The following is a 68,894-nucleotide window of genomic DNA, read 5'->3' as shown; positions in this document are numbered from 1 at the left end:
CAGTCATCTACTTCCCACGTTTTCCAAATACAATGAACACATTACACTTTTACAGTGGAAGAAAAGAAACACCTATCTTTTAAAATAGGAAATAAATCAGAATAAGACAGAAATTCATCATGAATTTACGAAATTATGTCGTCAAGTATAAGTGCAGTTCATGTTTAGTTTTGAAACTGTTTATCAAAATTAAATAGTTTGACTTATTTTTATTAGAAATACGATTCTAAGTATTCAACATTGCTTTTTAAAAAATTATCTTCTAGTTTTTCACAAAATCTGAGGAGCTGCTATGGAAAGCACACCAGATCTCGTGTTGAAATGTGAACGTGCCCACCACAGACCAAGGACTTTCAACCTGTCAACCCCCAGGATTTCCAAGCCAGGAGTTTCATCTCTTACTTATGGAAAGTTTGTCCATTTAATTATGAACCAATCAGCTTTTCATTGTGTCAAAATCAAATCTAGATAGTGAAATTGATATTTTATCTTTATTGTTATCTTAAATATATCTTGGCTTAAAGAGACATAAGTGGCTCTTCCCCACTATACCAGATAATGAGTTGCAAATAAATCATTCAGTAGTAAAGTTCAAAGAAAGCCTGAAAGCATTTTGAATTTCCTAGTGTCTTACAGATTTGTTTCCTTTTACAACAACCATGTCCCATGTGTATCCGTTTAGGACCTTAAGTTGTTAATAATCTACTCTGAATAATTCCTTAAGGAAACATTAAAAGGACAATGTCTATACCTGGGAAATAAAACCCAAAGTAGAAGGAATTATATTAAAAATCATGTAGTTAATTAAGAATGAGTGTGAGCTTAGACACTGAAAAATGTGTCACTGAAAGAATACCAAAAATGGTCAGCCTTTTCCTGTTAAGTTATAGTAAGGTATATAGTATAAGTACTTAGTACGTAAGAGAAGAATTAGAATGAGATTGTACCAGGTTCAGAATTCCTCATCCGAGAAGATCAGACAAAATTCAAGGTTTTTAGAGAGGGGCTACCCTGAATGATGTCACCAGTAAGTGGGTTTGTAAACAAAGACAGAGCTTGGCAGGTTGCACTGGATACTTCAAACCAGTTTCTCTGGAAAAATGTGAGTTACTCAATAAACCCTCAGTTTTCCTGAGGTAAATCAACTTTGAAATACAAAGGAGAACTCTGGGTGATAAATCATGCCAGGTTACACACTGGGACTGCAGCTCACAGAACATTATTAGATTTAAGACAATAGAAGATAGGAACATTTTTTGAACTAGTTTATTGAATCCTTTTGAGAATATCACTGTTTGGCAGTTCCTAGAAAGCTTAGACAAGAGGAAAACAAATTAACTTTGAACTAAAAAAAACAAAAACAAACAACCAAAAACTTTGAATTAGAAAACAGCTGCAAAGAAAAGCCCAACAATCTGACATGTTGATTATTATTTTGTTAACATTACAGAAATACAAAGATGATTTTACTGTTCAGACCTTTACACATCACACAACAGAAAAATCCTTCAGTTGACTAGTTTCCATAAACTTTGTAGAGTTATGGCAAAACAAGAGTCATCTGTGAAATATACAAATGTTTTGTACTGAGGGATATTTTCACATAACACAGGAGATGATACATTTAGACCCCCTCAATCTCATCGTCATACTGATTATACTGTAAGCAGTGATTAGGGTGCACAGGTTGCATGTTTAGAAGGTATGGATATGGCAATTCTAACGTATCTTAACATTGTTTCTGAAAAGCTAAGGTTTTGTTATTGAACGACTATTAGAAGTTGAATGTGATCCTCTTCCAGTGTCTGGCATTGCCTTCCTGTGGAATTAACATTCTGTGTGATTTAGAGTATGTGTCCTGACTTTCTCAATGCTCATAAATACCTTATCTGTAGGAAACTTACTTTAAGGGAAAAGCAGCTTTAGCCTGTCTCCAGTATATGGCCCTGACTTGCTTATACATGTAATCTATTATGAAGGAAAAAGAGCCGTCCTCACAAATCTGCAAGATTAAAACTTCTAGCACAAACACAGCTTGAATCAGTGCTTCTGTAGCTTGTTTCAGCAAAGAGACCATAGCCAGCACTGTGGCTACAACATACGCCTTGCCATCAGATACAAGAGTTAGGCTTCATATCCACATCCTGTGCGATAAAAAAGCTTTAAATCTGAATGCAACATCCGTAGAATTAGCTCGCAGACAACTCAGAAGCAGGAACACTTTGGTCTGTGTTCAAGTAAAATGAACGTTGAGATTTCTTTATGCAGCAGCAGAAGTAGGATTCTGAATCTCTCTTTGGAGTCAAGTTGGTCTTTGAAAGAAAACCAATTTGCTTTTAAGAGGTTCTAATCTAGCAGGATACGAGATGATGGCAAGCATGTTTAAACCAAGTATCAACTAAGGGACTGGTACATTGAAAAACTACCTTCTGTTTCAGGAGAGGGTAATTAGGGTGTCAGCAATGCTGTTATTACTACTAAGGTCACCAAGGACTTAGACCAAGAAGTTCCATCCAGCAACACTTTATTACAGTGTACAGAGGTCAACAGTAATAGGTAAAAGAAAAAGATAACCTTTTATCAGATTTTACATTACATTGCTAATTTTTATTACAGAATATTTTTCATTCTTTTGATTCACTGATATTTATTTCTGATTCTGACTCTGCCTACTGTTATTCACCCTACTTGTTAATTCTAATCTATTCTGTTTATTTGTAAAAGCACAACTTTTCTGAGGCATAGTTGTGTGTGTGTATGTGTATTTAACCTATTCTAGAAACATTAAGGTAGAAGAGATCGATTTTACAGATTATAATAGCATGTAAAGAGTTTTATACAGTTAATGCCTGAGAGTCTGCACAGTGGGGAACTCTGAAGTAATATGTAAAGTGTCAGGAACAAGCAGGTCAGGACTGTGGCACTCAAAGGGCAGGTAACCAGCTTTTCAGTAACATTTTTAAGTAACAGTTTCAGAGATCCTCAGAGAATGCCACGCAGTAAAGGACGCCCCTCAAAATCCATACAGCAGATTTCTGGTTTCCAAATTTCTGGGATATAGTACTTAATACGGTATTTGAAACTACAATTGCTATGGAAGAGACATTCTGGAGAGTTACGTATTATCCAAAAATAAATTTTTCAGAAGCAAGAAATTTTAAAATAAACCAACCAAAAAAGAATGGCCAACCTTTTAAACCTTTTTTTTCCATTAATAAGGAGCTACATAGTCTGCTGGGGAAGAACTTGATAGAAATTGACTGTTTTCACTTAGTGGTCTGATCCCCTTGTATCTGTGTCAGATAAAATCATAGAACTTATTATTTGTTACCATGGATACCATGAAGATACTGCCATCCACTAAATAGTAGTAGAGGAGGACAACATAATTTTCTGGAACTAGTCCCGTTTTGCCTTCATAAGTTGCCTTTAACCATCCTGTTTCCACTGATGGGTCCACGCTGGAAAATGTCGCTCCTGGTGGGAAGGAAAGCTCATGCTGTGCTCTGCTTTGCAGGAGTACATGGCTTTGGCTTGGTGCCCAGAAGAAACTGGCTTAGGTGAACCAGCATTTTCAAACAGTTGAGCTTTTGCTGCCACTACTGAGCCAGGACGCTGATAGCCATTGCTTGAGGTGGTGTCTAGTCTTAACCTCCTGCACATTTTTGGAGGCAGGTCTGGGTTTGAAGCTTTGGGTGTCTCTTGGAACCTACAGAAGTTAAGCTTTGAATAGATCCACTGTAGCTCGGGTTTCCTTCAGCTGCAGAGATGGATCTGAGAGAAGAAGCAGAAGCTCTTTTCAGTCCTGAAAGCCCATAAGGCCCTTTCTTGACTAGGTCTATGGGTGGGGAAACGTTCCCTGGGCTAGTGACCGAAGCAACACTCTGGCAATCTGATTCTGCATCTGTCTTGTGAATGTTCACAAGTGTCTCTCCTTTTAGAAGCTGCACAGTAAAGGTCCCAAAATACACACCACCACGAGTGCAAAAACCCAGGCGGTTCTCCCAACGTGATGTTTTTTTCCCAGCGAATCTCCGATAAGAAGGTCTGTGCAGATTTCTGTGCTCCCACCTGCAGTAAATATTCGTAGACGTATAAAGCTAACTTTTCCCCAGCCTGCCTGTCCGAGGGCACCAACGAGCCTTTGCCTTTGGCAAACATGGTTTGCAGGGAAGAGGGCGCCAAGCCTCGCCGCCGCCGCCACCGCTCCGGCTCTCCCGAGCTGCCCCTGGCTCCCGGCCCCCTCCCAGGCGCTCGCTCGCTCTCCCGCTGGCTGGCGCTCTCCTCGCCTCGCTCCTCTCCCTCCCGACCAGGTGCTGGCTCCGCGCTCTTTCCAGCTGTCAAAGCATCAGCCCGGGCCATGATCCCATCGCCCTGGAACTCCTCCCGCGCCGGCTCGGTCTGGGGTGCCGCCGCCGCCTCCCGCAAGGCCGCCCGCTCTCCGCTAGCTCCCGAGCTGGCCAGGCTCCCCCTGCGCCGCCCTGCGCCTCCAGCACCGCTGCCGCCGCCACCGCCGGTCTCATGTGTCACATTTTCTTAATCCAGTCTATGGTTGATGGTGGACATTTGGGTTGGTTCCAAGTTTTTGCTATTGTGAATAGTGCCCCAATAAACATACGTGTGCATGTGTCTTTATAGTAGCATGATTTATAATCCTTTGGGTATATACCCAGTAATGGAATCGCTGGGTCAAATGGTATTTCTAGTTCTAGATCCTTGAGGAATCGCTACACTGTCTTCCACAATGGTTGAACTAGTTTACAGTCCCACCAACAGTGTAAAAGGGTTCCTATGTCGAGCAATGGCAACAAAAGCCAAAATAGACAAATGGGATCTAATTAAACTAAAGAGCTTCTGCACAGCAAAAGAAACTACCATCAGAGTGAACAGGCAACCTACAGAATGGGAGAACATTTTTGCAATCTACCCATCTGACAAAGGGCTAATATCCAGAATCTACAAAGAACTTAAATTTACAAGAATAAAACAAACAACCCCATCAAAAAGTGGGCAAAGGATATGAACAGACACTTCTCAAAAGAAGACATTTATGCAGCCAACAGACACACGAAAAAATGCTCACCATCACTGGCCATCAGAAATGCAAATCAAAACCGCAATGAGATACCATCTCACACCAGCTAGAATGGCAGCTTAATTTTTAAAACGCTGTATCAATAATTTAACCACATAGATCTGTCAGCTAGAATAAATGTTACATATTTAATTGACAATAATTTTTTGCTCTCTTAGAGACATGTAGATAGAATTTGGGTTTATCAAATGGTTTGTTTTTGTTGTTTTTTTGTTTTTGAGATGGAGTCTTGCTCTGTCACCAGGCTGGTGTGCAGTGGTGCGATCTTGGCTGATTACAACCTCCGACTCCTGGGTTCAAGTGATTCTCCTGCCTCAGCCTCTCAAGTAGCTGGGATTATAGGCATGTGCCACCACGCCCAGCTAATTTTTGTATTTTTAGTAGCAATGGGGTTTCACCACGTTGACCAGGATGGTCTCGATTTCCTGACCTCAAGATCTGCCTGCTTTGGCCTCCCAAAGTGCTGGGATTACAGGTATGAGCCACTCCACCAGGCCAGTTCTGACATATTTTTAAGAAAGATTAGGCTGATGCTATGGTAACTCAGTTATTCATGATACATGTCATATTATAAGTAGGAGAATTCAATACTCATGATTTTGAAGCAATTTCAGAGTACTATAATCACCCCACTTGACCAACTTCAGAATTCATTGGAAATCTCTGGAAATAATTAGCAAGTTATTAGCACAGACTCTAAACAGACCTTCAAAATGCATTACATAGATTTGCTAAAAGAGATTGTCAGTCTGCCAAAAGTAGTCACTTTGGTTTGATTTGCAGTGAATGAAATTTTTTAAATGTAAAGCGAAACTCTTCAGGATCACTGCACTGGGTTTCTATGGGACAACACTGAACAGGGCTGCCACTGAAACACCTTGGATGACAGCCTCAAGCTCCCTGAACACAGCTTCCAGCACACTACTGGGAGAATGACTGGGACTCAAAAATGTGTGCAGTGAATGTACTTACGAGCTTCTTGGAGAGGAAGTAAAGAGGTTACATGTAATTACCTCAAATTAGCACGACTACAGATAAAGTAATAATATTGATAAAGTAATTGATAAAGTAATAGTGGTGCTAAAGTCATACTAATAAAGTAGTACTAATAGCCCTATACTAGTAGTAATAATAAAGTGGTATTGCTATTTATTCTATTGGTCTATCTACCTACCTATCTCTCTAGATGGGAGGGCATAGGATTTGGCTGATGGGATTGGGCTTAGCAGTGGAGGGCAAAGAGCTCATGCATGCTTTGAACAGGTGTGCACTCAAACTTGGTATTGTGTGACTGTTCTGAATTCCAGAACCAAGGCTAAAAGGTGGAATTTTGTTTGACTATTTGTGTGTCACATTTTCTTTTTGGTCTATTGTCTAACATAGGCTGCTAGAATTCTTTTTACTCTAACTACCTTTTAGGTGGTTAGATGATGTTGTTATTGATGAGATCACACCCAAGCTGATCAGAGATCCGCCCAATTCTTGCGCCTACAGCAAGGCCTTGGGAGAAATGGCGGTGCAGCAGGAGAGCAGAAACCTAACCATCGCCATCATAAGGCCCTCCATTGTGGGAGCAACGTGGCATGACCCTTTCCCAGTAAGCCCACTCACCTGGATTCTGTGTTTTGCTTCCAAATTAAAGTTCTTCTAGCCCAATTACTTTCTGATGTCGTTTCTCCCCCTCCTCCTTCTTCTTCTTTCTCCCTCTTCCTCTTCTTCCTCTTCCCCTTCCCCTCCTCCTCCTCCTCTTTCTCCTCCTCACGATTTATAGCTAAATGCAGCCAATCAAATATGAACCCATTATGCTCGGGCAAAATTCCACTTTGGGATCAGGATTTACCCAGCATGCAGCTTCTCTGGCAGTTACCCTGACTGTCCTAGGGTAGAATAGAGATCTTAAATTAGCTTCTAATTACTCTAGCCTCAAAATTCCTATGGGTGATGGTTTCATATCTTGGCTTTCCCACTATAGTTTAAACATACCGAATGTTCTTAATGGTCGAATTGGTAGTATTGCAACTGCCAGGGTAAACAAGGGTTACAAAGTGCACAGAAGGATCTCAGTTTGGGAAACTATTTTTTCTAACCTCAGTATAGCGCTATGTCCTTTTGAAAGTACTTTGAATTATATTATCTTCTTTTGTTTTATTATACTTTAAGTTCTAGGGTACATGTGCACAACGTGCAGGTTTGTTACATATGTGTATATGTGCCGTGTTGGTGTGCTGCACCCATTAACTCGTCATTTACATTAGGTACTTCTCCTAATGCTATCCCTCCCTCCTCCCCCCACCCCATGACAGGCCCTGGTGTGTGATGTTCTCCACCTTGTGTCTAAGTGTTCTCATTGTTCAATTCCCACCTATAAGTGAGAACAGGCGGTGTTTGGTTTTCTGTCCTTGCAGTAGTTTGCTCAGAATGATGGTTTCCAGTTTCATCCATGTTGCTACAAAGCATATGAACTCATCCTTTTTTATGGCTGCATAGTTCTCCATGGTATATATGTGCCATATTTTCTTAATCCAGTCTATCATCGATAGAGATTTGAGTTGGTTCCAAGTCATTGCTATTGTGAATAGCGCCACAATAAACATATGTGTGCATGTGTCTTTATAGTAGTATGATTTATAATCCTTTGGGTATATACCCAGTAACAGGATCGCTGGATCAAATGGTATTTCTAGTTCTAGATCCTTGAGGAATCGCCACACTGTCTTCTACAATGATTGAACTAGTTTACACTCCCACCAACAGTGTAAAAGCTTTCCTATTTCTCCACATTCTCTCCAGCACCTGTTGTTTCCTGACTTTTTAATGATCGCCATTCTAACTGGTGTGAGATGGAATTATACCATCTTCTTTAAAGCAAGTCTGTGAAGCTTTGCGGCAGATAAATTCCAGCTCCACCACTTACTGGCGATGCAAAATTTTTGAGTTGTCCCTTCCATAAAACAGGAGGGATACTATTCTGGAGAGTTTGTTTAATGAGACAGTGTATGAGGAGTGCTCAGTCTCTAGTAAAAGGCAGGTCCTTACTAAAAGGCTCGTGGACATTAATCCCTTCTTCTTCTCCTCCTGCATCTCTCCTTTCCCATTATACACACACATTTTGACTTTTACACTATAAGGTAAAGAGACATAATATGGTCAGCTGAATGGCTTAGGGTTTAGGAAACAAACTCAAAAAGACATTTCCCTCTAACTGTTCTTAAACATAATCTTCCCTGTAACGTCTTTAAGCAAGTCAACACACACACACACACACACACACACACACACACTATATATATATATATATATACACACACACACACATATGTGTGTCTGGCATGGACTCTATAGCTGGTCAAAAATGTCAAGAAATGGGCCATTACTACCAATCATGTCTCCAGTGTTCTCCTAAGGAGGCTAAAGTCAGGACTGAGGTGGAGAAGTATGGTTGGTGAATTGCTTAGCAGATCATGATATAAGAACAAGGTTCAATGTAGCCCTTAAGATGTCATAAAACACCACAAAACCATTCATGACTGCTGCTATGAACAACAATCCTGGCCAAATTTTAATTCTTGCACAAAGTGCAGAAAATAGCCAGTGCTTTGCCATTGATCTTTGGGATCTTAATAATACCGAATTAGATAGTTCTATTGGCTGCGGTCTCAGTGCTCTTGTTTGAAATTTATTAAGATGAGACTGCAGATGTTCCAAAGATACAACAATCTTCTGAAATGTGCAACCAACAGAAATCTTCTTTCTTTTAGGGTTGGGTTGATAATCTAAACGGACCTAGCAGACTCATTATTGTGGTATGCTTAAGGATGAAGAAATAACTCTCTGAAATGTAGTGGAGGAATAGTAATAAAATTCTTAGTGCTGGCTTAGCTTCATTGATCCCAAAACATAAATGTTACTTTACTAACAATTCAAGCATATTATTTCAATTATGCTGATTGTAATATAGAGGCAGGAAGAAATTATTTTTATTCTTCAAGGATTTTTATCAGAAAAACCAAGGTAATGTACTATCAATTACCATTCAGGAATTCTTCTTTAAAAAACTTTTTTTAAATTAAAAATATTAGTCTTAATTGAGTGTGGATAATAGAAATCCCATAATCATCTTATTTTTATTAGATACCTTCTGAAAGTAGTTTTACACCATTTTATTCTCCTTTTGTAGTTTATAATATAATAAATATGTCTAAAACAATACGTACAACAGACTAATAAATGGTTCTGTTTAGCTAAGTCTACTCTAGTCTATACCATGAAAATGTTGGGTCTAAATTTCTAAATATTATAAACAACAATATTTTGAAGTGCTATGATTTTCCTAAGAATACCATACTCCTGACTCTTTTAAGTTTACACATGTAAATGACAAGGAACTATATATGAAAATATCATACCTCTTCTTTAGCTATTAGAATTTTTCAGCTGAGGTTTTATATCATCACCAATTTTAGTGTCACTCGTTTGCTCTGCAACCTTCAGCAGCTCTCAATATATAGTTAACAGTTTTATTTTCTGGAGATTTTTAGACTTTAAAGAACTCATTCAAGATTGTTTAAGAAACAAGGCGGGGGATGAATTGAAGACTTTCATTTTAAAAGTAAGTGCAGCAAAATTATGAAGGTTAAGCCTGATGAATATGAAAGGCAGACAGCACCAAATGCTGGTGATACTGGTAGGAATGCAAATGTTACACCACTTACGAAGACAGTTGGTCAGCTTTTTACAAAACTAAGCAAACTCTTATCATATAATCTAGCAATAATGCTCCTTAGTATTTACCCAAAGAAACTGAAAACTTGTCCACACAAAAACCTGTACAATACTGTTTATAGCAGCTTAATTCATACTTGCCAAACTTGGAAGCAACCAAGACGTCCTTCATTAGGTAAACAGATAAACTGTAATACATCAAATAATGAAATGTTATTCAGCATTAAAAAGAAATGACCTCTCAAGCCATAAGAAGACATAAAGCAATCTCAAATACATGTTTCTGAGTGAAGCCAATCAGGAACTGCTACATACTGCATGATTCCAGCTACATGACATTCTGGGAAAGGCAAAACTATGGAGACAGTTAAAAAAAAATCAGTGGTTGCCAGGAGGTATGGGGGACAGAGGGACGAGCAGATGGAGCACAGAGGAATTTTAGGGCAGTGAAACTCTTCTGTACAATAATAATTATGGATATTATGTTCAGGTTTTTAAATAAATAAAACTGAAATTTAAAATAGAATAAGAGGGAATCAGGTTGATTTGTTTCAACTGAAATTCATTATCACAAAGTCATGTCCTTATGTTTCCCAGAAAAAATATTCCCTGCTCCATTCACTGTCATCCTTTCCCAGAGTAACAGTTCACATTTATTTTCTCTCCTTCCCATCTTCGCTCTTTGCTGATGACTTTATTTTCTATTTCACTTATAAAAAAGTGGTCATTTGACAAGAATTTCAAAATCTCCAGTCTCTACATCTGCTCATCTTTATACATCTATACCTACGTTCTATTATCTCTCCTTTTCATATGGGTGAACTGTCCTTGCTTCCAAATAATGTCCACCCTTCTTACTGTGACTAGGTGCTGTGTCTTGTTGTATTAGGATTCTCTAGGGGGACAGGACTAATCGGATAAATGTATATATAAAATGAGTTATTAAAGAGTATTGACTCACACAATCACAAGGTGAAGTTGCACGATAGGCTGTCTGCAAGCTGAGGAGCAAGAAAGCCAATCTGAGTCCCCAAATCCCAAAAGTAGGGAAGCCAACCGTGCAGCCTTCAGTCTGTGGCCGAAGGCCTGAGAGCCCCTGGCAAACCCCTGATGTAGGTCCAAGAGTCCAAAAGCTGAAAGAACTTGGAGTTTGATGTTGGAGGGCAGGAAGGCACCAGCACGGGAGGAAGGTGGAGACAGTCGAGCCCTTCCATGTTCCTCTGCCTGCTTTTATCCTAGCTCCATGTTCCTCTGCCTGCTTCATCCTAGCTGCGCTGGCAGCTGATTACAGGGCGACCACCCAGACTGAGGGTGGGTCTGCATCTCCCAGTCCACTGATCAACTGTTAATCTCCTTTGTGACACCCTCACAGACACACCCAGGAACAATACTTTTCATCCTTCAGTCCAATCAAGGTGACACTCAGTATTAACCATCACACCTGTTATCTACTCATGCTTGTCTGTCATTCCAGCAATTTTCTTGCTTCTTTTTCTGCATCTGAAATTTTAATTTCTCCACCAAGTTCTTCACATGAAAAAACAAAAAAATGAAGTTATTTCATTTAACCTGAAAAAAACCAACAACTCATGAAGAGTTAATGAATAAATTTATCTCAAACATTTGATAACTTTAATTATAACTTTAATATTCACAGCTTGTATTTATCAATAGATTGTCTTAGGAAAGGAAAAAGACTTCCCATGAACCAGAAGAAAATGTAAAATATGACCAACATATAAACAGCAACGTGTTAAAGAATAATATATAAAGAATAATACAAATAACACAAATAATGAACAAAGGATATAGACATTACACAAAATATGAAAACATGAATAGGCAATATATAATGCTTAATATTGGCAATCAGGGAAATGCTATTAAACATAGAACAGGACGATGTTTTATGTTAGCCAGCTGGACATAAATTGAAATTTTCAATCATAACTGTCAGAGAAGTTATAGAACCAAGGAGACTCTTATACATGACTTGTAAGTAATGAGATGGGGAAGCGACATAGAAGTCACTGCCTCACAATCAATGGCGGTTACTCAATTCACTAGTCAGTAATGTGTGCTGTAAGTTTCACAATCATTTTGTGCTTTTTGTGAGAGTAATAGTTTAACAAAAGTATAATTTTTATTAATCTCACAATAAATTTGAGCTAACATTTTATGTGATTGAATTCCTTTAGACCCCATTATTTTATTATGGCTAGTTTCCTGTGTTTTATTTTGTAGATACATATAATAACTCTAAAATACAGAAAGATTTTGTAACATCAGTTACTTCTGGGAGTGAAAGTGGGAGGAATTTTTTTTTTTTTACTATGTATTATTTACCTTTTAAATTTTACACTAGGATAATGTATTACTATATTCTGTAACAAAATTAAAATATAACATTTTTAAAAGTTTTAAATTAAAGTAAAAAGTTCAGCAGATGAGAGATTCTGTCTCTAATCAGGGGCTAATGACTGATTCCACTATAAACAACTAGAAAACTAGACAAACTATATAAAACAATCATTTTCAAACATTAGACAATCAGCAACTGACTTTTTCTCTGGTTGAGAAGAGAAACAAACAATGTAAGCCCTACAATAGCCCCTTATTTCTGCCTGGGGATACTTACTGGACAACACCACTGACAGCAGAACCCAGACAGAGCTTGGAGAAATCCCTGAGTTGAAGAGAGAGAAATATTATTTTAGGAGGGCTAAGCGAGCATCTCAAATTTAAAGTAATGAACTATACAAAGAAAGAGCTCCAGAAATCAGCATAGGTTTCCCCTGAGTGACCCAGGGACTGACTGGCTAATTCAGTGAGCATCCAGCCCTGGATCTGTCTAATTTCCCCTCCTGAATGTCCAGGATCACTACCTTGAGCTGTCTTCATATCTGCAAATGACAGATTCATCTCTGCCCCTCAGGACTGCATAAACCTGTGCAAATACTTTCTACTTTTTATGAAAAGCACATATAATTTCACAAGCAAATAGCATTTCCTGTGTTTTGGAGCATTAGCTCAACTTTGGAATTCAGAGTTATGGGTTAGGCCCTTTCCTCACTTCACCTTTCTCTGCATACTTGTGCCTGATTTTTCCTCTTTTTTATTTTTATTTTTGTTTGAGACAGATCTCACTCTGTCACCCAGGCTGGAGTGCAATGGCCAAATCTTGGCTCACTGCAACCTCCTCCTCCTGGGTTCAAGAGAATTATAAAAGAGCAATATAAATTCCTGTGGAATTCCCCTTTTACTTAAGAATTTAATATCAGCAAATTAGTTTAACAAGGCTGTTTTGTAAGAGGCTGTGGTTGCATTCAAAAATTGGAACAACGACTTGTAAAAATTCAACATTTTATTTATTTATTTGATACGGAGTCTCACTCTGTCACCCAGGCTGGAGTGCAGTGGTGTGATCTTGGCTCACTGCAACTTGGGCCTCCTGGGTTCAAGTGATTCTTCTCCCTCAGCCTCCTGAGTAGCTGGGATACAGAAATGCGCCACCACGCCCAGCTAATGTTTGTAGGTTTCACCATGTCAGCCAGGCTGGTTTTGAACACCCCACCTCAGGTGATCCACCCACCTCAGCCTCCCAAAGTGCTGGGATTACAGGTATGAGCTACCACACCCGACCAAAAGTCAACACTTGAAACTACCACCTGTTACATTCACTGTGTCTATAATTGGACATATCTTTTTCGGTGGCCAAAAAATTACAAAACAGACACAGAATAGTCTCTTCAAAAAATTAAGGATGTTCTTTCTTCTTAAAAGGATTTTTAGTAGAGATGGGGTTTCACCATGTCGGCCAGGCTGGTCTCGAACTCCTGACCTCAAGTGATTCACCCACCTCGGCCTCCCAAAGTGCTGAGATTATAGGCGAGAGCCACTGCACCTGGCCTGTACTGGCTGCATTATTAAGGGAAATATAGATGCGAATAAATATAAGAAAGCAATTGGAATAAACATTAAGTGAGGAATTTGATGCAACTACCATAAGAATAAAAATAGAATCTATGTATAATTGTTTTTATTTAGAAAAATTATTTTTCCTTTACTTCTTGACAACTTTTCAACAAGAGCTGAGTTGCCCACATTCCATGTTGCTCTCTTGGAATGGGAAGAAATCTGTCTTCAAGACAGCATGAGAGCCAAGTGGAATCTGCATGGTGTGTGAACAAGACAGGTAACAATAGAAAAAGAAAGCCCAGGCTGGCCACTTAGCGTAGCTCATCTTGGATGCCTCCAAAAATGTCTTAAAGTTGCCTGACTTAGCTAGAATTGCATTAAACGACACAGGATAAGAGATAAAATCATGTTTGAGCTCTACTTGTAATCCGAATGCTGGAAGGGACAGCAGAAATCTCCTCCCCCAACTCCCTCCATGGAGGGAACTAGGGCATGTGAAGGAAGGCAACAACCAATGTCACACAGGTAGCTAATTTGGTGGCAGACCTAGGTCCCTGGACACCTCGATATTTCACCAAGCTGTCTGTCAGCAGTGTTGGATGAAACATCCAAAGTAATATTCTCAACAGCATGGCTCACCTCCCAAATATTTCACAAATATTATCCAAGGATGATGTATTAAGAGTGAGAATAGTATCTATGATTGTTAACTGCCTTAAACCCCCACATCCTGTTCATGTTACTGGTGCCTGCCTTTGATACTGTATCCATAGCAATGTGCAAATATTGTAAACACTCTGCTGACCCAGGGGGTTTTCTTGCCATTGGCTAAAGGTGCAGCATTAATATGTTGCACATGTACACAGAATGGCAGTAGTTACAGCGTTTATGAAGCTTTAACATCTGCACAGCCAGAAAGCTTGTGGGCGTATGTTCTGCATATCAGAGTATTTCCTAGGAAACTGAAAATAAATACATTATGAAATTTCAATTTTCAATGTGTCACTAGTGTTGTTCTGGTGTCCTGTCATGCCTGCTGCAAAACACACTTTGACCAGGGAGGGATGCCTTATGAAATCCCATTATATCATTTGAATCTGCAGGAGTGCCACAGAATTGCTTCTGTGTTAATAACAGGAAGATCAAACATGAATTAAAAACTCACAATATGCTGGGTGTTATGCTAAGAGCCTTGCTTGCATTCTTTAATTTAATTCTCACTTTAAACCCTAGGCAGTAGGTGCTGCTAACCCATTTTTCCCAGTTAGAAAACTAGGGCCAGCCAGGCGCCGTGGCTCACCCCTGTAATCCCAACACTTTGGGAGGCCAAGGCGGGCGGATCACCTGAGGTCAGGAGTTCAAGACCATCTCTACTAAAAATACAAAAATTAGCCGGGCATGGTGGCACACACCTGTAGCCCCAGGTACTCGGGAGGCTGAGGGAGGAAAATCGCTTGAACCTGGGAGGCAGAGGTTGCAGTGAGCCAAGACGTGCCACTGCACTCCAGCCTGAGTGAAAGAGTAAGACTCCATTTAAAAAAAAAAAAAAAAGAGAAAACTGGGGCCCAATGAATTAAATACCTTTAAGTACCTTGTTTACTCTTAGAACTGGTGAGTGTAAAAACAAAAACAAAAACTAAAATACCTAGTGAGCGGTAGGAACCAGGAATCAAACCTAGATTTCAAGGCCTGCGTTTGTACCATGTGTTCACAGCCAAACTATTGTAAATTGCAGAGGTGACTGTAGCATAAAATCGCTCCCGGTTATTAATATATTCACAGTGAAATAGGTTTTCCTGTTGCTATGGTTTGAATGAGTCCCTGAAAAGTTCATGTGTGGGGAACTTTGTTCTCAATGCTGCAGTGTTGAGAAGTGGGCCGTTGGGAGGTGAATAGAGTCCTTCATGAGTGGAGTCATTCATTCATGGATTCATGGACTAATAAGGGCAAGTGTTAGTTACCACAAGAGTGAGTCTGTTATAAAAGCCAAGTTGTTTGCCCCCACTGAAGTACAGAAAAAAAAAAGAAAGAAAGAAAGGAAAAAGAAAAGCCAGTTTGGCCATCTCTCCTGAGCCTCCTTGCCGTGTGATGCCCTGTACAGCCTCGGGACTCTGCAGAGGCCCCACTGGCAAGAAGGCCCTCACTAGATGTGGCCCTGCAACCTTGGGCCTTCAGACTCCAGAACTGTAAAAAATAAATTTCTTATTTGTAAAGTACCCAGTCTCAGGTATTCAGTCATAGCAACAGAAAACAGACATCTGTTAAAGACATATTTAAAACGGACTCTACCATTTCATTTCTTATGTGGAAATTATAACATTTCTACCTCATGATTCTCCTGTTTTCTCACCATAAGGAGTTAATTTAAGAGGAGGAGGAAGCTGGGCACACCATCTCAGCTCACTGCAACATTTGCCTCCCAGGTCCAGGCGATTCTCATGCCTCAGCCTCCAAGTGGCTGGGATTACAGGCATGCACCACCATGCCTGGTTAACTTTTGTATTTTTAGTAGAGACAGGGTTTTACCACGTTGCCCAGGCTGGTCTTGAACTCCTGACCTCAGGTGATCCACGCGCTTCAGCCTCCCAAAGTGCTGGGATTACAGGCGTGAGCCACTGTGCCCGGCCTCATTTCATCTCTTGAAGTTGGGTTTTCTCATGAGGCAGTTACACTTGATTTATAACGTTCCTCTCAGCTTTAAAATTCCATAAAATTCAGAAGCACTATTTACTAGTGAAACAATTTACTGGGAGAAGTAGTGAGTCACCTGTCACTGGAAGCATCCAAGCAGAGTGAGAATAGCCAGTTGTCTGATACGCTGTAGAGCGAATTCCTACATTAGGTAGGAGGTTAATATTTGATTTCAATAATTAAGCCAATAATAAAAAATAGCACTGAGTATGTAATATGTGCCCCGCACTGTTCTAAGCATTTACTCACGTCTCATTTGATCTTTTCGGTAACTGCAAGGGGAGTGGGTACTATCCCCATTGTACAGAGGATACTTAGATCCGGGGCAGCACTAACCAGAGATCTCACAGCCAGAGAGAGATGGAGATTGGAAATCAGATTGCTGTGGCCCCCAGCAAGTCCTAATCACCACCCAATTCTGTCAGCAGCCTCGGGGTTCTGGGATGGGCATGTCTTCCCGCTGGCCTGGGATCTAGGTGCAAGGTGATGTGCCTGCCTCTGAGGCAGGGAATTGAGCATGGAATGCAGATGGCAGGCTTGCCAACAAGGCCGCTTTCCCACGGCCTGCAGCAGAAAGGGGCTGCCTTCCGCTGCTTGGGCCGCAAATGCTCTGAGCCCTTCACCGGCAGGCTTATTTTACAGAAGCCGAAAACGAACACCCAGAAACGGCAAGCTACCTACCCAAGGTCACAGAACAAACAAGTGGCACAGCTGGGAAACATCTGCCTGGAGTCCTCTCTTCCAGGCCAGTGCTTGATGTTCTGTTTTGTTTTTATCTAAATCACATTACTGCAGTCACTTACATGTGACAGTCCCTCAGTTTTCTGCTCTGAATATACGTATTTTCTAATCAAGCCCTATGCATCAACTACAGCAAATTGGAGATTCCCAAGAGTGGCAATTATTCAAAATGAAACTCTCTGCCTATGATATTCTAAAAATGCTAATCTAACCTCACCCCTGTGCCACAAGAAACTCATCTCTTGTTGGTCCTGAATCCACACTTCCGCTCCTTTGAGGCAAGTTTCCTCACTAACATTGACCCCCAAATTACACATTAACCTTTGCCCCAGCTGTCACCCAGCAGAATTCCCTCCGCAGTCCTCTCTGCTTATCTGGCCTCCTGGGAACTCACGATCAAACAGCACTGAGAATTCAACAATTGTTTCTTTCTTCTTTTTTTTTTTTCTCAAGATCTGCTTTTAGGAGAAGCAATCATTTCAACACTGCATTACAAATGAACTTATACACCAGTCAGAAACAAGCAACCTCATTCCTCACATAAGCTATTATTATTATTATTATTTGGGAACAGAGTTTCACTCTGTTACCCTGGCTGGAGTGTAGTGGTGCCATCTTGACTCACTGCAACCTCCACCTCCCAGGTTCAAGCAATTCTCCTGCTTCAGCCTCCCAAGTAGCTGGGATTACAGGCGCCTGCCACCATGCCCGGCTAATTTTTGTATTTTTTAGTAGAGACAGGGTTTCACTATGTTGGCCAGGCTGGTCTCGAACTCCTGACCTCAAGTGATCCACCCACCTTGGCTTCCCAAAGTGTTGGGATTACAGGCGTGAGCCACTGCACCCAGGCTTTTCTTTTTTTTTTTTTTTTTATGGGCAATATGTACTTTCAAATCACATGTTGGTTGGGGATCATCCTCTAAGATGCACATTCACGTTCTGGGGGATGACACAGTCAGAAACAGGTTTCAGAATCCAGTGTGACCTTGTGCAGATCTTTCATCTGTTCTCAATCACATTTGTAAAACATAGGCAAAGACTGTGGCGACCTCACAAAGAATGTTTGCTGAAAGGAGAAAGGAGTGGTTTCTGGGCCAATCCATTCTCACCCTGTCGAACAGAGACCCCATGTCTCACTTCATCCTCAAGTGTAGTTGGGAGATTGTCATCAACATCATCCCCCTGGCCCGCCACCTGTTGGCATCAAGGTCACCTGCAGTGGGTCTTCCACACTGAGGGACTGTGCCCTTTGCCACTCAGCTGGGACCCAAAGCTCTGTTCCCCACAAAAGTCATAAAGGGATATTAATGGAAATACTGGCAAATCTTACAATATAGAAATATAAAAAAGTTCTGTGTTAAAACTATTGTAAGCAAACTGAGGAAACAATCACGAAACTGGGAGAAATATGTGCAAGAAGTATGTGCAATCATATCACAGGAAGAGGTGAACTTCCCTAATACATAAACAGCTTCCACTATTCAATAGGAAGAAGCCTACCAATTCAAAAAGAATAAAGAGAAGTAAAGGATATAAACATCGAGGTCACAGATAAGGAAATACAAATAGTTCTCGACATTTTATTTTTTTTTTTTAATTAGAAAAATTGTCAGGCACGATGGCTCATGCCTGGAATCCCAGCACTTTGGGAGGCCGAGGCAGGCAGATCACGAGGTCAAGAGATCGAGACCATCCTGGACAATATTGTGGAACCTCGCTTCTACTAAAAATACGAAAATTAGCTGGGCGTGGTGGTGGGTGCCTATAATCTCAGTTACTCAGGAGGCCGAGGCAGGACAACCACTTGAACCTGGGAGCCGGAGGTTGCAGTGAGCCGAGATCGCACCACTGCACTTCTGCCTGGCGACAGAGTGAGCCTCTGTCTAAAACAAAACAAAACAAAGCAAAACAAAACAGCAACAAAAAAAACTAATGAACAAAAAAAAACAACAACAAAAAATACTCTACTAAGAGAACAATTTTCCACCTATCATGTTGAGAAACATATTTAAGGGTTTTATGGCCGGATGTGGTGGCTCACGCCTGTAATCCCAGCACTTTGGGAGGCCGAGGCAGGTGGATCATCTGAGTTTGGGAGTTTGAGACCAGCCTGACCAAGATGGAGAAACCCCATTTCTACTAAAAATACAAAATTAGCCGGGCGTGGTGGCGCATGCCTCTAATCCCAGCTACTGGGGAGGCTGAGACGGGAGAATCACCTGAATCTGGGAGGCGGAGGTTGTGGTGAGCTGAGATTGTGCCATTGCACTCCAGCCTGGGCAACAAGAGTGAAACTCCATCTCAAAAAAAAAAAAAAAAAAAAAAAAAGAGTTTTATGACATGCTTGTTAGAGCTGTGTGAGGAGAAAAGCATTTCTATACACTGAGGATGAGAGTGTATATTAAAGTCACTTCTGTAAGGCAATTGGCATTATCAATCAAAATCACAAATGCACAAACCCTTTGACTTAGGAATACAGATATATTCTGATGCATGCCAAAAATGTATGGAGAGGATTTTTCATTGCAAAATTGTTTGTCATCTTCTTATACAGTGTATGAATAGAAGAACTCTGAAAATGTACACCCATATGATTGTATAATGCAAGCATACATTTTTATCCTGCTTATATGTGTTTTTCCTAAACTTACACATACTTACTGATGAAATAAGCTAGCATTGCTTTTACATAATGTTTAAATATGTAAATGTCAATCTGTGTTTAACAAAATTGATTTATTGCACTGATGAATTTTATTTCAAAAGTTATCTTTTGGCTGGGTGAGGTCGCTCACACCTGTAACCCCAGCACTGTGGGAGGGCGAGGTGGGTGGGTCACCTGAGGTCAGGAGTTTGAGACCAGCGTGACCAATATAATGAAATTCCATCTTTACTAAAAATATAAAAATTTGCCAGATGTGGTGGTGTGGGCCTGTAGTCCCAGCTACTCAGGAGGCTGAGACAGGAGAATCGCTTGAACCTGGGAGGCAGAGGTTGCAGTGAGCTGAGATTGCACCACTGCACTCCAAGCCTGGGCAACAGGGCGAAACTCCATCTCAAAAAAAAAAAAAAGTTATCTTTCATGGTATGTCCACTTTAGAATAATTTCAAAGATCTTTAGGTAACTCAAAACCTTGTACTCATTTAATTGATGGATATTTGCTGGGTACGTAAATAATTTCTAGGAAAAATGAAAGACTAAAACATGCATTATGAAGCATAATTTAAGTGTATAAACTTTTGCTTTTTTATTTTTATTTTATTTTATTTTATTTTTTATACTTTTTTTTCCTTTTTGTGGAGATCAGGGTCTTGCTATACTGCCCAGCCAGGTCTCGAACTCCTGGGCTGAAGCTATCCTCCCACTCCTGCCTCCCTAAGAGCTGGGATTATAGGTGTGAGCCACCATGCCCAGCCTTATTATTATTATTATTTTTTGAGATGGAGTTTCACTCTTTGTTGGCCAGGCTGGAGTGCAATGACACAATCTCGGCTCACTGCAACCTCCACCTCCTGGGTTTAAGTGATTCTCCTGCCCCAGCCTCCGGAGTAGCTGAGATTACAGGCACCTGCCTCCACACCAGGCTAATTTTGTATTTTTAGTAGAAACAGGGTTTCGCCATGTTGACCAGGCTGGTCTTGAACTCCTGACCTCAGGTGATCCGCTTGCCTCGGCCTCCCAAAGTGCTGGGATTACAGGTGTGAGCCATCGTACTTGGCCTATTTTTATTTTTGGAGACAGAGTCTTGCTCTGTTGCCCAGGCTAGAGTGCAGTGGCGCAAGCTCAGCTCACTCCAACCTCCACCTCCTGGTTTCAGGCGATTCTCCTGCCTCAGCCTCCCGAGTAGCTGGGATTACAGGTGTGTGCCACCATACCTGGCTAATTTTTGTATTTTTAGTAGAGACAGGGTTTTGCCATGTTGCCCTGGCTGGTCTCCAACTCCTGACCTCAAGTGATCGACCCGCCTCGGCCTCCCAAAGTGCTGGGATTACAGGCATGAGCCACCGGCCCGGACCTTGCTTCTTTTTTTATATGCTACAAAGAGCTTACATCTTTGGATCTGTTAATGAACGTGTTTCTTTTTGCCACTTGGAGAAGTTATACCATAAAGGATTCATATGGCTGCAGAGAGTTGTGTTACGTGCATTCATGAGCTTTGCTTGTCTGCTATATGTTAAGTGACAGTCACAGTTACAAGTGTCCAACTTCCCATGTTCTCTATGAAATAGAATTTGCTTTACTTAAAAGTTATCATTAATGTGAGTGATTGACACTATGCTTTGGAGCAATAGTTTCAGAGAAATACAGCTGTGTATGTGTTTCTGTTTTTGTTTTGTTTTGTTTTGTTTTTTGAGACAGAGTCTCACTCTGTCTCTAAGGCTGGAATGCAGTGGCATGATCTCAGCTCACTGAAACCTCTGCCTCACGGGTTCAAGTGATTCTTCTCTCTCAGCCTTCCTAGTAGCTGAGATTACAGGTGCCCACCACCACACAGGGCTAATTTTTAGTAAAGATGGGGTTTCACCATGTTGGCCAGGCTGGTCTAGTACTTTTGACCTCAGGTGATGCACCCACCTTTGCCTCCCAAAGTGTTGGGATTACAGGCGTGTGCCACTGCCCCTGGGTATACTTCTGTTTTTTAAGGAAAATAAAGTACTGTAGTTTTGTCTTAAAGCTGCATTACTCAGATTAGGTTTGGGGCAGGGGGTTTGGGGGTTTGTTGTTAGTTGGTTTGTTTGGTGAAATCTCTTTACACGCCTCCAACATAATGACACCAAAGAGCTTTTTTTGTGTATTATAGCTATTAGTATTTACTGTTAAACATTTAAACATAACTTTCTAAAAAATATTTTTTCATTCCTCTCAGCACATACCTATAAAACATAATTTTTTTTTTTTTTTGAGACGGCATCTCGCTCTGTCACTGAGGCTGGAGTCCAGTGGCGTGATCTCGGCTCACTGAACTGGAGATCTCCCCTGTTCAAGCTATTCTTATGCTTCAGCCTCCTGAGTAGCTGGGACTACAGGCACCTGCCACCACGCCTGCCTAATTTTTGTGTTTTTATTAGAGACGGGGTTTCACCATGTTGGCCAGGCTGATCTTGAACTCCTGACCTCAAGTGATCCATCCACGTGGGCCTCCCAAAGTGCTGGGATTACAGGCATGAGCCACCACACCTGGACGCTATAAAACGTAACTTTTAAGAAAGCTTATTTAATGATTCATTTAAAAATAGCAACAATGAGTGAAGTACAATAAATACACCTCAGCAGCATTATCAAATTAGTTCTGACCTCCTGGGCCCCTTGAGATTGGTCCTAAAGTCAAGGGTGAGTTTACTGTAGAATGCAAAAGATCATGCTGACATGAATTGTTTTTTTTTTTTGATGGAGTCTAGCTCTCTTGCCCAGGCTGGAGTGCAGTGGCACGATCTCGGCTCATTGCAACCTCCACTTCTCCTGTTCAAAGAATTCTCCTGCCTCAGCCCCTTGAATAGCTGGGATTACAGGCATGCACCACCATACCCAGCTAATTTTTGTATTTTTAGTAGAGATGAGGATTCACCATGGTGGCCAGGCTGGTATTTTTTGTATATATATATAAAATATTTGAGTCTGAAATATGTTAAACACTATGAAATGTGTTTAAGATCTTATAAAAGTTTGCTTTTATAACAACATACACTTTATTATATAAAATATATGTAATATATAATATTTTACAATATATAATGCATGTAAAATACATCATAGGTATTTTAACACTTAAATTTACTAAAATTCTTTAAAAAAATTTTTTTAATATTCATGGTCTTGTTTCCCTGGTTTACTGTTTGCTGTCTTCCCCTATACTATGAAGGGTTATTCTTTTTTTCTATGTGAATCTACCTAGATAGCAAAGATTCAGTGTTTTACCAGAATAATTTTTTGATTTTCATGTTGATTTTATTATGCCCTTGATTATTTAAAGAAACAACATTTGTTATTTAGGAGAGGGCTAAAGTTCTTTACAATCATGTTATTTTCTATCTTTATTTTAATTTTAATTTATTTTAATTTATTTGGGTTTTTATTCTTTTTTTTTTGAGACAGAGTTTCACTCTTGTTGCTCAGGCTGGAGTGCAGTGACACGATCTCTGCTCACTGCTACCTCAGCCTCCTGGATTCAAGCGATTCTCCTCCCTCAGCCCCCTGAGTAGTTGGGATTATAGGTGCCCACTACAACGCTCAGCTAATTTTTTGTATTTTTAGTAGAGACGGCGGGGTTTCACCATGTTGGCCAGGCTGGTCTTGAACTCCTGACCTCAGGTGATCCACCTGCCTCGGTCTCCCAAAGTGCTGGGATTACAGGAGTGAGCCATTGTGCCCTGCCAATTTAATTTAATTTAATTAATTAATTTATCTTTTGAGACGGAGTCTCCCTCTGTTGCCCAGGCTGGAGTGCAGTGGCATGATCTCAGCTCACTGCAACCTCTGCTTCCTGGGTTCAAGCAATTATTCTGTCTCAGCCTCCCTAGTAGCTGGGACTACAGGCGTGCCATGCCCGGCTAATTTTTGTACTTTTAGTAGAGATGGGGTTTCATCATATTGGCCAGGATGGTCTTGAACTCCTGACCTGGTGATCCACCTGCCTCGGCCCCCAAGACTGCTGGAATTACAAGCGTGAGCCACCGCACCCGGCTGCCCGGCCTATTTTTAAATGTTGTATTGCCCCTTACAAATGGGTAGGCAAATATTATTTCTCAGACACCTATGATCCTACATTAAGTGTTCAAATTTCCTGACAATTTTGGATTTTGCATTCCCAAAATTCCTAAATGGGAAATAAAACAAAATAAAAGGAATGATAGCTGAGATTTCCCAGACATACCACTGAAAATCACAAAAGATTTGTTACTTCCCCTTATGAAAAGAGAGGTGCCAGAAATAAACAGGTGTATTTGATATGTTACTATTGTTGAATTACCCAGGAATAGATGAGGTTATTTTTTATCAAAAGAGACGGAAATTGTAGGAAAAATTTCCTTTCAATAGAAAATTAAATATTGCCTATAGCACACCCTTTCACATTATCTGCTTTTGATTCCATGGGAGATATTTTACAGCTTGTAAAATGTAGATAACTGATAGAAATGAAAAATAATTCTTGGCTCTAGACCTGTACATTTAGTCCTACCAGTACAGGTTCAATTGACTTCCTTTTGCCACCCTGAAAGAAGCTGGCTTGAGCTCTGTTGGTGCATTTGTTTCAACATTCCTTTGCTCCATATAAATGTAGCTTTTTTGACCTTTCCTTTGAGTCAGTTATAATCTGCTGTTTGAGAGTCACGATTTTATTTTATTTATTTATTTATTTTTGAGACAGGGTCTTGCTCCATCACCCAGGCTTGAGTGCAGTGATGCAAGCTTGGCTCACTGCAGCCTTGACCTCCTGGGCTCAAGTGATTCTCTGAACTCAGCCTTCTGAGTAGCTAGAACTACACACTTGAGCCACCATGCCTGGCTAATTATTATTATTATTATTATTATTTTGTAGAGGGGGGTTGCAATATATTGTCCAAGCTGGTCTTGAACCCCTGGCCTTAAGTGATCTTCCCACCTCATTCTCCCAAAATGCTGCTATTACAGTCATAAGCCACCACTTCAGGCTGATGATTTTTATCCTTTTTAATAAATGTATCTTTTAACAATGAGGACAGTGGAAGTTAATTCATTACAAATGATGGAAGCCTGTTGCATTAGAGTTTAATTCTCTTCCTTAATCCTTGTTGTGAATACCTGGAAGGCAGTAACTAAAGACCATTAGCTGGTATTAAACTTCAACAACTCTGGAATATAGCCCCATCTCCTCCCTAGGATAGCCCCTGGCAAGTTACTTTCCTCCCCTACATCTATGCAGCCTCCTAGCTGGGTGGGGCTAAAATAATCTCTTCCCACTCTACACCAGCAGGTGGGACTGCATCAAGAGTCCTAGGCCTGAAAAAAAATAAGGAAAGAAAGAAAGATAAAAGAAAAAGAAAGAAAGAAGAGAAGAAAAAAGAAAAGAAAAACGAAACGAAAGGAAAAGAACAGGAAAAAGAAAAAATCAAACTTGTGAAAAGAAGGGGGAAGCCAGGTGCGGTGGCTCATGCCTTTAATCCCAGCACTTTGGGAGGCCAAGGCGGATAGATCATTTTAGGTCAGGAGTTCGAGACCAGCCTGGCCAACATGGTGAAATCCCCGTCTCTACTAAAAATACAAAAATTAGCTGAGCGTGGTGGCACACACCTGTGGTCCCAACTACTTGGGAGGCTGAGGCAGGAGAATCACTTGAACCCAGGAGATGAAGGCTGCAGTGAGCCGAGATCACCATTACACTCCAGCCTGGGCAACAGAGTGAGACTCCGTCAAAAAAAAAAAAAAAAAAGAAAGAAAGAAAGAAAAGAAGGGGGAATAAAAGAAAATTAAACAGGAGTCTCAGTCCTGGAGGGAAAATATCAGTCCTAGTCTGGAAAGGAAGAGAAGCAGAGCAGGTTTAGAGGTTGGTCCTACTCTATTCATTTTATGGGGTCCCTGCAGCAGCTGAGTTGAAATGAAGACAAAATGAAGCTTAGAGCCAGGAGATGAATATTTTTAAAAACTTTTTACTGATGAATAACATATGTACATTTTAAGAATTATACACACCCATGAAACCGGCAGCCAGACCAAATGACAGAACATTACCAGCAGCTCAGAAACCCCCTCGTTTCTCTTGCAGAAAATTGATACTGAGTTCTTGTGACATGGATTGATTTTGCCTGGTTTGTGCTTTATATAAATGGTATTATACAGCATTTTTTGAGAAAATGTCTTTCCTCAATTGTATTTTCATCCATAATGTTGCATGTAGTGGTCGGTCATTCATTCTTTAGTCTGGTGCCAATGGGAATTTGAGTAGTTTATGGCTTAGGACTATTATAATAGTGCAGCTATGATCCTATGATCATTCTTTTTTTTCTTCCTCTTTTTCTTTATTTCTCTCTTTCTTTCTTCTTTCTTTCTTTCTTTTTCTTTATTTCTTTCTTCCTTTCTTCTTTCTTTTCTCTTTCTTTCTCTTTTTCTTTCTTTCTTTCTTCCTTTCTTTCTTCTTTCTTTTCTCTTTCTCTCTTTCTTCAGGGTCTCACTCTGTTCCGCAGGCTGGAGTTCAGTAGTACAATCTTGGCTCCCTTCAGTCTCTGACTCCCAGGCTCTAGCCATCCTCCTACCTCAGCCTCCCAAGTAGCTGGAACTACAGGCATGCACCACCACACCCAGCTAATTTTTGTATTTTTAGTGCAGACAGGGTTTCGCCATGTTGCCCAGGCTGATCTCAAGCTCTTGGACTCAAGTAATCTACTTGCCTCAGCCTCCCAAAGTGTTGGGATTATAGGCGTGAGCCACCATGCCCAGCTTGATCATTCTTGTCCATGTTTTTTTAATGACCATGGATTTCTGCTAGGTATATGCCTAGGAATGGAATTGCCAGGTCATATTTATTTCTATATCTGTCAGTCTGTATATACATTAAAAATCAGGAGCTCATGCTGATGCCTCTGATTCTAATCTAACACAACACGTTTCACTTTGCCCTTCCCTTTTTATTTGTAGTTCTTTCTTTGAGAGTGAGAGGCCTACCTCCCACTAAATACAATATATTTACTGATTTGCTCAATCTCAGAATACCCATAAAATAGTTTCAGAGTTGGTAACCCATATTCCCTAGTTCTGTCTGCTGAGAGGCCCTAGATGCAGTGACACCCCAGTAACGATGAGGACATCCAGCACCCAGATCTTAGTTTCTAAATACATTCCCTCAAAAAAGGAAGCAGAGTTCTTTGGAGAAATGATTAAGTACAGGGCGGGATCAGTGAAATTATAAAATAATCCTGAAACATCTTATGTCAGAAAGGAAGTGCTCAAAATAGAATAAGGGCATTTCAAACAAACACAAGGGGTGACTTGAAGATGCTTACATTGGCCGTACCTGGGACAATTGGAACAATAATACAAATGAGTTTGGTCATGGATTATCACTGGTAGAATAAACAATATCCATGAGTTTATACTGAAATAATTGCATAAGTAATTGGGAGAGAAGGGACAGCACTTCCTTACCACTGAATTACAATTAATAAATGGAGAAGGAATTATGAAAGTAGAAAAATCACCTGTTGGTAAACACAGTGGTAATTAATATTGCAGACAAGAATCACCAATGAACGCCAAAATTGGTGGGTGAAAGTATGATGATAAACAAGATATTTACATAGACTCCAAGATAGCTCCTCAGAAGATACTCATTAAGTTCAAAAGGAAAAATAGGATTTTACAATGGAGAAATCTTCGCTACATCATCTCTCAAAGTTAACATCTCCAGTAATGGGATGCAGCAATATCACATGTGCCTCCTGATGTGATGCATGGGGAAGGGTATAACCTCACTTCTGCGGTGTTCTCACCAAAAACACAAAACCTCATTCTCATTGTGAGAAAGCACTAGACAAACTCGAGTTGCAGGACGTTCTACAAAATAATTGGCCAGTACTCTTCAAGAGTGTCAAAGTTATGAAAGAAAAAAATAGCCTGGATGCTTCAAAACTGTCAAAATTATGAGAGGAGGAGAAAGACAGAGGAGCTATTCTGGATGGAAGGATCCTACTGAGAGCAGCAGTGGAATGCCACAGGCAGTCCTGGATTGCATTCTGGAGCAGAAAAAGGATGTTAGTGGGTCTACTGGCAACACTAAATAAAGTCTGTAGATTCACAGACAGTATTGCATTAACGTTCATTTCCTGGCTTTGATAATTCTGTAGCTATGTGAAATGTTAATATTTGGGGAGGCTGGTGAAGGTTGTACAAGAATTTGCTGTACTCTTTTTGTACACTCAAAAGTATTTCCAAGGAAAAATACTTAAAAAGAAAAAGAAAAAGAAAAAGAAAGAGGGAATTGGATGGGTTTGTGTAATTCTTCAGCCAAAAACCCTGCTGGCACCTCTGCCTACAGCATGAAAGTTTACTCTTTTGGGAGTGGCATTCAAGGCCTTCCATAATCTGACCAAAATTTCCTCCAGATTTACTGCCCATTCTCCTGCCACCCACTCACCTCCATCAATCTCCATGGCATGAAGGACACACTGCTTAGAAAACTCCTACTCACGTTCAAAGACCCTGTCCGGCCTTTACACCTTCAGGAAGCAGAGTTAGCTCTCAGCTCTTCCTTGGTCACCAGTCATCTCTCCTGGAAATCTTGATCCTCCACCAGGGCCTCTGCAGGCCTAGCTGGCATTACTCACAACCCTCTCTGCCCTCAGGAGACTTATAACCTGCAAGTACATACAGCAAAGAAAACATAGTGACAGGCCCAGGAAAGTAGGTTAGAGGCAGGGAGCAAGAGAATTCACATTCTTCTGTGACCATAGATATTATTATTACTCCCTATTTGTTGGTGAGGCTCAGGGAGAGGAGGTGAATTGCCTGAAGCTACACCACTAGTAAGGACAAAGTCATGATTTGAACTCAATTCCTCTGCCTCCCTTACTAAGAGATACTAACTCAGAAATGCTCTGAACAGTCAGCCAAGCAATGTCTTCAGACAGTTTGTATTTTACTCCAGCTCTTACCTCAAGGAGCCAAAATAAGATCATCTCCCTAGAGAGCACTGCAGAGAAAATTCTCAAAGAGCTCGAGGGAAATGCCAACCCACTTCTACCCACTGAACCCACAGGGAATTCATAGCTTGAAGCATTTTCAGGAAATAGCCATGGATTTCACAGTGAACTGAATTAACACTTAGCAATGTGAATCTGCTGCTGAAACATCTCAAAACCAACTACGTGGATACCAGGCACTATGGGTGGCTGAGTTCTTTTGCTGGGCCCTCAATTTAGGCCAGTTTCCTCCCCTTCTAAATGTGGATTTATCAATTCAAAAGACATTGGTTGGAAAACTGCTATTGCTAAGCTCTGGGATAATCACAGAACCCATTGCATAGGGTAGCAGCCAAGATGAACTGAAAAATAGACTATGTAGCCATTGAATACTACTCGGCCATAAAAAGGAATAAAATAATGGCATTAGCAGCAGCCTGGATGGAGGTGGAGACCATTATTCTAAGTGAAGTAACCAGGAATGAAAAAACGAAGATCGTATGTTCTCACTTATAAGTGGGGGCTAAGCTATGAGGATATAATGCATAGGAATGATATAATGGACTTGGCGACTGGGGAAAGGGAGTGTGGGAGGGGGTGAGGGATAGAATACAACACATTGAATACAGTGTACACTGCTCAGGTGACGGGTGCACCACAATCTCAGAAATTGCCACTAAATAGCTCATGCATGTTGGCCGGGTGCTGTGGCTCACACCTGTAATCCCAGCATTTTGGGAGGCCAAGGTGGGTGGGTCATTCGAGATCAGGAGTTCAAGAACAGCCTGGTCAACATGGTGAAACTCTGTCTCTACAAAAAATACAAAAGTTAGCTGGGTGGTAGTAGCGCATGACTGTAATCTCGGCTAGTCAGGAGGCTGAAGCAGGAGAATCGCTTGAGCCTGGGAGGTGGAGGTTGTGGTGAGCCGAGATCGTGCCACTGCACTCCAGTCTGGGTGACAGAGTGAGACCCTGTCTCAAAAAAAAAAAAAAAAGAAAGAAAGAAAAGAAAAGAACTTCATATCCTTTGCAGGGACATGGATGAAGCTGGAAACCATAATTCTCAGCAAACTAACACAAGAACAGAAAACCAAACACTGCATATTCTCACTCATAAATGGGAGTTGAACAATGAGAACACAGGGACACAGGGAGGGGAACATCACACACTGGGGCCTGTCAGGGGGCAGGGGGCGAGGGGAGGGATTGCATTAGGAGAAATACCTAATGTAGATGACAGGTTGATGGGTGCAGCAAACCACCATGGCATGTGTATACCTATGTAACAAACCTGCACATTCTGCACATGTATCCCAGAACTTAAAGTATAATTACAAAAAAAAGAACTTATCTATGTAACCAAAAAACCACCTGTTCCAAAAACTAATGAAATATATATATATATATAAAAGAACTTATCTACGTAACCAAAAACCACCTGTTCCATAAAAGTATTGAAATACATATAGTTAAAATGAATAAGATTATTTGATGGCAAAACAGGGTGATTATAGTCAACAATAATTTATTGCACATTTTATGTTTTTTTCTTTTTCTTTTTACTGTACCTTTTCTATGTACATTTAAAAGTAGCTAGAAGAGTACAATTGGAATGTTTGTAACACAAAGAAATGATAAATGCTTGAGGTGACAGGCACCCCGTTTACCCTGATGTAATTATTACACATTGTATGCCCGCATCAAAACATCTCTTGTGCCCCATAAATAGATATATTTACTATATACCCATAAAAAATAAAAATTAAACATATTTTAATCAGAAAAAATAAATCTATAATAAAATTTTTACAAATTAAAAAAACAGACTGTGTAGTACTTCACACCAGGTTGGACATGAAGTCAAAATCATTAATGTTGGCTGTTAGAACTATAACTATTGGGATTATAACTGTTAACATTATTATTATTATTTTTGAAATGGAGTCTGGCTCTGTCACCCAGACTGGAGTTCAGTGGCACGATCTCGGCTCACTGCAATCTCTGCCTCCTAGGTTCAAGCGATTCTCCTGCCTCAGCCTTCTGTGTAGCTGGGATTACAGGTGAGCGCTACCACATCCGGCTAACTTTAAAAAATATTTTTGGTAGAGATGTGGTTTCACCATGTTGGCCAGGCTGGTCTCGAATTCCTAACCTGAAGTGATCCACCCGCCTCGGCCTTCCAAAGTGCTGGGATTACAAGATGAGCCACCGCGCCTGGCCAATATTATTATTATATTTATTATTATTATTTTTCTGAGACAATCTTGCTCTGTCACCCAGGCTGGAGCACAGTGGTGCAATCTGAGCTCACTGCAACATTTGCATCCTCAGTTTAAGCAATTCTCTTGCCTCAGCCTCCAGAGTAGCTGGGATTACAGGTGTGAGCCACCACGCCCAGTCATAACTGTTAATATTAAACCTCTCTCACTCTACACTTGGCTTCTCCCTGTACCAAGCAGACCTCCCCATCTTCCTACATCTTCTCCTACCTGGGAGGATTCAGGGCCACATGTAAGAAAGGGGCCAGATTAAAGGGGTATGCTTATTGCAGCACAGTTCATAATTCCCGAGTTACAGAACTACCTTAAGTGCCCATTGACCAATGAATGGATAAAATGTGGTATATATACACCATGGACTAACACTCAGCCATAAAAAGGAACAAAATAATGTCTTTTGAAGCAACTTGGATGGAGTTGGAGACCATTATTCTAAGTGAAGTAACTCAGGAATGGAAAACCAAATATCATATGTTCTTACTTGTAAGTAAGAGCTGAGCTATGAGGACACAGAGACATACAGAGTGATATAGTGGCCTCTGGAAACTCAGAAGGGGGAGGATGGGTGGGGAGTGTGGGATAAAAAGCTACATATTGGGTATGTTGAACACTACTTGGGTGGTGCGTGCACTAAAATCTCAGAATTCACCGTTATACAATTCATTCATGTAACCGAATATAACTTGTACCCCCAAAGCTACTGAAACTTTATAAAATTAATAACAATTTAAAAAGAAACAGCTCTCTTTCTGCCTCCACTGCTGCCATGGTGCCTGGGAAAAAGCTTGTGGTGAATGGGGGCAAAAAAAAGAAGCAGGTTCTGAAGTTCACTCTTGATTGCACCCACCCTGTGGAAGATGGAATCATGGATGCTGCCAATTTTGAGCAGCTTTTCCAAGACAGGATCAAAGTGAACTGAAAAGCTGGGAAACTTGGTGGAGGGGTGGTGGCCATCGAAAGGAGCAAGAGCAGCATCACCATGACATCTGAGGTGCCTTTTTCCAAAAGATATTTGAAATATCACACCAAAAATTTTGAAGAAGAATAATCTACGTGATTGGTTGGCGTAGCTGCTAACAGCAAACAGAGTTATGTTACTTCCAAATTAACCAGGATGAGGAAGAGGAAGAAGACGAGGATTAAATTTCATTTATCTGGAATATTTTGTATGAGTTCTTGAATAAAACTTGCGAACCAAAAAAAACCCAAAAAACAAAAAACAAACAAACAAAAAAACCTTCTTTTTCTTTTTTTGAGCTGAGTCTCACTCTGTCACCTAGGCTGGCATGCAGTGGTGGCATCATAGTTTGCTGCAGCCTTGACTGCCCGAGCTTGTCATCCTTCCACCTCTGCCTCTTGAGCAGCTGGGACTACAGGTGTGTGCCACTACACCCGGCTAATTTTTAAATTTTTTTGTAGAGACAGGGTATTGCTATGTTGTCCAGCCTGGTCTTGAACTCCTGAACTCAAGCCACCTTCCCACCTCAGCTTCCTAAAGTGCTAGGATCACAGGAGTGAGCCACTGCATCCAACCTCAAAAAAACTTAAATCTCAACCCATCAAGTCGCCCCCTCCTTTTCCTTTCCTCAACAGAGACATCCACATTCGCACTTCACTGGCTCATTTTCTCCGGCTATAACTTCTGTGCTTTGGGTTAGTAGCCCCTGTCCGTCTGTGCAGAGAGTGGGCTAGCCTTGCCCAGTGCTCACTGAGAACTCTCCCGGTGTGGGTCTTCCTGGTATCTCTGGAAATCCTCTCGTGCCAAAGGGAGAAGACAAGGAGGCTTTGTACAGCTCAGGCCCTCCCAACCACTGAGGCTCTTTTAATTGGGCTGTCCTCTCACCCCACTTCTCTCCCCAGAGAGATGACCAGCCCCTATTTCCTGTTTCCTTTGCCCTTTGCCTTTGAGTATGAGTTGGGAGAGCAAGCCCCTGCCAGATTCCCCACCACTTGTGCCCCGGCCCAGCCAGGCTGGGAGGACCTGTGCACATCCTGTAGCATTGCCTGTGGAGGCAACACAGGTGCCTGGGAGGCAAATCCCCAAATTCCTAAATAGTATCTGTGTGCCCTGGGCCACCTCCTAACTTCTCCAAGCCTCATATTCTACATGCTCCCATGACCGTGGCAGGTACTGTCACAATCTGCGTGGATTATGAGGCTACCTGCCAGGGTCATGGGAGCATTAAGTGAAAGAGAAACATCTGCACATTAGGGCACTGCATTCATGCAGGTGGTTATGAGCATTCTCCCCTAACGGCACAGGGCTTGCCCCTCTGTGCCCACTATATCCCATTTGTCCCTTTCTCACCTCCACTCTTCTCCAGATTCTCTATTTAGTGCCCTTCCTGGGGCTCGAGAGTCAAGGGGCCTGATCATGCTGAGGACCATGAATTTTGGAACCAGATCTACCTAGCTTCCAAACTGGGATCTGCCACCCTCCACCCTTGAATCAAATATATTTAATAGATCTCATTTTTTAAAATGGGGATAAGGATATCTACTTGATAGGTTTACTGATGCAGGGGTTAAATAGGATACTGCATATGCAGCCTTAGCACAATACCAGGTTCAGAGAAGTTTAGCAAATAATAGAATAATAAATAATAAGAGGTATTATTAGATCCAGCTGGCTACCCCCTTGCTTTGAGGCTTGGCATATGGTTGGCATATTTCTCTAGCTCCTGCCACTGATGCCAGTCTCCCCTATCTTTAATTTCGATGGCCACTTTAGATAATATTGGAAGGAGGAGGTTTGTAAACTGGGTTCACTGTCTCCATACTATCATTTTGCCCAGGAGTTCCCCTTTACATGTTTGGGTTGGTTTCTGTTGGTATAAGGAAATAAGTTGATTTCCAAACACTTAATTTTTTTTTTTTTTGAGACAAAGTCTCGCTCAGTCGCCCAGGCTGGAGTGCAGTGGCATGATCTCGGCTCACTGAAACCTCCGCCCTCTGGGTTCAAGCAATTCTCCTGCCTCAGCCTCCCTAGTAGCTGGGATTACAGGCGTGTGCTACCATGCCCGGCTAATTTCTGTATTTTTAGTGGAGACAGGGTTTCCCCATGTTGGCCACACTGGTCTTGAACTCCTGACCTCAAGTGATCCACCCACCTCTGCCTCCCAAAGTGCTGGGATTACAGGCGTGAGCCACCATGCCCAGGCAAACACTTGTTGATAGTGGCATCCTTTTAAAATTTTTTAATTTTTAATTTTTAAATTATTTATTTATTTTTTAGAACAGTGTCTCACTCTATCACCCAGGCTGGGGTGCAGTGGTATGATCACAGCTCAGTGCAGCCTCAAACTCCCAGGCTTAAGTGATCTTCCTGCTTCAGCCTCCCCAGTAATAGGCGCACGCCACAATGCCTGGCTAATGTTTATTTATTTTTTTAATTTTTAGTAGAGATGGGGTCATGCTGTGTTGCCAAGGCTGGTTTCGAACTCCTGGGCTCAAGTGATCCTCCCACCTTGGCCTCCCAAAGTGCTGGGATTACAGGCATGAGCCACCATGCCTGGCCAATATGGCATCTTTACCTCATTCCTGATTTAATAGAGAATACATTTCTCCTTTTTCTTGTAGATACATATGAACTATTTAAGATAAAAGTAGTTGGCCAGGCGTGGTGGCTCATTCCTGTAATCCCAGCACTTTGGAGAGCCGAGGCAGGAGGTTCACTTGAGCCCAGGTGCTCGAGACCAGCCTGGGCAACACAGCAATACCCCTTATCTCTATGTTTTTTTAATTTGAAAAATTATAAATGTAAAAATTAAAAAGTAGTTATCTTGTTAAGGAAATGTCCCATTATTTCTTTTATTTTTATCCTAACTTTATTGCTATTACTGTTTTTAAGTTAGGGAGGGTTGTTTAATTTCATCAAATATGGTTTCAGTATTTATTGAAATTATGTCTATTTTGCATTTTTGTTTCCTTGACCTTGTGACAGACGTGATGTACAGAGATTTTCCCAGAACTCCCCTTGGAAATGAGTAGCTAGCTAACTACTTTATGTTCAAAGTAGTGGCAAAAGGTTGGACCACTCAATACAGAGAATTAGGACATTTAGATATCCATTTAGGGAAAATTTTAAGTTTGATCCTTCCTTGCAATCACATAAAAATTCTAGATGGATTAGACATTAAACCTTGAAAAAAACCGTAAAACTATTTGAAGAAAACGTAGAACAATATCTTTACAGCCTTGATTCAAGGAATCATAAGCAAGTTGTAAACACTATAAGCCATAAAAGAAAATATTAGATTTGGCTACCTAATATTTAAAACTTCCGAATGATGAAAGACACCACCAAGAAACGTAAAGATAATGGAAGGCTGGAAGAAGACATTGCCAACATACATAACAGGCATTGCATTAATAATCAGAGTATATAAAGGAAAAAGAGGAAAATAGAAAAAAGTAATTGAAGACGCAAATAAAGCTTAACCTCTCTCATAATAAATAGCATGTAAATAAAAATAACAACAAGGTAACATTTTCCATCATCGAGCTGTCAAAATTTTAAATGATAAATATCCAGTGCTGGTAGGAATGTAGGTGACCGCTAGGTTTACACTTCAGGTAGTTCCAATCCAGAAGTAGTTTATGTACATGGTGCCCCCTGCAGCCCAATTCTTACGCAGACCAAACATGTACTACAGTGCACCTTGGAACGGCGCTGGAAGACCCCTGTCGACACCTCCGGTCCCTCCTGTGGATTTAGTGACAATTTGGGGAACAGTTTTTGGCCTATCTGGCAAAATGTAAAAGGCCCTTTGACCCAATAATTCCTCTTCCAGCCTTTCAGAAATACATGAGTATGTACTATGTACATAAAAATATACGCAAAGGTATGTTTATTGAAGTTTATTTTATACTGGAGAGAAAAAGGAAGCAATCTAGATGTCCATCAATAGGGGACTGTTTGGATAAATAATGCTGCTTGCATCCATTCATGAGATATTTTGTAACTCTTAAAAGGAATTAAGTAGATTTTTCTGTACTCACATAGATTAATCTCCAAGATTTTTTTTTTTTTTTAGACGAAGTCTTGCTCTGTTGCCCAGCCTGGAGTGCAGTGGTGCAATCTTGGCTCACTGCAACCTTAGCCTCCCGGTTTCAAGCTATTCTCCTGCCTCAGCCTCCCAATAACCTGGGACTACAGGCACCCACAACCACACCCGGTTAATTTTTGTATTTTTAGTAGAGACAGGGTTTCACCATGTTGTCCAGGCTGGTCTCAAACTCCTGACCTCAGGTGATCCACCCACCTTGGCCTACCAAGGTGCTGGGATTACAGGTGTGAGCCACTGCACCCACCCAAGATTTAATGTTATGACTGAGGTAAACATGAATGAAAGCAAATCTTCAAAATATCTATGATTTGATCTCATGTATATACATTTATGTCTGAATATACATTAGATAGACGGGGAATGCATAGATGTGGAACAGGCAGAGCCTACCAAGCTGAGGGAACTGGACCTGAATCATCGGACAGAGGGAATTCGTAACAGAAAAGACTTTCATGTTTTACTCTGTATACTTAATTACTTTATGCTCTACCACAACAAGAATGTATTGTATATTTTTTTGTGTTTTTTTTTTCTTAATCTTATATTCAAAATATAAGGTAGCCCCTGGCTGTGAGCTGCAAGAATCCTTATGGGTTTGGCAGTTCTTTGACAACTTCCCACCTGGCTAAATTATCAAGGAATGTCCTACCGCCAAGCATGAGAAATTCTTGGCATTCCTGAACTAAATTCTTCTTCTGAGCCAGCTCACGTGGGCATCTCCTTGAAGGCTTTACAAAGATTTAGATCTGAGTCTGTCTCAGATTGTCGGGCTCAGAACCAGAATTTCTTCATCTGAGGTTATTATCTTGCTCTGGAGGAGGGAGTGAGAACTGGATCACTGGTTAGGGTGGTGACTGTTTCGGACAACTGCACAGCCACAGCCAGGAACACAGAAGGCAGAGAGGCAGCCTTGATCTGCAAGGGCTCCAGTTAACCCCAGTGGGACCCTTGATGGACAAAGGCATTCTCCTAGGCTTGGTGATGAAAGTATTCCTCTTACAGCCAGGCAAGGCACTCAGGGCTCTGCAGCAGAGAAGTTAGAGCTGTAGCTTTTTTCTTGGTGTTTTCACTAAAACTTAATTTCTTGTTGCACTTGTTGGATGGGCATGTCCCATAGGGGAAGTTTCCACTGCTGTGATCTAAACTTTGGACTGCTTGTACCATCTTACTTGTCCCCTCATTAATAATGAATTAAATAAAACCTTTAGTATATGCTAATTTCGTATCTTTACGAGAGTCATGATTTTACCTTTTTTTTGGAAAAGTTCCTTTTCACATTGCTATCACTCCCTTACCAGAGCAGTGAGTGTCTGGGTCTCCCTCTTAGGGGCAGACACTGTTCCATGTAATTAGAATTAATTTCTTCTTCTTGGTAGACAGAGAAAACCTTCCACACTCCCAGGAGACAAGGGTTCAGATCTTGTGCCATGGCTGAGAGTGATGCTGAGGAAGACACTTCTCTCTAGTCTCAATCTGCTTGCCTGTGAAATGGGCTCATAACAAACTCCTGACCCCAGGCTCAGTGGCCTGGAGCCCATGACCTCACCCAACCCCTCCCCTTCCTCCCGTGCCCCCAGGAGGCGCGGGGACTCAGGGGGGGGCCCCCTTTCCTCTGGAGGCTCCCGGGTGGCACGTCGGTGCCTCAGCTCCCGGGGGTTTCTGGGTTCTGCGCTGCCCAGGGGTGCCCAGGGGCCTCTGGAAGGGGCGGGTTCTCTCTAGCCAGAAAGCCCGGAGCCGCCCAGGAATTTTGGCTCGGATTGAGAGCATTTCCTCCCGGGCCTGCCGGGCGCGACCCGGGAAGGGCGGCTGCGGGCACATGCCACGCTGCTTTCAGCCAGGCCGGCACCATGCGGCCCCTGCTCTGGGCGCTGGCCGGGCTGGCCCAGCTCTGCGCCGCAGGCGCTTTGGCCGGTGAGTGGGGCGCGGAGCACGGCAGGGGACACGCAGCCGGGGAGATCCGCAGATGGCGAGCAAAGAATGAGCTAGAGAAAGAGCTGGACACAGCAGCGAGATGGAGAGGGAGGCAGATGCAGGGAGGGAGGGATAGAGAGAAAGATGGTGAGAGAAAACAGGCTCAGAAAAAGGCAGAGAAGTAGAGCAATGGAGAGATAAAGGAGAGAGGCAAGAATAAACAGTGAAAAGGAAAAAAGGAGAGGCCGAGACAGAAAGAGGCTTTCCCGGAACAGATATGAACCAAGATAGAGAGAAAAAAGAGTTTGAGAGACAAAAGAGAAGAAGGAAAGAGAAAGACTGACTGAAATGGCAAGGGGTGGAGGGAGACAGGATAAGAAAAGAGAAAGATTTGAGAGAGACCAAAAAGGAGAGAGAGAGGGAAGCTCGATGCCCGGAGTAGAGCTGGCAATAGAGAAGGAGCCAGGATCTGGGGTGGGAGGTCACAGCTGCTGGGTGGGGCAGCCCCAAAGGCCAGCTCCATCTCAGAGGACCTGCGGAGGCTCAGGCCTGGCTTTATAGGACATTGCTTAAGAAGCCAGACACCGAAGGGTGAGTGACCCAAGCCAGCCCAGCACAGCCTTAAGGAGCCAGGCAGGCGAGCCCAGGAGAAAGGCCACCGACTCACCTGCCAGGTGGCCTCAGGTGGTTCTGCAGTTGGTGAAGAAGTCAGCCTCCTGGTTTCCAGGGAGCTTCTCTGGGGAACTGAGCTGTTCTGGGTGGAGACGGGGGACTGGATGGAGATGGAGAGCTGTGCGGGAGGGAGAGGCTGTTTGGGGTTCCTTCCATTAGCTGGGTTCCTTGCCTTTCGCTGTCCCCTTTCTTCCCCCCACCTCCCCCCTCAGCTTAATGTTGCCCCTTCACAGGTGAGGCTCAGACAGGGTGATTCATGTCAGGTGACTTACTAGACTGCAGTCTGGGGCAGTACACAGATGCTCATTTCACCACCCCGCACATTGCACAGGACTTTACAGTTTACAAGCCACAACCCCCCTTAGCCGGGGATGGCTATTGCTCATTCCAGTTGCCCAGGTGAGGGGAAAGCTCAGATCTCATGGTGGTGCCAAGGCAGAGCCCTCACAAAGCATCCAGGCCTCCTGCCCCCCCCCAACCAGTCGTTGCCCCAACCTTGGCAGAAGTGCCCTGTGCTAAGATAGAAGCCCCTAGAGCCTTTCAGGGCCCGGTGAACTGTGGGATTAAGCACTTGGGGAAAGGATCCAGACCAGCCCTCAGGATCCCCTGCCTTGGGTGAGTCCCTTCTCCTCTCTGGTGCTGTTGCTTCCTCTATAAATTGGGGAGAATTATACCCACCCCACAGGGCTGGCCTCAGGGATTAGATGAGAGAGGGAGTGCCCAGCAGGGAACATGCATCAACACACATTCTCTTAGATGACTCCGCTGATCTCTCTGAGCCTCAGTTTACCCACCTGTTAAAGATGACCACCAATGGCTTCCTCACAAGCTGTATGAGGAGTGGCTGGGACTCTGCCCAGCGTAGAATACAGGCCCCAGTACACACCCTCCCATCCCCCTCTCCTTTACTCCCTCCCAGCTCAGCCTCTGGCTCCAGGAGCTAAAGGCACAAAGCAGCACCTGTGCTTCTCCCAGAGGGAGGAGGGAGCAGCCTGCCCACAAGTGGCTACTTTTGGTGCCCCTTTTAGCCACAACTAGTAACAGAGACTTTAAGCCCACTTTTAAATGTTATTTTTCTTTCTGATTATGCATGCTCATTGCTACAGATAAAGAAGAAAAGGAGTTTGGGAGGCCGAGGTGGGCAGATCACGAGGTCAGGAGATCGAGATCAGCCTGGCTAACACAGTGAAACCCTGTCTCTACTAAAAATACAAAAAATTAGCTGGGCGTGGTGGCACAAGCCTGTAGTCTCAGCTACTTGGGAGGCTGAGGCAGGAGAATCACTTGAATCTGGGAGGCGGAGCTTGCAGTGAGCCGAGATCAAGCCACCACACTCCAGCCTGGGTGACAAAGCAAGACTCCGTCTAAAAAAAAGAAGAAAAGGAGGAAAGTATTCATGTGTTAGTGTAATTTCACATTGACTTCCCACATTTTTGTGCATATTCTTTCAGATTTTAGATGATATATCTTAACTTTTGATTATGAAAACTATTGGATACAAAAAATACAAAATAATAGTTTATGAAAGAATGATATAATGTGCTATTAACCCTGCTTCAACAAGTATCAGTTCATGGGCAGTTTTATCTCATCTATAGTCTCTACCCTTTCTCCCCTCCCTGGATTATTTTAAAGGAAATCCAGGCATTGTATATTTTCTTCTTTTTTTTTTTTTTTGAGACAGGGTCTCATTCTGTCACCCATGCTAGAATGCAGTGGCGCAATCTCAGCTCACTGCAACCTCCACCTCCCAGGTTCAAGTGATTCTCCTGCCTCAGCCTCCCGAGTAGCTGGGACTACAGGCACGTGCCACCACACCTGACTAATTTTGGTATTTTTAGTAGAGACAGGGTTTCACCATGTTGGCCAGGCTGGTGTCGAACTCCTGGGCTCAAGTGATCCACCTGCCTCAGCTTCCCAGTGTGCTGGGATTACAGGTGTGCACCACCACGCCTGGCTAATTTTTGCATTTTTCAGTAGACACAGGGGCAGGGGGGTTTCCGCCATGTTGGCCAGGCTGGTCTTGAACTCCTGACATCAAGTGATCAGCCTGCCTTGGCCTCCCAAAGTGCTGGGATTACAGGCATGAGCCACAACACTGGGCCCCAGTCTTGGTTTCTTTTAGCAACACTCAGAGAAACCTTTATCCCTGATGGCTTTTTAGACCATGAGCCACCACGCCTGGCCTGCATTTTGAAGTTTTTTATAGAAACACTTAAAGAATAGTGTTCTGCTGCTTTCAAAAATAATCAAAACCTGTGGATGGTTTTGAATGAATCATCCATTTTAATACAAATATTGGATGTGGTAAATTTATTATTCTATTATATTGAATGTGGTCAAATATAATTAACCCCCCAGGTGGCCAGGGTTGTTTTTCAAAGCAGAGTGTGATTTTGACAATTTGGAAGATACAGCAGCACCATTCACGGACGCCACTGAGAAAACATTTCTCATCACTGAGCATGCAGAAATCATCTGCGTTGTGGCGCTTTCTTACTGTTTGGGTCCAGATACAAAAGGTCTCCCCGTAAGGCCCGGAAGTAGATGGAGCGGTACTTCTGCCTCAGAGGATGGGACCCAGGGGCCACATCTCTTTAACTGGGGCAGCCAGCCCAGCCCAGCCCTCCCCTGGGGCCTCCGGGCTCCACAGCAGCCTGTACTCACCAGCACTGGATGCCCTGCCCATGGCCACCATCCAGGGTGTACATCAGGCCCCGAGCAGGAGCCGGGCCAGAGAAAACAATGCAGCATCCAAGGAGGTCCATTTCCCAACTGGCGGGGCCTGGGAGAGGAGGAGGAAAGGAAGGAAGGGAGCCCTGCGGAGCCCACAGCCTTGGCTGCTCAGGGTTAATCATCATAATACTTCAGCCTTTTCCGCTCCCCTTGTCTGAGCCACTGACAGCCCCGTGGGTGCATGTGTGTGTCTACTAATTTTTTTTTTTTTTTTAACAAGACAGGTCTTTCTCTTTCACCCAGGCTGGAGTGCAGTGGTGCAACTGTAGCTGACTGTAGTGTCAAACTCCTGAGCTCAAGCGATTCTCCCACCTCAGCTTTCCAAATACCTGAGACTACAAGCATATGCCACCAATCCTGGCTAATTTTTTAATTTTAATTTTTTTTTTTTTTTTTATAGAGACAGAGTCTCACTATGTTGCCCAGGGTGGCCTCAAACTTCTTTTCAAGTGATCCTCCTGCCTCAGCCTCCTAAAGCTCTGGGATTACAGGTATGAACCACTGAGCCCAGCTCTTGTAGCTGATTTTTGAGGCCTCTCTGCAGCCTCCGAAAGACAGAGAAGAATGAAGGATGAGCTACATGGGGGAGTCAGGGCCTCAAGCCTACCCTAACCCATTTTATGGAGGAGGCAGCAGAGGCTCAGGGAGGAGAATAAACTTTCTCACAATCCCACAATCATTAGTGGCTGAACCAGGCTGAGAACAGCGGTCTCCAGCATGTTTTCTGCCATGATGCATTCAAGTCAGCGCCCTGGTGAGGACCCTGGTGCAGAGGGAGCAGGCAGTACGATGTCAGGCCCCGCTCCAAGCTTGCTCTCTCAGATGCACTCCATGGAGGCCTTGATGAGCTCATGGACAGTAGCTCCAGGGTGCACAGAGCACAGCTTTGTCCAGATGTGAAGGATTAATGCTGAGCCATGTGGGGAGCGACCTCAGCCCAGCCTTTTCCCTGGACGGGTTTTGGAGCCAAGTGAGACCTCGTCACAGACACGTAGAGAACAGGGTCTTTTAGGCCAGTGGAGAGGAGCAGGCTCTGGTTGCTCTTGACTTCCAAAGCAGCCAGACTCCCACTTGGCTGGCAGGGGTCACCCTGCGTCCTCCTGGTTGAGCCTGGGAGAGGTGTGTGAGGGGAGAGTGGCTAGGGTCTGGAAGAAGGCAGGTGAGCCTCCGGGGAAAGGCTTGGCCAAAGGCCTCTGGACAGAGCCAGCAGAGGGTGTGTGTATCCACAGACTCATGATGACAGGCCCTCTCCCAGGTCGGCCACTCTGTGGGCGAGAACAGCTCTTTGGGCCCCCTCAGAGCTTTTCCTCTCCAAGCTGAGCAGCCCAGTTTCAGCTGAGACAATTGAGTTAAAATTTGAAGTCCCAGACTGGGTGTGGTGGCTCATGCCTATAATCCCAGCAGTTTGGGAGGCTGAGGCAGGTGGATCACTTGAGCCCAGGAGTTCGAGCTTAGCCTGGGCAACATAGTGAAACCCCATCTCTACAAAAAATACAAAACTTAGCCAGGTGCAGTAGTGTGTGCCTATAGTCCCAGCTACTCTGGAGGCTGAGGTGGGAGAATTGCTTGAACCCGGGAAGCAGAGGTCGCAGTGAGCCATGATCATGCCACTGCACTTCGGCCTGGGTGACAGAGTGAGACCCTGTCAAAAAAAAAAAAGGAGTCCCTTCACATAGCCTCCTCTAGACCTGCTCCTGCCTCTCAAGGGCCTTCTCAGAATGTGGGGCCAGGATGGAGCATAGCCCCCAGGGGCCTCTCTCTCTGAATGTTTTACATGGATGCCTGCAGCCCACGATGGCTGCTGCTTTCTGCTGACAACCCCGCCAGACAGCCAGCTTTTGTTATGGAACATTTCAAACCATGCACACAAAAGTAGAGAGAATCGCTGAATGCGCCCCCATGTGCTCATCACCCAGCTTCAGCAATTAGCAACTCTCAGCCCATCCTCTTTGCTCTAAATATCCATGCATGCCTCTCCCCCATCCCCACCCAGGCCTGGATTATTTGGAAGTAAATCCAAGACAGTATAGCATTTTATCTGTAAATATTTCAGTATAGCTCTTTAAAGGACTCACCTTAAAAAAATAACCAAAGCGCCATTATAATGTCCTCCTTCCTCCCCAGATTCAGCAATAACACCATTATCTTTTGAAGAGTTTTTCTAAGTTCAGTGGAGGGAAATAATGAAAAGAAGAATTTGAAAAACAGATTGTTCTCCACAAAAGATGCTCAGAGTGGAAGGACGTTTTGTTCCTGGTCTTGTTCTCATCCCTGAGTGGAAGAGCTGAGAGCTAGACAGAGTTGGAATCAGAAAATCACAGGGCAGGGGGCCCCATCTTGCTGAGATGAGGCCTGGAGGTCAGGGTGCCTGAGTTCCAGGCATTTGCAGATGGTGTGACCTTAGACAAATCACTCGGCCTCTCAGAGTTACACCACCATCACCAGATCCATCCTATCTCAAGACCTGCCCCACTTCTAGACAACTGCAGATGACCCCTTGGCCAACCCATCCAACACCAAGGCCTTAGAGCTACAAACATTGCACGTACAGAGATCAGTTCCGTAACTCTCTCCCCCAACTGAGCTTTGGATGCCCACATCCATGGCCACAGCCTTAATATTGTTACTATCTGAAGCTGCTCTAACTCTAAAAGCTAAAATTGCAATATTCTTTACCTCTTGTTCCTCCTGTGATTCCTAAGACCTCCAGTCTCTTCAGCCCCCATTTCTCCCAATTTATTGGCCCTCTTCTTGGCCTCATTTGTTTCCTTATCCCAGCTGGATTCCAAGGCTCCTCTCCTAAATCCCTGGCTGGCCAAATCTCAGTTCCTTGGCCCCTCGCTTCCACCACATCCATCCTGCAGACTCCTAGGTTTCAGCTCCATCTGGCCATCTGTCTTTGCCGCTCTGCACCCAGACTGTGGAGCACTGCAGGGGGAGGACTCATGCTTCCAGGATTCCTTGTTGATGCCAGCTTATTCTGCATGGTCCCCTCCACTGCATCCCTCATTCTGTACATCCCCTTTTGAAGCCCTCTTTGTATTCAAGTCCCTTACCTAGTGGTGCACTGATGGACTGGTTCTCAAAAAAAAAAAAAAAAAAAAAAAAGGTGGGGGGGTTTGTTGGTTGCTGTGGTGTAAATGTTCCCATCATGGTCACAATTTTTTTTCTTTTTTACTTAAAAACTTTTTCTTTTTAGAGGTAGGGGTCTAACTATGTTGATCAGCCTGGTCTCAAACTCCCGGCCTCAAGCGATCCTCCCACTCGACCTCCCAAAGTGCTAAGATTGCAGGCATGAGCTACCATTTCCAGACACCATGGTCACTATTTTAATGTCTGTTTTTAGCAACCTACTCATAGAATTCTTGACATTTAACATCTAGCTCTCCTCCCTACGTGATCTCCATCTTACTGCACCGAGTAAATAGAGGCTATCAGGTGGGAGCTCACTCCACTTTTTGGCCCTCTAGTTAGATGGCTTACCTTTGCCATTTTGCTGCATTCCCCACTGTCTTCCCTCCAGATGTGGTCCCACCCGTTCTGGATCCAGGGCCTCCCATCAATTCAGGAAGTGCATTCCTTGGGTTCTCTTGTCTTCCTCCTGTCCCTCAGGCTGTAAGCATGGTTGTGTTTTCCAATGCTTACAACAAAAACAAAAACAAATGACAACCATAAATACTTCTCTAGACCTTGCGCTCCAATCTCCCTTCCTTCACAGCCAAGCTTCATGAAATTTTCCAGAATCCAAGTTTCCACCCCCAACCTCACCTTCCCTTCTCATGTCACGGTAATCCAAACTCTGCTTTTCCTCCACTCCTAAAAGTGCTGGGGTGAAATTTAGCAGGGCCTTTCCCGTGCTCTCTTTCCAGTCCTTACCTTGCTAGACCTTCCCACTGCTTTCGGCCATGCTGACCCTTTTCATCCCCTGTAGAATCTGTAAAGCTCTTGGCTTCTCTTGACTGCTGAGGCAGCACCCTCCTTCCTGAGTGTCAGCTTCTCCAAGGTTCCAGCCAACCCTGGTGCCCCACAGGCATCTCAGGGTTACCAACTCTGAAATCCGAGCTTGGAATCAGGGATCTCAGACTTCTGCTGTGAAGGCTGATGGTGCCTGGAAGAGCTAACTCAAGGAGAACAATCTCAATCAAGAGTTGAGCAGGTTGAATGGCAAATCCTCTGCTTATGAGTAGTGACTCTGGACATATCCTTTCACGCTTCTGTGCATCAGTTTTCCTATATGTAGATTAGGCATAACAACAGGTTGTTGGACAGTTAAGTGAGCACCCTACATGGTGCATGGTAAGCACTCATCACATGACAGCTGTTACTAATGGGTTCCCAGTGTCAATGCTGCTACTGAAATACCTCCTCTCATTTTCTTCCTCACTATTCCTACAGCTACTCGGGGGCTGAGGCAGGAGAATCACTTGAACCAGGGAGGCAGAGGTTGGAGTGAGCTGAGATTGCGCCATCACACTCAGCCTGGGCAACAGAGCTAGACTCCGTCAAAAACAAAACAACAACAACAACAAAAACAAGCATCAGAACTGGTTTATTAAAGCCTCTTGGTTAAAGCTCTGCCCCTCGGCCTTATTTCCAGGACTTCCCTCTCCAGTCTCTCTCCCGCCCACTCTGTATCTCCAGCCACTGCAGGCTCCCTGCAGGCTTTGCACAGTGAACCGTGCTCTTTCAGGCCTCTCCATCATTGCAGGTGCCATTCTTCCTGGCTGAAGCCTGCCCTCCCTTCCTCCCTGGGCTTCACCTCCTTAAGGAAGTCCATCTGGGTCTGTAGGTGACTGTGGCTGTAGAGATGGTGGGATTGAGATAACTGACACTCGCACACTGACCCCCACCTGGGCCATCCTCTGCTTGCTCTTGAGGTTGCTTTGAGGACTGACCTGACTTGAGCCCAGTGTTTACAGAAGTCTCTGGCATATGGAAAACTAAGGTCCCACAGTGACAAGACTTGTTTTCCCACAGCTGCAGAACCTTCACACTCCCTGAGGAGACTCAGCTCAGAGCACAGGTGTGGCACGTGGCTATGCAATGCCCTCTAGATGTCATAGAGGAGGTAACAGGGTGCTTTGGAAGGATATGGGTTCAGGACCACCTTCTAGGATGTGTTTCTGTGGGCAGATGCAGGCTTGCTTTGGAATGTCAGGACATCGGGCCAATCCTGCCCTGGGGCCACCTTGTCCAACATCCAACATCACCCTCCCATCTAGGCTGCCAGGCTGGCGAGCCCCCCATGGACCCTGCCTCCCCTAAGGCCTTACTTACCCCACCCGACATTCAGCATCATTACTCGATGGGAAGGTGGAAATCCAGTCCCTGTTTTGTTATATAGCCACGAATCCTAACTTGTGTGGGGAAAAGTTTTCATCTTTATTGTCACAAGCCTTTAACTGAAATTGAGCATTCCCATTCATCATAAATACAGACAGCAAGCCCTGGTGTTAATAGTACTATAACTTTGGCATCAATAGAAATCCAGATAATTTCATCTTCTTCTAGTTATGAATATCTCAACATAACATTTATTCCTTTCATTATGTCAAAATTTCAGTTGTTGTTAGGCCTGATGTTAGATCATGTGAGTTAGTGAGTTAATAAATACATTTTTTTTTTGAGGCAGGGTCTCTGTTTGTCGACAAGGCTGGAGTGCAGAGGCGCAGTCTCGGTTCACTGCAACTTCCACCTCCCAGGCTCAAGCAATCCTTCCACCTCAGCCTCCCAAGTAGCTGGGACTACAGGAACATTGCCACCATGCCTGGCTAATTTTTGTATTTTTTTGTAGAGGTGAGGTTTTGCTATATTGTCCGAGCTGGTCTCGAATTCCTAAGCTCAAGCCATCCACCCACCTCGGCCTCCCAAAGTGCTGGGATTACAGGCATGAGCCACTGTGCCCAGCCAATACATATATATCCAAATTTTTAAATTTTGTTTTTGACAGATTCTTGCTCTGTCACCCAGGCTAACGTGCATGGTACAATCTCAGCTTACTGCCATCTCCGCCTCCCAGGTTCCAGTGATTCTGTGCCTCAACCTCCTGAGTAGCTGGGACTACAGGCATGCACCACCATGCCCGGCTAATTTTTTGTATTTTTGGTAGAGAAGGGGTTTCACCATATGGCCAGGCTTGTCTCAAACTCCTGATCTCAAGTGATCTCCCGCCTCGGCCTCCCAAAGTGCTGGATTACAGGTGTGAGCCACCATGCTGGCCAAAAAGTTTAATTTTAAATACTTGATTTTTTTTTTTTTGGCAGAGTCTCTCTCTGTCGCCCAGGCTGAGTGCAATGGCATGATCTCGGCTCACTGCAACTTCCACCTCCCGGTTCAAGCATTCTCTTGCTTTGGCCTCCCGAGTAGCTGGGACTACAGATGTGCATCACTGTGCCCGGCTTCTTTTGTATTTTTAGTAGAGACGGGGTTTTGCCACATTGGCCAGGCTGATCTCGAACTCCTGACCTCTAGTGATCCGTCCACCTCGGCTCCCAAAGTGCTGGGATTACAGGCGTGAGCCACCACGCCCGGCCTAATATTGAATAATATTTTAATGCAATTGGTGCTCTTGGTAATTCTAGTTTTATTTTTTGCATTTAAGGCATTATTCTGAGAAGAGGTCTGTAGGCTTCACCAGACCGCCAATGGGGTCCATGGCATACACGGGAAAAACCATTAAGAACCCTGAGTAAATTTCAAAATCCCAGACCTGTCATTTGGCAGAGACACCACCAGGGAGCAGAATACAAAAGGAATGTGAGCTCCAGGCTGCAAAGTCCAAAAGGGAGAAGGTAATCTACAGGCGCTTCATCCAAACCTGTGACTGAGTGCCAAAAAGGAAGGAGCCTTAGAGAGCGAGCCCCATAGGAATTGTCATCTGCGGAAATTGAGGCAGGTAGGGGCAGAGCCTGAGTGAGGAAAACCCAGGTCCCGCAGCCCCAGTCCTTTCCCACTGCACCCCACTGGACCGCCAGCTGCTTCTTAGGACCTGGCTAATGAAGCAGAACGTGGCACCACTCCTGTCCTGGACGTTACCCACCTTCTCACTCTAGATGGTACAGAAGACCGTGGATCACCTGCGGACACAGGTGAAAGGCCTGCTGGGCCTGCTAGAGGAGCTGGCCTGGAACCTGACGGGGGGACCTTCAGCCCCGTCCCGACCTCCTGGAAAAGGTGAGCAGTGCAGGTGGCAGAGGACAGCCTCTGGGCTGCTGTCATCTGGCGCTGTGCAGGCGAGACGGGGACGGCTGCTACACGGCACAGGTGTAGCCTGGATAGCAGGGAGGGTCCCAGCGCCCCCTGGGGACGGAATCGGGACGGCATCATCCCTGCTCCCCTCCCTACCACCCCGCCCCCACACCCGGTCGCTGCCTCCTGGTGTCAAATGAGGTTCTGGAAGAGCCGGCCCTAGATGACATCTCAGCACAACCCCGGCGCGGAGAAGCTGCCTGCTTCATTGGCCTTCTCACGACTGGAGCTCCTCAGCTCTTTTCATTTTCCCCTGAGGAGCCACTCCTGTTCACCCCAAAACCGTCGCAGGGAAGATGGGCACCCCTACTGATCAGGCAGGGATGGGGTTGCACTCTGTTCTCTCCTTGATCCCTGTGTCCCTGGCGCAGGAGTTCCCTGGGGCTGGGGAGGGGAGGGAAGGCACTGCTGAGCACCACGGGGCGGGTACCCTGCAGCACCCCAGCTTGCTCAATGGAGGCCGCTGCTTTCTTTCAGATGGCTTCTGAGCCCCGGAGCTGGAGCCCAGCAGCTGGAGGTGGTGCACCTGCCAGGCAGCACCCTCTGAGAGCCAGCGCTGTCCTCTCGCCTTCCTTCCTCATCTTCGTGTGAAATAAAAGCTACTGTTTTTGGTCTCCTCTGTGTCTGCTGACAGAGTAACCCGTTTACAGCCCCCTCTCCCTCCACTTCCATGCCTGGTGGAGGCCGGCAACCCCCTCCAGGCTCAGACCTGGGGACACGCCCACTCCCGCCATCTGTGCTTTAGCACTCCTTATTTATAGGGGCAGATGGAGCAGGGGGTTGATTCACAGAGGAGGGGGCCCTTCGAGTGGCCTTGCTTCTCAAAATGTGGCCATGGGTGAGAAGCAAGGGGATCAGGGTCTCAGGACCCACCCGGACTCCTTAATCCAAATCTGCATTGCAATGAGACCCCCAGGGAATTTATGTGTCCATTAAAGAGGTTTGTTGTTGTTTAAAAAAAAATGTCCTATGAAGTGAAATTCAATGTAAAATTCATCATTGTAACCATTTTAAATTGTACAAGGCTGGGAGTAGTGGCTTACGCCTATACTCCTAGCATTTTGGGAGGCCAAGGTAGGAGGATCACTTGAGCCCAGGAGTTTGAGACCAGCCTGGACAACATGGTGAAACCCCATCCCTACAAAAAATACAAAAATTAGCTGGGCATGGTGGCATGGTGGCATGGTGGCATGGTGGTGCATGCCTGTAGTCCCAGCTACTCAAGAGGCTGGGGTGGGAGGATCACCTGAGCCCTGGAGATCAAGGCTGCAGTGAGCCATGATTGTGCCACTGCACTCCAGCCTGGGACAGAGTGAGACCTTGTCTCAAAAAAAAAAAATAATAAAATGATAAACAAATTGTACAAATGCAGTGGCGTCCAGTACATTCAGAAGTTGTACAGTCATCACCACCAGTTCCAGAACATTGTTCTCACTCTAGAAAGAAACTCTGTACCTATTAAGCAGTCACATCCCATTCCTGCTCCCCCTGACCGCCCTGGAAACCACTGATCTCTGTCTCCAGAACTTGCCTCTTCTGGACATTTTAAACACAGCAGTCCTGCTTTATCTGTGGTTTCACCTTCCATGGTTTCAGTTACCTGAAGTCAACCACAGTCCTAAAAGATTAAACTCCAGAAATAAACAATATATGAGTTTTCAATTGCACATCATTGTAAGTGGCATGATGAAATCTCTCGCCATCCCACTTTGTCCCACCCCAGACATGAACGCTCCCTTTGTCCAGCATGGTCCATGCTGTCTACGCTTCCTGCCTGTTAGTCACTTAGCAGCCCTCTCAGTTACCAGATTAACGGCCACAGTATGACAGTGCTTGTGTTCCAGCAACACTTCACTCACTTAATCAAGACCCAAAGTGCAAGAGCAGTGTTGCTGGCATATGGTGGTTGTTTTTAATGTAACTCTGCCTTCACAGAAGCTGGCATATTGTTCTAATTTTTCTATTTTATTCTTAGCTATTGTTACTAATCTCTTATGGTGCCTAATTTATAAATTAAACTTCATAGGTATGCATGCATAGGAAAAAACATAGTATCGTAGGATTAGAAACTATTGTGGCTTCAGGCATCCACTAGTGGTGTTGAAATCTATCTCCTGAAGGTAAGGGGGTATCACAGTAAATAGAATCATACAATACGTAGCCTAGCTGTATCTGGCTTTTTCCTCTGAGCATAATGTTTTCAAGGGCCATCTGTATTCTAGCATGTATCAGTACTTCATTCCTTCTTATGGATGAATAATGTTTCATTGTATGAATATACCACATTCTATTTTTTTTTTTTTAGACAGAATCTCACTCTGTCACCCATGCTGGAGTGCAGTGGCATGATCTCGGCTCATTGCAACCTCTGCCTCCTGGGTTCAGGTGATTATCCTGCCTCAGCCTCCCGAGTAGCTAGAATTATAGGTGCGCACAACCATGCCTGGCTAAATTTTGTATTTTTAGTAGAGACAGGGTTTCACCATATTGGTCAGGCTGATCTCGAACTCCTGGCTTCTTGATCCACCCGCCTCGGCCTCGCAAAGTGCTGGAATTACAGGCATGAGCCACCGCAGCTGGCCCACATTTTATTCATTTATTCGTCAATTGATGGACATTTGGGTTGTTTGGACTTTTTGACTATTATGAATATTGGAGAATGTTCCATGTGTGCTTGAGAAGAACGTGTACTCTGCTGCTGTTGAGTGGAATATTCTGTAAATGTTTGTTACGTTCTCTAAGTCTATAGCTTTGTTCAGGTGCACTGTTTATTTATTGATTTTCTGTCTGGATGTCTTCTATCCATTATTGACAGGGAAATATTAAAGTTTTTCTACCATCATTGTATTTATGTTTATTTTTCTTTTCATTTCTGTCAATGTTTGCTTTACATATTTAAATGTGCTGATGTCGGGTGCATATATTTATGATTGTTATATCTTTCTGATGAATTTATCCTTTTATCATTTTAAAATGTCTTTCTTTGTCTCTTGTGATAGTTTTAGGCTTAGAGTGTATTTTGTCTGCTATGTCCATCCCCACTCTGTTTTATTTAACACTTGTATGCACTTATATTTAGTGCACTTATATTTAAAATAATTATTCCTAGGGAAAGACTAACTATTGACATTTTGTTAAGCATTTTTTAGTCTGTGTGGTTCTTTTGTTTCTTTTTTCTCTGTTGTTGCCTTTGTGTTTCATTGATTTTTTGTAGTGATATGTTTTGATTCCTTTCTCTTTTCTATTGTGTATCTTCAATAGGTATTTCTTTATGTTGCTGTTTAGCATTCTTTTTTTTTTCAACTTGAAGAGTTTCTTTAAGCATTTCTTGTAAGGCAGATCTAGTGGTGATGGATTCCTTCAGCTTTTGTTTGCCAGTGAGTATCTCCTGTTCATTTTTGAAAGATAAGCTTTCTGGATATAATATTTTCAGTTGGCACCATTTTTCTTTCAATGTTTTAAATAATTACCTTACTTCTTTCTGACCTGCTAGGCTTCTACTGAGAGACCCACTGATAGTCTCCTGAAGGTTCCCTTGTATATGATGAGCTGCTTTTTCCTTACTGCTTTCAAAATTCTCTTGTCTTTGAATTTTGAAAAGTTGATTATAAATTTATCTCAGATTTCTTTGGGTTCTTCATATTTTGGATGCTTTGGGATTCATGAATCTGGAGATCCATTTCTCTTTTGAGGAGTTTTCAACCTTTCTCTTTCTTTTTCTTTCTCTTTCTTTCTTTCTTTTTTTTTTTTTTTTTTTTTTTCTTTCTTTCTCCTTTCCTTCTTTCTTTCTTCTTCTTTCTTTCTTCTTTCTTTCTTCTTTCTTTCTTTTCTACTTCTTTCTCGTTCTCTTCTTTCTTTCCTTCTTCTTTCTTTCCTTCTTTCTTTCTCTCTCTCTCTCTTTTCTTTTCTTTTTTTTTTGATGGAGTCTACTCTGTTGCCCAGGCTAGAGCGCAGTGGTGATCTTGGCTTATTGCAGCCTCTGCCTCCCACATTCAAGCCATTTTCTTACCTCAGCCTCCTGAGTAGCTGGGATTCCAGGAGCCTGCCACCATGCCCAGCTAATTTTTGTATTTTTACTGGAGATGGAGTTCACCATGTTGGCCAGGCTGGTCTTGAATTATTGACCTTAAGTGATCCACTGGCCTTGGCCTCCCAAAGTGCTGGGATTACAGGCATGAGCCACCATGCCTGGCTGTCAGCCATTATTTCTTTAATAAGTTTTCTGCCCATTTCTCTCTCTCCACTTCTGGGACTTCCATGATGTATACATTAGTTCACTTGAAGGTGTCCCTTAATTTCCTTAGGCTTTCTTAACTTTTTCATTCTTTTTCTCTTTATTCGTCTGTGATAAGTCTGATGTTGAAACATTCTCTTGAATTTTCAGTTTAGTTAAGTATTCTTCAGCTCTAGAATTTGTTTGGTTCTTTTTTATGGCTCTCTCTCTTTGTGGAAATTCTCATTTTGTTCATACATTGTTTTCTCTTCCTTCCTTCCCTCCCTCCCTCTTTTCTTTTGTCTTTCTTTCTTTCTTTCTTTCTTTCTTTCTTTCTTTCTTTCTTTCTTTTCTTCTTCCTTCCTTCCTTCTTCCTTCCTTCCTTCCTTCCTTCCTCTTTTCTCTTTTTTCTTTCTTTCCTTTCTTTCACTTGCAAGGATGCAACAGGCAGCACAGCAGAGAACAGGCTATCTTCCCATATATTATTTTCTTGATTTTGCTTAATTCATTGAGATTCTGTATGGTTATTCTTTTGAATTCTTTGTTAGACAATTCATAGATCTCCATTTCTTCAGGGTTGGTTACTGGACATTAATTTTTTCCTTTTGGTTGTGTAATATTTCCCTGATTCTTCATGTTCCTTGTAGTTTTGCCTTGGTTTTGTGCATTTGAAGACACAGACACCTTTCCCGTCTTTGTGGACTGGCTTTGAGAGGGAAAGACCTTTGCCAATCAGCCTGGCTACAGATTCCAGGAACTTCTCAAACCTTGTGTAAGAATGTGTATCTCCACTCCTCTCCTTCCTTCCTGGTAGAGAAGTCTCTGGATTGTGCACTTTCTCCCAGTCTTACAAAGCCATGCTAGTTGCAATTAGCTGCCCACTCCATTCATTTGCTTTTAGCTTCAATCATGTGTTTAAATTATGCCAGTTCTTCCAGAGCTCTGGGTGAGGTGGGATAGAAAGTGCTTCCTTGGGCAGCACCCCAAAATACTGGGAACAATAAATATATACTCCACTCACTTTTCTTTCTCACTGATGGAGAAGCATGGACTGAGAACTTTCTGCAGGCCCTGAGCTATGCTAGTTAGATAAAATTGCTCTTGTCACCCATTTCAATGTGGCTGTTCTCTTTTTTTTTTCCAAATTATGGACTTGTCATAAAGGTATTTTGCTTTGTGTATCATTGTTAAGTTGGTGCTTGTATGGGAGGATGAGGACTGGGAACTCCTATTCACCAATTGTTGACATCACTACAATCTCTTGATCTCTATTCTCGTTGATTTTTCAGATTCCTGTTTACTGTTTCTCTCTTCAAACATATATAATTTGCTATTAAACCCATCTTTCTGGATTTTTAATCCAAAAACTATGTTTTTAATTTCAGAAAGTTATATTGAATACATTTCAAAACTGCATGTACTTTTATAAAATTGTGTCATCTTTATGTTCTTGAATCCTTGTTGCCTGGTCCTATGTAAATGTTAACACTTAGCCCTCTAATTAACTGGTACTAATACCTTCCCACTCTACTATTGGCATCATGGCAGCAGCTTATATACTGCAGAGTGTAGAATTTAGTTTTTTCTTTGTTTCTGTCCAAAGATTTTAAAAAATTTCTTATGAGCTTAGCTATGCATGTAATATTTGTTATACTTAACCCAGTATTTCTTGGTGTCTCTATTCGAAGAGCTTTGGGGTCATTTTAGTACACTATCTTTTTTTTCTTTTTTTGAGATGGAGTCTCACTCTGTCACCCAGGCTGGAGTGTAGTGGTGTGATCTCGGCTCACTGCAACCTCTGTCTCCTGGGTTCAAGCAATTCTCCTGCCTCATCCTCCTGAGTATCTAGGATTACAGGCACATGCCACCAAGCCTGGCTAATTTTTTGTGTTTTTAGTAGAGATGGGATTTCACTATGTTGGCCAGCTGGTCTCAAACTCCTGACCTCAAGTGTTCCTCCCACCTTGGCCTCCTAAAGTGCTGGGATTACAGGCATAGCCACTGCACATGGCTAAGTCCACCATCTTATAGGACCTGGAAATCATTTATTCTATTCATGTGAGGAAACTTAGGCCATAGTGGGAAAATGGCTTGGCCAAGACCAACTAGCACATCGTTACAGAGCTTGAATAAGAGCTCATATCGCCTAATATAGTGGACCTGTCAGGATGATTAAGGTCCCTATCCTGCCAGCATCACCCTCCCAGGCTTCCCTACCAAGCCAGAAATAAGCAATGCAATTCTCCTCATTAACCTACATGAACACCTTGCCTCAAGGTATCCCCCAGGATACTAGAAAGTGGTTACGGTGTGGATTTTGGATGCTTTCCCTGCAGAACACAAAACAAGTCTCTGAGCTGAGCTTAGTTCAGTGCTAAAGGCTGACATGAACCTTCTAGACCGCCAGGTGTGATGGCATCAGAGAGAGAGCTGTTGGCTGCCTGCCTCTGCTCCTGCCAGAAGACTCTCTTGGTCTCTTCCAGCCTCCATGCCCTGGCTGCCTTGCTCAGTGTCCTCTTCTGTGGGGGAATACCTGTTCCTCATTACTTGGGCATCTGAATTTAGGCCTCTCAAAGTAGGCAAGACACACACGATAGATGCCCTCATTGGCAATGCAATTAGAGACTGTCACCCCATGTGCTGGCCAGGGGAGCCCTTCTGCCAGCCCATAAAGGGGATGGAGAGGTGCTTCAGGGATATGAAATTATGTCTAGTGAAACAGATAAATTAACTGAGTTTACGCTTGTGCTCATTTAAGCTCAAGGAAGACTTGCTTAAAAAGCAGCCACATAAATTGTGGAAGAGGAAGAGGAAGATAATTGAAATATTAAATCAACTTTATGGGTGTGCAGGAGAATGCATTTCAAGGCATTTGTCACCAGCTCACTGAGGCAGCACCATTTAGGATGCTGATTTACAAATAGGAAGGGGAATGGCTGAGACATTGGAGTGCTTCCATGTGCTACCAAATTAGAGGAGTCCTATGAGAGTGTTCTTTGGCACTTGTCTGAATGTAGAATCTGGTGAGGTCCTACCCTTCTCAGTTTTCTTGTTCTGAAACGATGGGGACTGTGCTCTGGACAGTGGGATGTGCAGGCCAGGTAATAGCAGGCTCCCAGAGGTGTTATTTCAGTGCGTGAGTCCACAGAGAGGCCTGGTGGTAGATGGGGGTTTACACATGCACCTCTCCCTGTACCAATGTCCCCTCTGCATTTTCCACCCAAAACTTAAGATGCTGTAACATGCTAGTCTGCTAATTAATCTATTATCTGTCTCCTGTTAGTAGAATGTAAGCTCTGTGGGGACAAGCTTTTGTCTGCTTCATACCCTGCTCTGCCAACCGCCCTAGAAAAATGTGCCACAGATAGATGCTCCATGAGCATTTGTTGATGGAATGACTGAGCCCTGTTTCAGGCTGGTGAGACCTGCCATCTGTTACTGTGCCTGGCTGCCCTGTGTGTGTGTCACTGTGCCTGGTTGCTCTGTCTGTCACTGTGCCTGGTTGTTCTGTCTGTCACTGTACCTGGTTGCTCTGTCACTGTTCCTGGTTGTTCTGTCTGTCACTGTGCCTGGCTGCCCTGTGCATCTGTCACTGTGCCTGGTGGCCCTGTCTGTCACTATGCCTGGTTGTCCTGTGTGTCTGTCACTGTGCCTGGTTGCCCTGTCTGTCTGCCATTGTGTCTGGCTGCTCTGTCTGTCACTGTACCTCGTTGCTCTGTCTGTCACTGTGCCTGGTTGTTCTGGCTGTCACAGTGCCTGGCTGCCCTGTGTGTTGTCACTGTGCCTGATTGTTCTTCTGTCACTGTGCCTGGTTGTCCTGTGTGTCTGCCACTGTGCCTGGTTGCCCTGTTTGTCTGTCACTGTGCCCGGTTGTTCTGTCTGTCACAGTGCCTGACTGCCCTGTCTGTCACTGTGCCTGGCTGCCCTGTGTCTGTCACTGTGCCTGGTTGCCCTGTGTCTGTCACTGTGCCTGGTGCCCTGTCTGTCACTGTGCTGGTTGCCCTGTCTGTCTGTCACTGTGTCTGGTTGCCCTGTGTGTCTGTCACTGTGCCTCATTGCCCTGTCTGTCACTGTGCCTGGTTTCACTGCTGTCTGTCACTGTGCCTGGTTGCCCTGCTGTCTGTCACTGTGCCTGGTCGCCCTGCTGTCTGTCACTGTGCCTGGTTGCCCTGTGTGTCTGTGACTGTGCCTGGTTGTTCAGTCTGTCATTGTGCCTGTCTGGGCATGTCTGCTCCCACTCTGAGGCTAGGGAGCTGCTGTGTCCCTATGGGTGGCCCTGCTCTGCTGACCTCCCTCCTTTAGGGCAAGTGTGAGAGCAGTCTTCCCAGTGGGCTCAAGCAGACACATCTGGCACAGTCTGGTTTGGGGTGCCCAATGTTTGTAGGAGCTGTCTGGGAGCCTCAGCTGCCCCTCCCCTGGAGACCGTGTGGTATGGGAAGAAGCTGACCTTGGCTACCCCCTCCCACTGGGATCAGGGTTGCCTGTCCCACCTCGCTCATTGTCCAGGCAAACTGGAGGGAATCCCAGGGTCAGTTTAGGAAAATCCTGCTTGTTGCACCACATTTTACATGGTGGAAAGCGAGGCACAGGGCATTGGATAATTCCTCAAAGTTATGTGGTTCCAAATGGCAGATGTAACGCCAGGTTTTGACTCCCAAACAGCCATTCCTTCTGTCCAGACTCCTCTAAGTTGCTAAGCAACCTTGTTGGCTTGAGTATAAGGGAGAGAGATCCTGAACCCGGCCCCGGGCTCCCTCCAGAGGCCTCCAGGCCACTTGGAGTCTGGACTGACAGGTACTCAAGGCCCTTGCGGGACGGCAGGGGAAATGGACGGAATGGCCTCTGTCGGGGTCTGCTCTGGGCTGGGGACTCTTCTGGTGCCCTCTCCCTTGGTCCTGACTGTGTTTACAGCTGGGGCTCAGACATGAGGCCACGTGTTCTGGCTCTCCCAGTGAGAGGTGTGGGCCTGGCGTGTCAGGCCCCTGCCCCAAGCAGCTTCTGTATGGGGCTTGCCTACTGCACTTCCACTGTCTTCGGTGGTTCCCAGAGAGCTCGTGGCTTCCAGAGTTTTCACATCACTTGATCTCTTGTGCTGGAGCCCGAGATTCTGCTACCCTAGTCTGCCTGGCTCACCTCACACCACCCACCATGGCTGTGTGAAGACCGGGGAGCCCACCTTACTCTCCGCCTTGCACCCCATGACCAGTGTCCCTGTGCAGCCGCCACATGCGCCCTGCTGTCCTGTGACTGGCCTCTGGTAGTTTGGGGCTGCAGCCTCAGCCGGCTTTGGCACCATCGGGAACGGAGGTCTGGCTGCGGGAACAGAGCCATGGGCCAGCTCGTCCCCTGCTGCAGCCTGCCCTCGGCACAGAGAGGGGTAAATGCCCACAGAGTGAGCTGGAGAGCTCGAAGAGATGGACAACACACATGTATGAATCCATGTGCACACGTGCCCACACGGAGACACATATACCCCTGTGATCAAACCCTTGCTCAGATTTCCTGCGTGGCACACACCCACACAGCCACATGGACGTGTGGCAACAGAGGCACTGCATGGAAACGATCTTTATCTGCTGACTTGATTCCTTCCCCGTGGAAATAGATCAGACTTTATTTGACGAGCAACTGAGAAAACTCACTGAACTCTGGGCACACAAGTGGACTCGGCCTTGTCTGGGAGAGACCCCAGGCGCTGCCTCGCCAAGACTCCTCTGCGGTGTCGGGGCCTCTGCTCCTGCTCTTGCCGCCCAGCTCTCCGGATTCCTGCTGCATCCTGCCCAACTGTGCCCCTTCCCACCAGCACAGCCTGCGCAGCCCTCAGCGCCTCCTCTGTGCGCTCACCCTGGGCCCACCCTCCGTGTGTCCTGGGCTGTACTGTGCCCTTCGGAGAAGGTGCCCTGCTCTCTGTGGTGATGTCCCCTTCCTGCAGACAGGACTGGCCTGGCTGGGGTGACTGAGCCCGGGATATGTCGTTGTCCCACTGTGCTTCAGTTTAACTTCCTGTAAGAAGGAGTTAGTGACCTTCCATCAGCGGGACTGACCTGAAACGATGTGGCGAACCACACATGCCTGCTAGGACTCAGGCCTCAGGAAGGTGCTGCTCTTTGACCACAAACTTAGAGGCTGGAACAGTGCGGTCCCTCAGTGCGCCGCTCTGTAGGTGAGAGGGATGATGATGTAGTGCGTCTGCGCTGTCTGCTCAGTCTCGCCAGGCTGAAACCAGGGTGCTGGCTGAGTTTGCATCTGCAGGCTCTGGGGAAGACTATGCTTTGAAGCTTATTCAGGTTGCCCTGCAGTCCTGGTTGCAGGGCCGAGGTCCCTGCCTCCTCCATGCTGCCCTTTGTGGGATGCTGGGCTGTCCCCTTTGCCCCGCTTCTCTCCTCCCTTGCCCTGCCCTGCCCTAGGGAGAGAACCTCTGCACACGCCCTGGGGCTCCCTTGCCCATTGGCTTCCTGCTGGGTCTGGCCGGTGGGAGACACAGGCAGGGGATGAAGGTGGGCATTCCTCCCCCACCCCCTTCCTGCTGGGCTCCTTTTCTTGCTGCTTCCTTGCCCGGACCCTCCCCGCTGCCTGAGGGTGGTAAGAGGCCCCCACTGTGGCTGGCCCCCCAGGGTCCATCCATGCCTCAGTGTCAGCCTTTCGCTTGAGCCAACCAGGATGAATTCTGTTTCCTGTGGGGATGCTGAATGCTGGGTATGCCCAGAGAGGGGGAGCTCCGGCAGGGAGGCTGAGGCCTGGGAAGGGGAGTGATCCTCAATGACCCGGCTGCGGCGGGGGTCAGAAGAGAAGATCGATGTCTTCTCAGCTTCCCCTGTATTCTAGGCACAGCAATAGGGCATGACAGACATCCCCGAGTTATCCTCACACTGGCCCCTATGCTTTTTCTGGATGGGGCAGGAGGCTATGAGAAGCCGGTGACTGCCCAGGCAGTACCAGGAGGCCAGGTCTGCCCACCGCAGACCCCAGCCATGCCACGTGCTGTCAAGGGAAGGGCTGGGTGATGGCCAGGGACCACAACTTACTGCAAGGTTGGACAAGTGACACCCTGTTCGGATTCCAGTTGCCATGACTTACTGCAAGGTTGGACAAGGGGCACCCTGTTCGGATTCCAGTTGCCTCGCTGGCAGAGGGAAAACAGATCCCACTGTGGGACGGCCCTCTGCTTGAACACTTCCAGTGGGACTCCCTCTGCTCCTGGGGACACTGATCCATCTCCTGCAGGGATTCTCCCATCGCCTTCCTTGTTAGGGTTGGTCGTGCTACAGAGCAAGCCCAGTCCCTTCTTTCCTGGCCCTTCGAACCTTCCTGGGGGCAGAACCCAGCCCAGCACTGCAAGTGGGGCCTTCGGGGCTTCATGACCTGTGAGTACAGGGCCCCAGCCAGGGCCCCAGCCCATGCCACACTTCCGCCCAGCTCAGCTACAGGGTCCTGACTGACCTCATGCCTCGGATCCAAGGCACCCTGTAGGGCAGTGCTGCTCACTCAGCAGACAGACAAACACCACATGCGGGTGAAGGGAACATAAGGTGACCCCAGTGTCAGTGCAGGGGCGGGGCCACACATGCCATGCACAGCCCAGGACCTGCCCTTTGGAGTTGGAGTTTCCTTCCAACCAAAGGAAAGAGGGTATATGTGGTCTGGGATTCCCGAGCAACTGAGGAGGCCCACTTCAGCGGTGGCACCAGGATGGGGCGTCTCCAGTAGGCATCTCCACAGGGCCAGGCCTGGGACAGCCATGGCTTCCCATTGCTTGCCTGAGGTGCATTAAACAGGCCCCGGCAAGGTCACGGGCTCCTGCTCCCCAGGTTTCTTGTTTCTCTTCATCTTTGCATGAGGTTTGTTTGCATGTGTTTGGCTGCAATAACTGAGACTGAGACCAGGCCTGGGGGAGGACTTCAGGGGGCAGGAGAGGCCCCCTTCCCGAGTAGTGCCTGTGTCACCTGGGGCCAGGAGCCCCCGAGACTGAGACCTCCCCATCCCACAGCAGCACTGCCTCCTCTGTCCCTGGCCACCTGTCCCTGCCCACCTGTCCCTGCCCACCATACGATGAGTTGTGATGATGAGAGGTAGAGACAGAAAGAAGCTACGCTGGATCCAGAGATTATGACGTTGTGATGGGTTAGGCCTCAGTGGCACAGGTGGGCTTGGGGTGCCTCTGAGCTGGAAAGACGTCACCCCCGTGGGGGGTCCCAAGGCCCCGTGGGTCCAGACCTGCTGTGGTATCCACGGAGTGAAAGCTGAGGAGCTGAGCAGTTGGTCCAGTGGGGCCCTGTGTACTGTGCCACCTACAACACCCCTGAGGGGTTTCGCCTGTCACTCCTTGAAAGGCCCTATCCTGCTGCTCAATTCACAGAGCCTCAGACAATGCCTGTGGGCTTGGTCTCAGGAGCTGGAGAAGGATTTTCTGTGTGGAGCTTGCAGGCTGAGCCTTAGGGGTCCCCAGACTGGCAGGAGGGCAGTCGGGGCTCCGAGCCTTCCACGCCCACGTCATCCAGGCCCGTGTTGCTTTCACCTGTTTGATATGGCGCGTTTCCTTTTCAGACTTCATTTGGAAAAGGAGTCCACAGCTAAAAGCACCTGGGAACACTGTGGATCCCGGGAAGGCTGTAGCCTGCTTTTTGGCATGGTGTCCCTTCTCCTGGCCACACTCCATGCACCTCCTGGGCCATGTTGCCCTGAGGTCAAGAACCTGAAGCTCAGCATCTTGGACTCTGGCTGGCCCAGACTGGAGTTCCCACTTCTCCGCCATCTCTCGCCCTTCCTGTCCTGCAGCCCCACAGTGGGGTGGGCTTCGGGAGGACCCTCATGGGGCAGGGGTGGACAGCGGGGAGGGGATTTGAACATTGTAGAGAACCTTTCTTTGGAGGAACTTTGAGGCCCCATCTGTGGATAAATGTGGAAAAAGTTGTTTAATGAATTTAATAATCATATCAGAATCATTTTTCTGTGTAGCCAAAACTGTCTGCATCCAGAGCGTACTGTAAAATATAGGTATCAGGAGGCAGGACTTTTTATATTTGTGAATATTTCTGTATCACCTTGTGACAACCTCATATATATTGTTGAAGGATGGCAGCTTGCCTCTGAAAATCCTTTCCACTGTGGCAAATGGTTCTGCCCTGGACAAGTACAGACAGCAGGGGTGGAGCGTGAGCAGGCCGCGGGGCCAAGGCTAGCCCTGGGGAGGGGCTGGCTGAGGCTGGTAGGCGTTGCGGAGGGCCAGGCTGAGCTCTGGAGATGGGTGGTCAAGCTTCATCTGGCGGCTGCGAGGCTCCCCCAGGGCACCTCTGGCACCCCTCCATGGGCACTGGGCCTTCACCATCTTCATCTCACAGAGGTGAGGCAGGGGCTGGAGGAGGCTGGGTATCAGGCCGGGTGACCCCATGTGAGAGCAGACGGGAGTTCAGCAGAGCCAGATGGCCCCAGGTGTGAGTGCTGCCCGCAGGTGGCCCTCCCCGAGGAGCAGAGAGGAGGCTGCTGCTGGGCACGGCAGGTTTCCTCAAGGCACCGGGCTGTACTCGGGCTTCACTTGGGGCCATGAGGCCAAGGCGCTGAGCCACTGCTCTGAGCTGTCGCAGCTTGATCACCTGTGTGTTCCTTCTAGGGTTGCTGAGAGCTCAAGGAGGTGGTTCCAGCCACTTGACACCGAGGGAGTAGGAGCCGCTCACCTGAATGCCTGCAGCTGCTGCCGCACCCCTCCGGCCTCCTCCCTGGCCTCCCAGGTGTCCTGCGGGGTCTGACTCGGACTCCTCTGACCCTGACCCTCTTCAGGCGCCCACGCTGCTCTCTGTGCATGCTTACCTGGGGTGGGGCATGCTGGGGAATGTGCTGGGGGCTGGAGCTTTACCCGTGATTTCATCCCATTTCTGCCACAAACCTGTGAAGCGGGCTGTTGTCTCGTTTTCCACGTGAATAAATTGAGGATGAGAGAGAGGAAGGTGCTTGCCCAAAGTGACAGAATTTGAATGCATGTCCCTTTTCCCTCCAGGCTGTATAATGATTGCATCGCATTACTTGTGTATGGTCCCATGTGCTGTAGTGTACTTCCTGCTTAGATAGTGTTTTCTGGTACTGCACTGTATGCTGTTACATTGCACTGGACCATGTTGTACTTGCTGTGTTGTGCTATGTTGCACTACACTGTATTATATAATGTTACACTGTGTTATGTTGTACGATGCTGTACTGTGCTGTTGTGTTGCATTATACCCCATTGTATAACTGCCTCTCTTGCACACGGTAGGCGTTAGGACCTTTTTAAATTGATATAAATTGAGGTTGCATTCCATGTGTGTTAAAGTAGCATTACCAGTGACCATCTGGCCTGCTGGGTCTGAAATGAAAGACACGCTTTAGGGCACATAATAAGCACAGCGTGGTGCTTTGCACTTCTCTTTAGGGGATAAAGACTCATTTTCGGGGTCTCCAAGAGGCCAGGTCCTGCCATCTCTCACACTTGCCTGGAGGCAATGAGCCCTAGTGATTTGGAGGAAGGAAAGTGACTTTGTCATTATTGACCTGCTCACATCCTTGCGGCTGTCCATCTCTGTCTGGGGAGGCGGGGTGGATTCATGTCCTGTGCTCAGGGAGAAGCACACACGTGCATGCACACACACGTTTGTGTTAACCTGGGCCTTGTTTGTCAAGCAACCAAGGGTAGTGACGATTTTGTGGGATGCTCTCGCTCATGCCCGGGGGAAGCTGAGTGTCCACTGGCTGCTTCAATGAGTGGCTCATGCCCTTGTGCAGATGGTGGCTCCTCTCTCTGGCTCACCCCTTTTGAGGGGGCCCCCTTTCTTCGAGGCAAAGGCCTTTGTCTTCCAAATGGATTTTGTACCCTGGCTGCTCAGCTGCTGCCCAGGATCCCCTGGTCCACCCTCTCCTCTGCCTCCTGCTCTGCCCCAGGAGTCTGTGGGGATAAGCCCTCGAGTCAGGTCTGCCTTGGCCCCCTGGATCTGCCTCCCCTTGAATCTGCCTCCCCACTTTGCCTCCTGCCCCAGTGTGCCCCTCTCACCTCCAGCCACTGTGGTCCCTTCTCGGTCACTCATGTGGGGGCACACGCCTGCTGTCCCCCAGGCCTTTGTCCTTGCTCTGTGTCCACCAACCCTTCCCACCCCTGCATTCTCTCACACTCTCTGCTCTGATCTTGGCTCAATGTCACCTTGTCAGAGAGCACCGATCTACAGATGCCTCCGTCTCTCTCCACGCTGCTCGTTTATCACCACCAGACAGGAGATGATATACTTCCTTGTTTACCATCTGTCTTTCCATCCTGCCTGCCCCTCCTGCGGGCTCTGCCCACTGTTGCATCCCTCGGACCTATGCCAGGCACAGACAGGAGAAGGGCAGAGACAGGGAGTCCAGGGGACTGAGAGGCCTCTGGACGGGCCCATCTCAGTGCGGAACTTCGGTCCTGAGGCCTTGCAGGAACCTCCACCCTGGGGATGGCCCTGGGAAGACAGATGCATGTGGAGGCAGGGGCGCTCACCAGCCTGGGTAACCATAGTAACTATGGGCCCACTCTGGTGTCTCAGGAGTCAGGATGATGCTTAGGGAGATGCAGGACCTGCCCAAGCTCTTCCCCTCGGGAAGGCACAGGGGAGGGAAGCACAGCGTGGCAAAGCCCTGCAATGCCAGGCTCTCCTGCCGGCTGGGGCCTCCTGGCGTGACCCTAGGGTCTCATTTATTTATTCAATACATGGCTCACAGACAACACAGGGCCAGTGGCCGGGAATGCAAATGTGAAACTATCACTGTTGTCAGGAAGGGTGAATAGGACTTGGCAGGGCAATGACAGCAGGAGAGGAGCTGTTTCCTCTGCAGCCCAGCGCCGTGGCCAGGTCAGTGCAAGGCTCCTGTGGAATGGGCAGCCTGCACGTGGCTGAGCTCATGTGAAATGAGAACTCCCTGGGAAACTGAGGAAGACCCACGTATCCAGGCAGGGGCCAGAGCACAGGACGCCCAGCAAGGCCAGCCCCAGAGCCTAGCAGCAAACAGCACAGGAGAGCGGCAAACAGCGCAAGCATTGCCCTCACATGGGGACCCTGGTGTAAATAGAGGAGACCCAAAGTTTCTGAAGGCTTCGAGTGGAAGCAACATCTGACCTGGGTCATCCTCTGAGGGGCTCAGGGGGTTGTGGTTTTGAAAGCCAGAGCGTTTTCCTGACTCCCACCCTCAGGGAACTGTTAGCCTTCTCTGAAAAAGTTCGGGCCTCAGGACCACCTTTCATGTCTTCCCGATTCTCCTCCTCCTCTGACCAGGTAACTCCCACTTGCTACTTGAGACTTGGGAAAGGTGCCACCTCCTCCAGGAAGCCATCCCTGATTCCAGCCTGAGCCCAAGAAGTAACTCTCCTCTGGGTGTCATGGACCCTGGGCTTGCTTCTGTCTTGAGCACTTGGACATCAAATAGCACAGACCTGTCTTTCTGCTAGACAAGCAGGCAGCCTCTGCAGCTCAGCTCCCCTGGCTGAATCTGGTCCCTGGAGCAAGGAGGGTTGGATATACCTTCCCTAGTGGAGAAAGCAGGAAGTCGCATGGAGGTGGTGGCTTTGGTCTTGCCCTCAGAGGAGTGGGAACTGGATGCAGGGATTGAAGCTGGGATGCTGTGACCAGATTGGTCATGAAAGGACCCTCCACTGAGGGTGGAGTCTGGGCTGGGGGCCATGGGTGAAGGCACCCAGGGTGGGAGTGGGCCACAGAGATGGACCTTGGCCTGGGGTGGGTGGGAGGGTGTGTGGAATTGCTCCTGCCTCTTTGTTTGGAGGCTCTGGTTGCCTGATGAGGCGATTTGCTAAGGTGGGGAACGTGGAGGAAGACCACTATTTGGGGGGAAATTTTCAGCCATTCTTTCTTTTGCCTGGGAAGTTCTTCTGAGTCTTCCTCCCCTTTACCAGGTTAATTCTCTCATCTCATCCTTCAGATTTGAGCATGGAGGTCAATTCCTCAGGGAGACCCTCCAGCTCTGCCCTTCCTGTGGGTAGATTTTTCCCCTGCCAGGTGCTCCCATGTGGGGTGCTTCCCTCTTGAAACCCAAGTCCTGCCTTTGTGCACTTGCTCCATGTCTGTCTTCTCTTGCAGATGGTGAGAGCTCTGATGACCTAGTCCAAAGGCGGCTGGAAGGTAGGAGGGTGCCTTTCTTTGAGGACTGCTTCCCAGCATCAAGGTGAGCTCACGTGGCACTGGCCCGCACTGTCTTTGCCCTGAGTTAGCATTCTCCCTGCAGACTCCCATTATGCATCTCCTACAGGGGTCGTTACAGTGGCCTCTTAACACTCTGGGGGTTATGGGCCACACTCAAAGTTTGGTAAGATGTTCTGGGAATGTACCCGGATTGGTGAGAGTGGCATAGTCATAGGTAGACCCAAACAGGTGGTGCCTTAATAAAACAGAAGTTCATTTCTTGGTCACCTGGCTCTCCTGGGCTGCTGACCTGATCTGTAGGGCCGCTCTTTTCCATGGGGTCGTTCAGGGACCCATGCTGATGAAGACTCTGGCATTATAAGCATTGGCTTCCAAGGGGAAGAGTGTGTGGGAGGCTTCCAGGGCCCGTCCAAGCTCAGTCACTCACTCTTACCTGCAGGGAGGCTGGGACACGGCCTGGCTGCGTGTCCAGGAGGAGTACGTGGGGAGGGACGACCGCAGTGGCCACCTTAGAGATGTGGGGTAGGAAGTGCCATTGTGTTGCTGTTTATGATGGTGCAATATGGGAAACGACGTCACATCTAACAGCGAAAGACTGGAAGAAAGATTCCTGGGTTTTGAGAATTTTTAAGGAAGTAGGAATATGGTATTATAAATGACTAACTGAAAAATCAGGTTACAAAACTAAATATTCCATATAATTTCACTTAAAAAATAAAGAAATGTACTGAGCTGCTCACCATGGTTTTCTCTGGGTAGGAAGATTATGGAGAGCTTTTCTTTCTTTTTCATCCTTTCCTCTATTTGCTAATTTTCTGCAATGAATACAGATTTATAATCAGAAAAATGACAGAAGATTATATGGTGATTTACAAAAAGCAGGCGTGAAAGCACGTCCCCCCCACCAAGTCTCTGTAATGGACCTGGTGAGTGTGTATTGATTTTTGTGTTGGGCTGATTAGGGCGCCCTGCGGCAGACTGGAGGAACTAAATTAGTGATCGGTGGGGCAGGCCCAGCTGCAGACACCCTGCGTCCTCCCGCACCTCGCACTTCTTTGCTCTGGAAGGTCCCAAGTTTCTGCTCTGATTCTCATGGAAAGGAGAGGGTGGGCTCACCCCGCACCCTTAGGCCTCTGGGGGAGGATGAGGGGTAGGTCCCGAGGGGTTCTGACCCACTCAGGCCACTGCCTTGGCATCCAGGCACCCTTGCTGCCCTGGGAAGGCCGTGGAGGGAGTGTGCCCCTGATGCTTTGACTCCACAGGCCAGTGCCAGAACCGTGTTTGCTTGTTTATTCGTTCGACCAACGAGGAGGCAGTGTCGGGGGCTGGGGGAAGCAGGTGGCTGGCATGGCTGAATGGACACGAGGAGGCGCTGGCTGCAAAGCCCTGGGGAAAAGTTGGCTTTGCCCCACTGGGCTGATGGCAACTCCAGCTTTTTCCTGAGGAACAGGCCTGCAGAGGGCACTGCCCACCCCTCCCCCTGACTGCGGCTGGCAGCTGCTGTGATGGGAGTCCCAGCTTGTGGCACCTGGGCTTTGTGGGTGCTTTTCTGCTGGAAGCAGGTCCCACAGGTCACCGAGATGCAGAATAATTAGGGCCCAGGGTCCAGAGAGACTGACCGGGAAGCCCAGGTCTCCAGGCGGAGGCCACAACGGCAATGGGAGGATGTGGGTGAGTCGGGGAGCAGCCCAGGGCCGCTGTGTGCCAAGCGCTGTGCAGTGCCCAGCACCAACAAAGCACATCGCCATTGCTATTTCAGGAAGCTTCATGCCAGAGCCTGGGGGAAGAGACTGTGACTCTCCCTTTTACATAAGCAGAAGCCAAGGCTTAGAGGATTTAAGTGGGAGTGAGGGGCCCAGGATTCGGGTTGCCAGGGAGCAGGTGGGTTTGGTCCCAGACTCCTGTGTCCAGTGCTCATTGCGTGGACCCTGGCCCAGGACTGGCCCTTCCACAGGAAGCAGCAGAGAACTTTCCAGAGGCAAGGCCCCGGGTGCTGGGGAAGGAGACAGGCAGGCTCTGGGGAGGGAGTGCGGGGGTGGGGAGGAGGGGGCGACTGCAGCCACATCACATGTGTCTGGTGGGTCCCAGAGGGAAGGGGCCAGGACAGATAGGAGCAGACACTGCTGCAATAGGACAAGGACACACCAAGTTCAGCCTCAGGGAGGGAGGGCCCAGGGCAGGGACAAGGCCCACCATGCTTCCTAGTGCGCAAACAGCTGCCTAGAGCTGGGCAGGGTGGGTCCTCAGTCCCCCTGACATTGTCCTTCCTCCTTAGGATTCTGGGATTGCTCCTGTGCCTGTGTCTGGTTAGGCCCACCCTAACCCCCAGTTACAAATCCGTGTCCGGGCCAGGGTCTGATGTCACCATGTCTGGGACATGAGCAGGCCTGTTAGTGGGGAAGGCTGGGCCCTTGAGGCCTGGCTCTGGCCATATTGTCGTCGGCTTGGTTTACTCTGGGTGTGTGTGGCCACGGCAGGCTCTCACTGCAGGGATTTCTATTTCCAGCCTCGTGCTTTATTAGATTAAGGAAAACTCTGTGGCTTGGTAAAGGGATTCCAGGACTCAGCCAGCAAGTAGGGGAATAATGGAGGGATGAGGGCAACAGCATACACTTTTTGAATGAGGCCTTCTTGGTCATTTCAAAACTGCAGCATAAGTAATGATCTTGAAACCATGCTCCACGGATGCTTGCCATGAACCAGCAGTTTCCTTGAAGTATCTCAGTTGATACCACAAATGCTCATCTTCCTGATGAAGGAGAAGACTTGTGAGCCCAAGCCACAGCCTGATCCTAGCTGATCAGA

At 45.6% G+C, this 68,894-nt stretch overlaps 2 pseudogenes; both read left to right on the top strand.

Annotated features, from left to right (window-relative positions):
* The first annotated feature begins 3,468 nt into the window (after positions 1 to 3,468).
* LOC115831796 lies at positions 3,469 to 4,448 on the top strand (annotated as a pseudogene).
* A 27,413-nt stretch (positions 4,449 to 31,861) lies between these two features.
* On the top strand, positions 31,862 to 32,238 carry LOC100589943 (annotated as a pseudogene).
* Positions 32,239 to 68,894: the final 36,656 nt, after the last annotated feature.

The sequence above is a fragment of the Nomascus leucogenys genome, chromosome 20, assembly GCF_006542625.1.
Source record: "Nomascus leucogenys isolate Asia chromosome 20, Asia_NLE_v1, whole genome shotgun sequence".
NCBI lineage: Eukaryota > Metazoa > Chordata > Mammalia > Primates > Hylobatidae > Nomascus > Nomascus leucogenys.
Note: the sequence above shows the minus strand (reverse complement) of the source record. Positions and strands in the feature narration are given on the sequence as shown.